Source organism: Pinus tabuliformis, chromosome 4_2 (assembly GCF_031772625.1).
Source record: "Pinus tabuliformis cultivar Carrire ecotype Pingquan chromosome 4_2, CPIR1, whole genome shotgun sequence".
NCBI classification, from domain to species: Eukaryota; Viridiplantae; Streptophyta; class Pinopsida; order Pinales; family Pinaceae; genus Pinus; species Pinus tabuliformis.
In genome coordinates, this window is record NC_142304.1 from 658168465 (window position 1) to 658240553 (window position 72089).

The following is a 72089-nucleotide window of genomic DNA, read 5'->3' on the forward strand; positions in this document are numbered from 1 at the left end:
GTCCTTGTGTTGGCGCTGCTGTTTGGGGATGTATTTCAGCCACCTCCTCATCATCTTCATCATGAGACAAACAGTTTTTGACATTCACTGTTTTCTCTATGCTTTCATCCCAAGCTTCCTCTTCAATGAATTGAACATCCCTGCTGACAAAGAACTTCTTGGTAGATGGAATGTACAGCCTGTAGGCTTTGGATTCATCACTGTATCCAATGAAGATGCATTTCTCCCCTTTGCTGTCCAACTTCCTCCTTAGCTGATCTGGTATGTGTGCATAGGCCACACACCCAAAAACTCTCATGTGGGTAACTCCTTGCTTTCTCCCACTCCATGCCTCTTCTGGCACTTTGTTCATGACTGCTTTTGTAGGACACCTGTTCAAAATATACACTGCACAATGTACAGCTTCAGCCCAATACTGATTTGGCAAATGCTTTGCCTTCAACATGCTCCTCGCCATATCCATGATGGTCCTGTTCTTCCTTTCAGCGACTCCATTTTGCTGTGGGGTGTACCGAGTTGTAAACTGTTTATGTATTCCATTTTCTCTACAAAACTTTAGGAATTCCTTGGAGATATACTCACCTCCTCTATCAGTTCTCAATACTTTTATGTGCAGCCCGCTTTGGTTTTCAACAAATGCTTTGAAATTTTGGAATTTCTCAAACACTTCACTTTTGTTTTTAAGGAAATATATCCAAGTCTTTCTTGTAAAATCATCAATGAATGTCAAGAAATATAGGCTGCCAGCTAATGATGGAGCTTGCATTGGTCCACACAAATCTGAGTGGATAATCTCTAAGGGTGTCTTTGCCCTTATGCTCTTCCCTGATGGAAAACTTTCTTTGTGTTGTTTTCCCAAAATGCAGCCTTCACATAGGCTGTCCGGTTTCTCTATCAATGGTAATCCCTTTACCATTCCTTTTCTGCTCAATAAGTTTAGACCTCCAAAATTTAGATGCCCAAATCTCAAGTGTCATAACCAGTTCTCATCCTTTGGCACGCTTTGGAAGGCCTCTTGGGTGACTGCTGCAATTTCACCTTTGTTTTTCAAATCTGCCCTGATCTTGAGAGGGAACATCCTGTTCCTTGTCATCTTTACTTCAGCAATGCATCTTTTGCTGGGAGGTATATCCATGATGGTGCACACATCATTTACAAAGTAAACATTGTAACCCTTTTGGATAAGCTGTCCAACACTCAAGAGGTTACATCTCATTCCGGGGACATAGTAGACATCTGCTATGGTTTTCCTTTCTCCTTGTTTTGTAAATATTTTTACCTCCCCTTTTCCCATAACAGACACTTTACAATCAGTTCCTAGTGTGACCTCTGATTTCAAATTCTGATTTAAGGCTGAAAAGAGGGCTATATTCCCTGTCATATGGTTGCTGCAACTTGAGTCTAAAAGCCATATGTCCTCACTATGTGTTTCAGCCATGTTACAAGCTAACAGGACATTTTCTTGACTGCTGTTTTCTCTTGTAACATTTGCATTTTGTCTGCTATTCATATCATGTTGTTTCTTTCTACAATCACTAGCATAATGTCCATACTTTTTGCAATAATAGCATTGAACATTAGATTTATCATACCTTTGTCCTTGAGCATGATGTTGTCCTCCTTGTTGGCTGCTGCCTTGGCCTTGGTTCTGATTTGTATTGCTGCCTCTTCCTTGTGCATTTGCTGGGCTGTTCCTTGCACCTCTGTTCTGGCTTCTGCCTCTTCCTCTCTTGTTTCCTCTGCCTTGACCTCTTCCTCTTCCAAAGGACATCTGGGTCTTGAAGGCTTGCTCAAGAGATGAGTTTTTATTCCTACTCAACCTCTGCTCATGAGTTATCAGTGATGCATGTAGCTCATCAACTGAATAGTTTGAGAGATCCTTTGTCTCTTCAATGGTGGTGACTATGGCATCAAACCTTGAGGGTAAGACCCTCAATATTTTCTCCACTATTCTTCTATCTTCAATGGTTTCTCCATGAGTTCTCATTTGTGTGATTACACCAATCACATGAGTGAAGAATGAGTCTATGTTATCTGACTCCTTCATGTTCAAGTTCTCAAAATCCTTCCTCAGCAATTGTAGTTTTGCTGTCTTCACTCTCTCCATGCCTTGATAGGCTGTCTTAAGGGTTTGCCATGCTTCATTTGATGTTTTAGCTGCTGCTATCCTTGGAAATATACTCTGGTCTACTGCTAGATGCAACAATAAAATGGCCTTTGCATCCTTCTTCCTATTGCTCTTCAGCTGATCTCTCTCTCCCTGAGCTAGTGCATTGAACTCATTTTCATCTGCTACTTCTTCAAACCCAGATTCAACTATTTCCCATAAATCTTGAGAGGCAAATAAAGCTCTCATGGTTATTGACCAGTAGTCATAGTTCTTCCCATTAAACTGTGGGAGCTGGGTGTTGAACATACCCATGCTTGTGCTAGCCATTCCTTGACTGTGTATTTTTTTTTAAAACAACTAACTGTCTTCTGCAATAACAAAAGAAATGCTTTTGAAGAATACCTGAATCCTTTGATGTCTGAGTCTTCTGTCTGCATGAGAAGTTTTGCTGCAGCAACAACCTTCTCCCTTCAGCTTCTTTAACTTCTTTAAAGAGCCTGAGCCAGCTCTGATACCACTGTTGGGTATTTTAATGGGGAAAATACCAAAAACCAAATAAACAAACACACAGAGGCAATGCTCTGTTTCTACCCTTCCAGGATCTTTTGTGCAGAAGAAGACAAAAAAAAATTCACTGAGAGACAGAGTATTTCACCACCATAAAAACATTATGTTCATTAAAATCTGATACAAAGATTTACCACTGTAAATCCTTTTATTATAGCAGTAAATTGTTTTTCACACCAGTGAATATAAAAAAAAAGGGTTTTACAGTGGTAAATCTTTGTATCAGATTTTAATAAACATAATGTTTTTATGGTGGTGAAATACTCTGTCTCTCAGTGAATTTTTTTTTGTCTTCTTCTGCACAAAAGATCCTGGAAGGGTAGAAACAGAGCATTGCCTCTGTGTGTTTGTTTATTTGGTTTTTGGTATTTTCCCCATTAAAATACCCAACAATTTGTTAGCAGAAATGGCTGCATCCTCTCTAATTTCCCAGAATAAGCGAGAAGAGATTAATATTTGAATAGCGGATTTGCTCCGCCAGACGCAAAGAGAACTAAGAACGGAATGTTGGGGCATGACTGTAATCTCAAGGCCTTGCTCGACAAGATCGATAGTGTGGATAACATCAATACTAATCCAGAAGATACCCATACTGTTATGAATAACGTCGAGGGCGAGATGACGCTGAACTTGGTTATGAACAGCCCACCTATTTCTCTAATTGTATGTGAATATATTCAAATATCCAAGTATAAAGCTAGTATGGAATAGAATTTTTCAAAAGAAAAGTCCATAAGCAAATGGCTGGTGAGTTTCATATGCTTTTAGAACTTGCGACACCAAATATTTTAAAATAATGCAACTTTATTGATAGATTAAACCACAATCCAAAATCTTTGTTTGAGAGAGGAGCGAGAAATGCAATGTCATTCTTATTCGCTTGGATGATCTCCAACTATAGTTCAAAGAAATTGACCAAAATGCCTCTGCTCTAGCTCCCACAAAGATGGACACTGTGCTAGAAGCTAGGATTGTTAGTGTTATGTATTTTGAATATAATTCATGTGCAATCTAGTTTAGATATGCATTATCTTCCTTTTTTTTTTTTTGAAGCTGTTAAGTTCCATTGTCCGGTAGGCGCTTGTCGAGGATGGCACATCGATTGTCTGGCGAAGCTCTGGGCAGACCGTCAGCTTTGAAAAGGAAAAGATGGCAATTGAAATTCCCGTGTGTGTTGGCCACTACAGTCTACACCTTCCATGTGTAAGGAGAACTTGAGTTGAGTTTGGCCAACGTCCGCCAACAATTTCCGTTGTCATTGAGCGTTGGTTTTCTTCAAAAGTCTCTTATGTTGATTTCGTTTTGGTTGCTGGTTCGTATCCACATTTTCGGTCTACTTCGATAATTTCATGTGCATTTTCTCAATGTCACATTGACCATTTTGAAGTGGATTGTAGGTTCTGGGAATATTCAGAAATTCGACACCGCAATCAATTTTTTGACCAAGCCCATGTCTTCCGTCAGATTCTCAAATATTCAGAAAATCTGCAATCTCACCGTTTCACATTTAAAACAACAAACATTTTTTTGTGCGTGCAAGGCCGGGGGCATTTCAAAAATGAAATAGATAGACACATGTAATAATGATGTAACTGATGTGGTGAATTCCCATTCGAAATTATAACGTAATGAGATGAAAACTAGATGGAAACTTGATACTAGGGAAGATGGAAGGGAAAGAGGCAACACGTAGACATTTCCTTCCAAATATTATTACAATATATATCTTAATGGAAGTTCTATTTAGCGTCGAAATCAATTATATATAGATATATATATATATAAAATTTAGGTATATAATTTCTCTTCATGGTGGGTGTGGACTCGAAAAACCAAGCTAAAATGACCACGGTGGTTAAATGTCCTCAAACATATTTCTCAAATTTAAGTATATTTTAAATTTGGAATAATCTTAATTTTGAATGAATTTTATTTTTAAGTGAAATATTATCCACTTCTCAAAATAATGTATTCTTCCATTCCTCTCAATGATATACGATATTTGAATAATTATGTTTTATTAATTAAATAATATTTCAGTTATTTTCAATTTTTTATTATTTCAAAAATATAAAATTAAGTTTATATTTAATAAATATTATTATATTTTTTAATAATTATTTTATTTGTATCATTAAAAAAATATTTATTTAGTTTATATTATTGAAAATTTTGATAAATTAAATCTTTATTTTTTTATTTTTAATTATTAATAATTAATATTTTTATCATAATATTTATGATCATGATTAATTATCATTCAAAGTAATATATTACTTGAAATTTTTCAATAGTTTATTTAAGTATTAAGAGAAGTGATCCAAGATTTATTATAGGTTTGCTTAATTAAAAGTTAATATGGTTAATAACATGGAAAATATTTTTGAATTTAGATTTAATCTAAGTATATGATGGACAATTTAAGACAAAGTGCTTTTCATTTTCAACCTTATTGAAGTTAACAAAATGACATGCTCTTTTATCTCCGTTTATATTGATTAAACAAATTTTTATATTATAATTTTCTAACGATTTAAGATTATTAAACTTATTGGAAATAAATTGATATTTAAATTTAAATGTAACACCCGAATAAAGTTGTAAATGTTTTGTTTTACCACAAATGATTTGGTAAAACTGTGGACCAGGTAAAGGCCTAGGATGGATGGTAAAACATAGATGTTATTTTATTTATTTGAATTCATTTTTTTTACAAATAATACAAGCTATGGCCAGCCATAAAATTATGGGAAAATATGCTAAAAGAGAGTTTCATTTACGAGAAAATCTTGATGTCACTGTCAAGCAACTGTTTGGAAAGAAACTGACTCGGGAAGGTTATAGTACCAGATATCATACTCACTAATTGGGTGGAGCACTTTCTTTCCTAGTGATTTTGCCGTTGGTCCAGACAATTAAAGAAAGATAAGTAATTGATCTATTATTGTAGTGCAATGTTTTTCTTATAGTTTTTGTAATGCAGTGTTGGAATATGTTACATGTTTCTTGGGGAAATTTTTTTTTATGTAAAATGACTCTCACTTAGAATTTATGTTCGCTAAATTTGAAAATTAATTTTTTTCAAATTTAGCGAACCAGGTTAGCTCCTGTGCCAAACTGGCTAACTAGCAGCCTAGAGACAGTCTTGGGTTCGAGATAAAAACACTGGAAATAAGTGACTAGGTAGAAAATTAAAGAAAACCCAAAACATCATAGTGAAATTATTGATAACCATTTCAAGACAAACAAACTAATGCAAGTATTATTTTTGTATAAGAGAAACTACGATAACCTGACAGGAAAGTATATAACCCCGAGTCAAGTTTTAAGCCGGAAGGTTATTACATGACCGTTAGAACAAATATAATACCCAGGGGTAATGTATGCTTTAAAAGTGTGAAAGAGGGCTTTAAAACCCTAGTATATTTTGTTTTTACAGACCCACAACGTTTGTCTATACGAGACATAAGAGGCGATGAATTTCCTTACTTATAAACAAAGAATGACCATTGATACTGCACACATCAGAATGAACGTTACTGTAACAAAAATAATTTACATTCTCAATTAAGGCCACAAAGGAAGTAATGAAATTTTGGCATACAAAATAGATGATAAATGGAAAAGAATCCATAATAATTAGCCAGTACAGTTCGTAAATGAAATTGCTCACGGCCAAAGGCCACATCAGTGTAACAAAAACTGCCGGTCGAGCGACCATATTCTATTTTCAAAAGAAAAATTCAGCAATAATTAAACAAGGGTCTGTAGTATCTATTCCAGGAAAATATCTAGGTGAGAGAATCGATTTAAGCCTCACAAATTCCTAAAATAAGACAAGAAAATAATTTAGAACCCGGAACCTTTCTTAGTCCCATCTGAAGCCGGACGGTTGTCTCACGTGTAAGGAGGGAAAACACTAGACTTTGTTATAGAAGAAAACAAAACTATATATATTAATATATATATAAAAGAGAAGAGAGATCTGAATAGAAGAGAGGTATGATTTCTACCTGAATAATGAATGGAGCGGTTCTGCCAGTTAACTTCTCAACAAGAAGAAATCCATGTTGAACCAGAAGAATTTGGAAGTTACTGCAAAAAGAAAAATCACATTAAACTCCTCGAATGAAAGTTCTAGAACATGTGTAAACGTAAATACCCTAATCTAAACTCCTTCGTTCCGTACTGTACTTGTTAAATGGTAAGGAGAGTTTGAATTTCCTTGTATAGCAAAGTAAGCAAGTAATAAGAAACTTAATCTCTCGGTACAAAATATTCTAGTTCTTTAATTATGTGTGAACAAGGAAAAGAGGTTTGTCTGAACTGCTTCAGAAACACAAGGACAGTTGGGGAACGTTGTCGAAAGACGACATCCGACAACCCTAGCCTCCCACCAAGGGTCGACACATCTTTAATAGAGTAATCGTTAGAGGTTAAACGATGTCCAGAAAAGAGACATCTAAAAAGAGCATAGGGAAAATTGGCTGCTCAAAAAATTAAACAGAAACTGAATGGTAACAGAAAACAGAGAAAATAAATTTACTTTAGATCCTTACGTCTTGAATACACTAAGAATATGGCTGATTGTAAGGAAAACCATCCAAGGAGTTGGAGATTATCAATTTCCAGTGGAAGGTTACTAGCAGAGCTCACCTCAGACATGCCAGAGTGTGAATGAGCGACATGGAGCAGTGGGTGGGGGGAAAGGAGAGGTACGTACGCCATAACTGACCCGTTAACTCCTGACCGTAGATTTCAAAACCTTAATTTTAGAACTTGGATCTATCGACACGAACGGAGGAGAGTTTCATCAGTGTTCGTCAGCTTTTCCGCAGCTTGAAATTTCCATTACATAAATTATTACATAATATATGGATAAGTCCATAATCCAAAGAAAAAAAAATTATACGTCAAGTAGAAGGGAATCACACTAAAAAAAATACATCATGACAATAATAATAACCTTTATATGATACCTTTAGGTATCATTGTTTTGTAGAGGGTCCTTGAAATGTAACATTTTCCATGTCATTGGAATATCCACTCAGCCATATTAGCACATACGAATTATTAAAAAACAATTATAGTTAAATCATGTAAGGAAGAAGATAGGATAGGATGTATTTGCAACTCATAAGCGTTGGAATTTAAAATATATATATGGGTAGTAAAATAAATAAAACACGAATTTCATCATGTGATAATATGCCTGGAGGAAATTACTACAAGTAATACTATAAAAACAATTCAGAGTGGATTGTAAGTTATATCGCCAAGTGAACGAATGTTACAAGCTATATCAAAGTCAAGTGATCAACAATAAGGCATGATTAAGGACAAGGGAAGTGGAAATTTATGTAAGGAGTGCACCAAAGTAATCCCATTACATGAGTTAAACTATCAAAATAGTCATTGACTCATTGCTAAGGCCACTCTCATTTACAAAGGCTTACCCATTACATGAGTTAAACTATCAAAGTAGTCATTGACTCATTGCTAAGGCCACTCTCATTTACAAAGGCTTACCAATGGAGCGCCTAAGAGAACAAACAATTGTTTGAAAGATTTATTTCACAATAAAGGATAAGTAAGCAAATCATATTTTGTTATTAGTGGACAATGAGAAAAGTTCATGAATATGGAATGATCAAGGAAGTGTATGCACTAACAATCAGAAGATGAATATTGATAAACTAAGTAAAGTAACATTCCTACACAATGGATATGTTAGAGAAGGAAGATGGGTGTTGTTGGTGCAATCATTCAGAGAAGTTTGGGATTACCTGTAGGATGACTGCGAATGACTGCATGTTAGTGGTTGCTAGATTCTTTATTAATTTACATAAAGATTATTTCAATACATAGTTTATAAGAGTGATATTAGTAAGAATGATACTTATGAGGATTTTAGTCAAGAAAGGAGACATGTATTAAAAGGAGTCAAAATTACTCAAAGTAAGAAAAAATTAACTGTCATCTCCAATAGATTTCACCTAGATGTTGATTGACAACTTGTTAAAAGGATGAGTGAAGAAAACCATTGTTGATAACCTATTTTTTTTTTAAATCCTATCTACGAATGAGAAGAAAGTTGTAAAGTCTTTTAACCTGGTCCTTGCTGGTTTGATACCTTTACTTTAAAATTTTGGCCAATATCATAAGTTGAAAATGACAATCTAAAAATATAAGTAAAAATATATATGTGTGTTAGATACACACAACAACTAGCATGTATATTAAATGATTATAAGATTTCATTGTATTAACATGCCTTGAAGAATGAAAGGAGGGTTCAAGTAAAATGTCGATTAGAAATGAATAGATAGCTAAGTAAGATAACTAAATAATATAGCATTTAATTTTAACGAAATTTAAAGTTGATATATATCTTCCACCAGTTAATGTTACTCCCGATAAGTTCCCCAAATATAACTTCCATAGACACAAACGAAGTTTGGTCAAGTGATTGACTAGAATGATTTTTTTTACCAAATTACCATGTCAAGGTAACCACAGTAAAATAATGTATTAAGAAGGTTGACATTCAAGGACGGTGGAGGGTTTCCTACACCTTAATTAATAATTGCAAAACAAAAGGACGTAAACACCAAAATGAGAGTTGAGAGGACTCATGAGTGAGGAAAGTTGGAAAAATATTGTTGTGAAATTTGGTGACGCAGATTACTTGTTATCTTTAATTGATTTTAAGTATGCCATACTATTCCATGTTGTATTCTTAAGCCACCATGGTGACTCCATTAATATTATTTTGTGCTTTGTGCTTTTAAATAGGGGTGGTATGGCGAATTAACAAAGAAATAAAATGGAATGGAAAAAAAACAAAAATAATAATAATTAAATTATAAAATTTTGATTGAAACTTTTACGTGAGATGACCAACGAACAAATAATGTGAATAGGACTATGTGAATGGGACAACGTCCATCTAAACAGAGACCAGAGGTAATATAGGTAATATTTGTCGTGGAATGGTAGGTTGAAGTAGTTGTCCTAGAACCTTAGTATTGTTCTATTGTAACATTCCGAAATAATAGTGGTGTCTAAAAAACATATCTTTAACTACAAGCTATGAGGGAAACAAAGTAAAGAATCTCTCTTGAACTTTAAAAAAAATATGAATGAATGAATTGATAAAAAGTATAACTATTGTGAAATGAATAGTTATTCCCATATTGAATTAAGATTTTTGTTTTCTTAACAATCCCAAAGATTCTATTGATTAAATATATTAAAGTAACTGACTAATTGAATGAAGTGCCTATAGGTAGTAGTCATTTAATTATAACGAGAAACGTTGGCTCGAAAGGCATAGCCGGTTACTTTATAACAATCCCAAATATCTTATAGGTAATAGGCATCGAGATCTATGAGGGATTATTACATAAGGAAATCAACTCAAATAATACATCATCGATTTATTGAAAGTGATGTTTAAATAACTTATTTCCAATTTTCTTCTTTTCAAATATTCGAGTAGAGCACAAATATTCTAGAATTCATTTTCCCTAAATTAGCCCGTCATCCATACTTCTCCTGTTAACTATTACATGATGGGTCTTTTTCTTGTATCCAAAACCTTAACTTATCTTGAGATTCCCCCTCCCTCCATTATGAATGGAATTGGTGCAAAACCTTGACTATGATATATCCTCGAGTAATGTTTATTGAAATTTGAACTAAGAGTTGATTCACAATCTGTCCCACGTGAGGTTTGGTGATGTTACAGGTAGAATTTTATAACATAGTTGTGGATTGTTTCGGTGATTAGAAATTTTAGAGGTTTTATATGTGTGGATATAGTAATTTAGGATATGTATTGGTTTTTTTATGTTGTGAACTAAATTGAAATTTGAACTAAGAGTTGATTCACAATCTGTCCCACGTGAGGTTTGGTGATGTTACAGGTAGAATTTTATAACATAGTTGTGGATTGTTTCGGTGATTAGAAATTTTAGAGGTTTTATATGTGTGGATATAGTAATTTAGGATATGTATTGGTTTTTTTTATGTTGTGAACTAAGTTATTTGAGTATGCATTTTATTTTACGAGATAAATAACATCTATATCTTAAAAGTTGTATTAGATGGAAAGTATTTTAGGATATTTGAAGTTTTATAAGTTGTATTAGATGGAAAGTATTTTAGGATATTTGAAGTTTTATGTGTGACATGGATTGGAAAAGTAAGCAAGTTTCTTAAGTACTATATTTCCAAATTTTGCAAAATATATTTTGGTGCAATATCTAATATCTATTTTTTTTCAGAAACAGAAAAGGAAACTACTAGAAAGTATTGATTAATGAATTTTTTTGTCTGGTAATTGAATCATCTATCTGGTCTTTGGAATTTGTTTTTTTAATGGCTTTGAGTCATATCTTGCCCCCAGCCTACAACACTTGTTTAGGGTTCATTTTATTATCACACTTTTGTTGTATTTAAAATAGGGTTCATTTTATTATCACACTTTTGTTGTATTTAAAATAGGGTTCATTTTATTATCACACTTTTGTTGTATTAAAAAATTTATAATAGTGGGAAACATTGGTTGCAATTGACATAGAAGTTAATTTTCTAGTAGTTTGTATTTTGGAAATTCCTTCATTACAGTGAATGTGTTATTGAATGATAATTTTTTTACCAGACTTTTATTAATGAAATTTTTTTATGAATTATAATACATATAAAGTAGCATTTTCGAAAAAGTAAATAACCCTCATATTTTTAATATAATTTTTTTTTCAAAAAAATATTTTATTATCACAACATTATTTTAAACTTAAAATTACCAAAAAAAAAAAAATAACAATAATAATAAATAAAATAAAATAAATATATATAAAAACCCAAAACTTCAAACAAACACACAAAAAAAAATTATATGACAGATAAATCCAACCCAAATTCATCCTAACCAAATTCCAATCCTGCCCAGTAGTAACGTGTGTTCAACGATGAACCCTTGTATATTTACCAGGTTCCGGCGGGCGCTGTGTCGAGGATAACACATCAATTTTCGGCGAAGTTTACTGCAGGCGTTCAGCTTTGAAAAAGAATGGCCACTGAAATTACTGGGTATGTTGTCCAGTTCACTTTTCATTTTTTAGGAGGACTCGCCATCTAATTTGGGCAACCTATGGCGGTTGTGTTTTCTTTGAAACTTTGAAAGTCTCTTATTTTTACTTTCGTGTTAGTTGCGCGTTCGTGTCCACATTCTCTGTACCTCTCGATTATGACAAGTGCCCTTTTCTTGATGTCTTCTATAGCCGCCGACTTTTTTAATATTTAAAAAATGAAATCAATAGATAGCACATGTAATAATGATGTCGATTTGTAATTTGTGGGATGAAATTCTATTTCGAAATTATAACGTCATGATATGGAAATTTGATACTCGTGCTAAGATGGAATCGAAAGGCCCACAATGCGACAAAATATTATTACAATATATATTTTATTAAAATTATGTATATACAATTTAGATATATTTTAAATTTGGGATAGTATTAATTTTTAATAAAAAAATTATTTATTTTGTAGAAATATAATTTCATTAATGTATTATGACAGTATAGGTTATATATTAGATTTTGTATTTGATTAAATTTAATAGCTGCCCCAATGCATTAATAGAATTATAGCTCTACGAATATTGATAGTCATAAAATATTACCAAAATTAGACCTTTTAAAAATAATTATTCTTAGAAACCTCCAAAATGTTTTTACTGATAAAATGTCTTCCAGATTGTGTGATTGACCATAAAACCCTTTTAAAAAGTTATCCTTCAAACCCTTCCAAAATGTGTCTGATAATTACATGTTTTTAAATTAAATATTAATTTCTATTAGATTTCCATTTCTTATTATTTTAAAAAATTGAAATTAACTTTATATTTTCAACCAATATTAGAACTAATTCTTATGAGCTTCGAAGTGAGACGTGGTAGTGGTCTACTCCCAACTACAGCCATCTTGGAACGCTTATTCCCTTACTCTTTGATCATAGAAAGAAGATTTTGAAGAATGACCACATTAGGCGTTAATCATCATCATCGTCATATTATTTTCAATATTTTTTATTTTTATTATTGATAAATTACATTTATGTGTTTTAATTATTAATTATATTGAGAAGTGTGTTTATTTTGAAATAGGATTTTGAGAGTTTTAATTTATTCATTAATAATTATTAAGTGGTTTTTTGATATATTATTTTCATAAAGTTTTTATGAAATAAGATAAAAAATCATGATTTTTTTTAAAGGTAATTATATTTCTTTATTTTCAATTTATTTAAAAAAAAGTATTTTCACCACAAGTGTTATTAGCTCCTATTGCCTATTTTTATATTATGCTTTTTTTTACATTTTTTTTAAATGTATATATTTTTTATAATTAATAATGACAATAATAATAATTTAAAATAAAGATATAATTTAGCTTTTTTCTTCTTGGTAATGTGAAATCTTGAGATAAATATATTGATCATTATTATGGATTTATGTGTAAAAACGTTTACCAACCATTTAATTTATATGTTTAAGCTAGTTATTAATATTTTAACATCCATTGAGATAAGGAATTATAAAATTATTTAAAATTTTATTTAAGCTTTAAGAAAAATCGTTTAAGATCACTATAAATTTGCTTAATTAAAAGTTCAACAAAATTAAGAAGAAAATATTTTCAAAATTTCATTTTTCAATTCCTTTAGTGTCACCGTGAGAAAATATTTCATCCCAAAAAAATATATTAATAATAAACTAACACTCAATTTCATTATAAAATTGATAATAAATTGTTAACATCGTTAATATTAAAAAAAACAGTTTATTTCCTTTTCAAATTTTAAGCACATAATTAAATTTTGATATAATAATACTTAAAAAATTATTAATTTTAAATTAATAACATAAATTTTATAATTATAACGATTTAATACGGTTAAACTTATTCAAAATAAAATAATATTTATATTCAATGATTAAAAAAATAGATTTATTAGAAACATCAAAAATATTTAAAATATTAGAATTTAAATACTTTATTATAAATAAATAAATAATAATTAAATAAGTTATCCTAATTGAATCTTAAGTGATTTGGTTATAATAAATAAATAATAATCAAATAAGTTATTCTAATTGAATCTTAAGTGGTTTGATTATAAATAAGTGTCGATAAAAATGCAATTTGAATTGATTTTATAAAAAAATTTATTATATTTGTCACGAGGGGTTATATAATATTGGATATATAGGTAGTTTTTATTTGTTTTAAGTGTGATGCTTAATTTGTGAAGGATTGTGTTCTTAGTTTGTAGGACGCTGTTGTTACTAGTTGGATGTGAAATATGACCCTTAACCAGATATTTTCTAGATTGATGTGAAGTTAAGATATTTTCTCAAATAATTATAATCAAAATAATTTTTCTATCTTAAAAGCTCACTTACATATTTATGTGTAATATTATTGGATTAATTACTTAAAAATACATATATTTTTTTAATGCTTATACATTTTTAATTTGGTATTAGAGTTTGACCGGACTTCACTCCCTCACAAGAGAGAGGCTCTGGTAACACCAGGAAAATAAGGAAAATAAATCATAATTACCAAATTTTGCCTAAATCAGAAGAAAAAAAAAAAAAAAAATTCTGAAAATCGTTAATTCGATTCGAATAGCGAATACATCGATAAAATTTGGTTCGTTTCACGTTGTGTATGCATTTGTTCATGCCACCCTCAGTTGTGCTTCCTATCGGCGAGGGTTTGGCTCTGCAAGCTACAACACCATATCAAATTTCTTTCCCCGTTTTTTACCAGCTTCAGGTTAAGATGAGCTTCGGACTCGCCTCCTTTTCGAGGCTTGGAATGGCGACTATGCCAAAGTTATTGCAGGTTCAGGTTTTATCAATTCTTTCAGGGATTGATTGTTCTTGCGACTTCAATATTCTAAGGCTTATAGGTTCCGAATATGATAACTTTGTTTAATTTGTTTCCTTCAGGTCGTTGAGGGTATACGTCTCCTCTATGTAGGGTTTGGTCCAACGGTCGACCATGACAACTGTGGGTCGTTTCGTTGTAGCTAACTAGAGAGTTTTTAAAATTTGGCCATGTGGTCTCTACTGTGAATTGAGGAAAAAGAATTATTTTGTATTATAAACCCTTAGGGTTTACATTGCAGATTGATTTTTAGTTTCACTTTACAGTACTCTAACATTGTAAATTTGTATGCATTTGTTCATATGGGCACCTTGTCCAAAAAGCAATATGCCGTAATGTAACAGTGTTGGCGTGGATTTTTTGGTTGGAGATGAAATCATTAGATATATTTGGTTTGTTTCAGTCTTACTCTTCATCCCAGTCTTTTTAGCACAAGATTCATCACATAGAATGTTGAGCTCATTATTTTAGTTAAACATATATAAACAATGGTTGAGTATCAAAGGAAATAGAAATAATGAACATATACATGTATAGAAAAAGGAAATAGACAAAAATTATCTGAAAGAAATTTTATCTCTCAATTTTATCATTGTTTCAAAAGGTTGGAAAACCAAAAAAATAAAAATAAAAATTGTGAAGTGGAATGAGTTTCATTTTAAATATGTTTAATATATACATTGATTTAATAGGTAAGAATTTTGGATAAACAGGTTTTCAAATTAAGTAATCATGTTAGATTTAAGTTCTTAAAAAAAGAAGTCCAGGCCCCAAGACGAAGTGGGTTTTTTTTGGAAAATTATATATTTAAAGTTATTATATTATTTATAGTTATTAGAAATGATTCAAAATCTAAAATGAAATAGTAAAAAATTAACAAAACTCATTATTGTTGGAGGAAAAAAAAGAATACATATTCACTCTTTAAGATGTATACTATCAAATTTTTTTTTCCGAATTGAAAAATTTTATCCAAACTTTTAGGATATCGTATCGAATTTGAATCTGAATTTGAATTTAAATTTAAACTTAGTAACTACAGAATAAAGAATAAATAATTTCTTTAAGTGCAATGATGTTAGATCACCGGCAGGGAAGATAAGAGATCTTTTGCTTTTATAATTGAGTATATGGTTTCCATGAGAATCCCAACCCATAGAATATTGTGATGATGTCTAAATTCTCTATCAACTAATTAAGTGATCTAACAATGAAAATGACGAGTTTGATTCCTCTGAGGTGATTTACAATCAATATCATTGGACCCTTGTCTTGCATGAATTTTGATAAGAAGTTCGACGAGTTCACTGAAGACGAAATTGCACTCATCGTAGCCCATTACAAGAACCTATAAGAATTAGACCTACAAGAATGTAAGAAAGGTGATTGAAGCAATTATTGGATAGGAAAAAACAATCAAGGCCCAAAAGAATATGCATTTCATTGAGGTTGAAGCCAAGCTCGGACGCAGAGCATTTATGGTTGTTGTTATTGAAGATGACAGACCCATTGTAGAAGAGGAAGGTTAAGAAAGCAGGACGATGCATTGAAGATCTGCTAACTTTGAAAGTGTTGCATGTGGAGAAGTGCTATAGATCATAGACATAGCTTTGTAGAAGAGTAACCTTCCCTTTCCAATGAAAAAGGCACAAGGAGTGATCAAGATTGCATGGAGCTATAGTTTCTTTTTCATGTGTGAAGCACGAGACTTGTGCGTAGAGATGAAAAGTAGAGCTATGCAACATGGAGATTTGATGAGAAATATGTCAAATTTTACCCTGGTTCACCATATCCTATATGAAGTCAAAGATTTATAAAATTAAGAACAAATTTTACATTGAATTCATTGGTAATGGATCGACACAGTCGTTACAAATACGATGGAACAAGAATCCTATGGATCAGTTTTTAAATGCATAATTCGTAAAGTGAAGTTAAATTAAGAATTATGATCTTCAAATTTTTCAATTTGTAAAAGATATATACTGAGAGCCCACCCAACATAAAAGGTGAATGCATTTTTTTAGAATTGAGTACAACAGACGACAAATGAGCATGGAAGATTAAATACAAAACTAATTGTCTTGGTGTATCTCAAATGAGAAGCGGAGGAATCCAAGTTGTGAAGGATCAAAGTTAGTTGTAGGTTTGGTCCAAGGGTAACACACGACTCTTTCTGTGGAAATGAATGAAGTCGCACGTGGTGATAAGATATAAATTATCTTGTAATTTGTTGGGTATTTAGTAAACCATTTTTAATTTTTGTTGCATATGTATTGAGATGCTATAATTGAAGGAATGTGTTGTAAGGGATGACTATTGATTGAACCTAAGACTTTAGAGTTTTGGTCTAAGTTGTAAAATTATAGCTATATGCATGTTGAATTACTTAGGTGTTTGTAAGCTAGGTTGAGTCAAGACCTACATAGATTAGTGTGGTAGCACATGTATTCATGTAATGTGTATCCTTCTTAGCGATAGAGTGGAAGTGGCATTGAGTTGTGGAATTTTAGTCAGATAGGTATGAGGGTGGCAAATCAGATCATATCTAAGCTTGATATGGAATTAGAGAAGTTGAGTCTACAATTAAGGGGGAATGTTAGATGAAATAATTTCATAACTTGAGAAGGTTGGGACTAAATTAGTGAGTGAAATGAACATGTTGATAAACCATGTAGCCGAAAAGGGTTCTTAGAGAACCGACGAGTACAGTGGATGGAACCTATTTATATCAATAGATGGATCTTTTTTTATATGGACATTAATGGTCAATTATTTGTATAAACAAGTAGAAAGTTTGGGTATGTATAAAAGGAAGAAGAAGAAATCCCATAGTGAAGAAAGCACAAGTGAAGTCATAGACATGATTCTCAATGTAGTAGACAAGAATAGCTTGTAGCAATAATGAACATGGCAGTAGTGGAAGTCAAATGATGGTGGACATCAAAGCTAAAATTTGGTGGAATATTATAATGTGATTCACACATTGTGATTGTAAGAAAGTCCATAGAGTAATAATTGAGTTGATGTAGTGGTCCTGGAAAATATTACTATATGTAATTGGTATTTCCATGTGTGGTGTTAATTATTGTAAGTACAAGAGTCAATGTTGATATAAACCTAATTGAGGCATGTATACCCCTAAAGTTTGTCATGTTGTAAAATTTGTGGCAATTTAAAAACCAGTCTGTAGTGAAGGTTTATGGTAAGCTAGAAACCAAATGATAGAGGAATGTTTATAGTCACTTAGAAACTACTTGGTGTGATGGTTTTTGGTCATCTAAAATCACTTGATGTTCTTTTCATAGTAAGCAAAAACCACATGTGAATGTGATGAATAAACACATGTTTGCAAGAGTCGGGGAACATATGGATAGGGATTCCTATAGACCTTTTTTGTTCCTTAGGAGTATGATGCATGAGCATCAGGAGAATGGTTGAGGGTAAGCCAACAAAATCCAAACCATGGTTATGCTAAACTGAACAAAAGTGTGATGATGATGATGATGATGCAGTGGGAGTTAAAGGTACATGCATATGTATTAATATATTTGATGGAAGGATGGATGAATGAATCATTTACATGGAGGGACATTCTAGTAGATCCACAATTGCAGTGGCTAGTTACTCTTGCATTTAAGTTTTTTCTTTATATGGATGTCAACATTTTGTTAATGTTTGTAAATATCAAGTTGGACCAAACATAAACTTTGCTAATACATAGGTGCTTCAATTGATATTAGACCATGTATTGAAGTGGAGAACATATTGGTGAAGACCTCATCTAATCAAGATTAACACAAGTAACCACTAAAGAGGAGTGTTAGATTAAATAACTTCTAGTTTCCTCGTGTGATAATTAGTTTGAGGCATCTATTCCCATTTTGTAGGAGGTTGTTGGAACAAGTTGGATGTGAGAGATTCTCTTCCATAAGATAGCTCCTAGATTGGCTTAAGGTGGAGATATTTGCTCAAGTATATATTTGTATGATTATGCTCAACTATATAGTTGTGTGATCATGATAGTTTCTCTATATACATAAATAAAATCTTATAGCAAATTAAAAGTTCATAAGCACACTCTTATTGATTAATTGATCAAACTAATGTTATGTAAATAAATATAGAGTGTTATCTCAAGATATATAATCTACCTTGATCACAAAATCAACTACATGTCCAATCTAGGAAGCATCTAGTTGGAGAATATCGTTGACATCTAACTAGATTTAAAACTAGCTCCTAAATAATAGGAACATATTAATTCTCAAGCGAATTATCACACCTAAAACAAGTATATTATCAATAATTATTAGGTGGATGGTAGGGATTTAACCTCCACCAAATATCACTAAATATTTTTATGACACCTTAAACAAGTATATTATCCATAATTATTAGGTGGATGGTAGGGATTTAACCTCCACAAAATATCATGGAATATTTTTAGTAGTATCCACAGTGGAAGGTTGAGATTTATATCAAGGGTAATTATGCCCTTTTTCCTTTTCAATTTAATTAAAAGGAATATCACGTTCACAAATGTCAAAAAATTATTGTTGGTCTATTATCTTTTTCTTTCTACAAGTTTTTATAAATGTATATATGTTAACTCATATATATTCTTTTGATTAATAATAATAATAATAATAATTTAAAATAAAGTTATAGTTTAATTTATGTGTATGATTTTTTAAATTTCGATAATGTGGGATATATCATAAGATAAGTGCGTTGATGTCTATTATGAATTGATATTTATTAATTTTTACCAACTATTTAATTTATATAGTTATGCTAGTTTAATATTAACATCTTTTCATATATTTTAATTTCTCAATTTCTAATATCTAGAGAGTTTTTATGAGATATGCAAGTGACACCACCAAATAAATGGTAACATAATAAAAATAAAATCATTTTATAAACTATGCATAAGTGGCATGTAGATAGTTTAGGATAAACGGTACTAAATTGAGGTTACATGGAAAAGTATTAATAGTTGTATATGTACTTTGAACATCCTTCACTATAGTATATATTTTCCCTAAATTCATTTTTAATATTTATCATTATTTACTTTTTTACTTTAAGTTATATAATTTTTTTATATTTTTGTGATACATGTCCTCTACAAGTGTAGAGAAGATATTGTAATGGTCCTAAATGAGTGTAAACATTTAAAATTCTAGTCAATGCTAAGAGATATTATAATGTTAGGATAAAACATTAGATCAAATAATAATAATAATAATACTAATAATAATAATAATAATAATAATAACAACAATAACAAATTAAAAAACAATAATTTCTTCTTACTAATAATATGCATATCATATTAAAATAATTTTAATTAATAAGGGTTCATATTAATAAAACATATAATTAATAAATATATTATATATATTTCAAACTTTTCTCTAAATTTAATAAATCCAAAATTAAGATCAATTTATACAGTATATAAATAAGTTTATATATATATATAATTTAATTTTTTAAATTAAGTATTTAAATATTTTTTTTAAAATAATATTTATTTATTTATTATTAGATTGAGATGGAAGACATGTTGTAATATTTTTTTATTTTTATGTAAATCTCATAAAAATAAAAATTAAACAAATTTTAAAAATTAAAAATATAATTAATAATTAAATGAAAATTAAGATAAAAAAATACTATAAATAAAATCTCTTCTAAAGAAATTTGCAACTCTAAAATCCATTTAGACCACCATCATTATTATTATTATTTTATATTCTATATTTATTAAAGCTAAATAACTACCATCTAAATCTAAATGTCATTTTTATGACTAATATTATTATTAATTAATTTATTAAAGCTAAATAACTACCATCTAAATCTAAATGTCATTTTTATGACTAATATTATTATTAATTAATTTTTAATATTTTGTATTTGTTAATGAATGTAAATAACTACAATCTAAATGTTATATATATATATATATATATATTTATTTATTTATATTTAAGTAATGACATGGATCATTCTATGTGATTTACTTGATACGATGTGAGAGGGAAGAAAAATGGCTTTTAATTGATAATGTGTATTAACTTTATTTCAATTGTAATAATAAAAAAAAAACGATAAATTGTTACAATGATAAATTGTTACAATGAAACTACGGGGAAAAGTTGGAAGGATGGAGTCTCTTTAAAGATTCAACGGTATACTCAATGCCATCTTTACCACCGGCGGGATCAAGGTGGGCGAGTCAGGGTTGTGGTTGCGAACACGCCATCTCCATTCGGGTTTCCGCGTTTCCTATGGTTTGCCTTATCAACGAAGTTTACAAAAAGCTAAAGGCTTTTAAAAACAACGCGTTCAATCGTGTTTCTGGTGATCTATCAACTGCCACATATATCTATATATATTGTGAACAAGGAGTGGGGGTCATCGTGAGCGCTGCGTGGTTGAAAATTTTAGTAACACCGTTATTCGCATTAACTCTGAAAGCCCAAAGGAACATGGATCACTAATACAAACAACAGTCTGTATTGTTGTATCGGCTACGTTTCATATACACCATTTGTTAGCGGAGATGGCTGCATTGTCTCAAATTTCTCAGAATAAGCGAGGCAGAGATGAATATTTGAATAGCGGATTGGCTTCTCCAGACGCGAAACGAACTAATAGCGGAACGTTGGGGTACGAGTGTAATATCATGGCCTTGCTCGACAAGATCGATAGTATGGATAACATCAACACTGATCCAGAAGATAACCATAGTGTTCTGAATAATGTCGAGGGCGAGATGAGGCTGAACGTGGTTATAAATTCCGTAGAAGATAACATTGGGTTGAAGGCACAAACAGATAATAATATCGAGTTCACCGATGAAGAGAGCAGTACTGAAGAGATGGGTTCAAATAAGCAAGGCGAATTAACAGCAGACGGGGATTCTGAAGCGGCCTGCGTGACGTTTGATATGGGAGACTTCCCGTATTACAGCGATGTGTGCGGGGAGCTTGGTTTCTTTGTAGAGAATTTTATTCCGGATGTGTGCGGAGATGCCGATATTATGTATCTGGATGCTGTACAATATGATTATGCCGAGACTACAGAGCTTTTCTATGAATCTCTGTGGGAGGACGATATTTGGCATTGAATGAACATCCAGTTATTCAGATGGATTTGGAATCACCATGGTAACAAGAATTTGTAAGTAGTGGATATCAGGTTTTGACGTCTGGAGCGTGTGAGCGCCCTCACGAAAGCATTGTAATATGACTTTGCAACGTTTGTATGTTAAAAAACGCTTAAAGCCGAGAAAGTCGCTTTACTGCCAGTCTATGAGAGCATTGAGCGGTGTGTAGTGTCGCCTCCAAAATTTATCTTGAAACATGAAGGAAGGCCGACGTGGAAACCCCTTTTAGTTCAGCGGAATATCTAATTTTTGCCTTGTTTTAATGATTTGTGTATTTTCCCTGATGTTTTCGCCTCAATTTTTACACGTTTTGTCAAAATGTTAGATATTTAATATTTAAATAGACGCTTTTGTAGGAATTTGATTACACTGTTTGAATACCATTAAAACAACTCTCAAAATGTTTGTATATGATAAAGATCACCAGGAGTGACACACCAGAGGGAGCCTTATCATCGTGAGTGACGCGCCACAGAGATCATAGCCTTATCATCGTGAGTGACGCGCCACAGAGATCATGTATATTTCAAGGATCTTTTAATTCGAATCAACGATGTATCGAATCAATTTTTTAATCCTTAATATTTATCATATAAGTTTCAAACGAATCATATATTTTAACATCTAACTGAAAATAAGCTGACTCTTGAAACTTTTTAATTTCACTACGGTTAGAGAATATGTTCGAGTTAGGCAGCCCGGATAAAATTTATATATTTATATAGATTCCCCGCCGGTAAGCTGAACTCCCATTCTTTTTAATTTCAATGGGCATAAACATATTTATGAATTATAACAGCAAAGTTATATATATATATATAGTAATGGCAATTAAACATAATTATGTTGTAAGGGGTTTTCTTTTGAAAATAATTCCCCTAGCTGCCAGAGTATACCTGTCTACATCATACGATCTTATCTTAGACAATCAAAGAATCTTTCGCCATTAGATTGAAACATTTGTAACGAGCTTCCTCGGCTCGAGATAATGATAAGGAGGACATGCATTCCTCGGCTCGAGATAATGATAAGGAGCACATTTGCATGTCCCAACACCGAAAGCTCGCAGCAGAGAGGGAGGATCGATTTGAGATCCTCAGCCTCAAATTCAAGCAACTTGTCACAGCCTTCATGGAATTGAAGTTACTATCAATTGTCGTCGTCGGCAAGCATGCTTTTGCAGGGGGATTCATTTTCGCGTTAGCCCATGTCTATAGATTCACAAGAAAGGATAGAGGGTTTTTATATGTGAGCGAGGTAAACGTGGATTTTGTCAGTCCTCCCAGCGGCATGTCCATCATCAGAAGCAAGGTTGATTCCTGTTACTTGATGGAAATTGTGTTAGGCAAGCGAAAGTACTCTGCAGTACTCTGCACCCATGACCTTCAAAGCAGGTCTGGTGGACTCTATTCATGATAATTCCGCTGAAACCCTAGACGTCGCCATTGATGCAGCAGTTAAGATGGGTTAGAAAAAATGGAATAAAGAGGTTTACCTGCAACTCAAGCTCTCTCTTTTCTTCAAACCTATGGAGAAACTACGACTAGTTGCCAAAGAGGGTTCGGATTCGTGCAACTTGTCACAACCCTCATGGAATTGAAGTTACCCTCAATTGTTGTCGTCTATGGGCATGCTTCTGCACGGAGATTTATTTTCACGTTAGCCCATGACTACAGATTCATGAGAAAGGACAGGGCGTTTCTCTATATGGGCAAGGTAGACGTGGGTTTCGTCATTCCTCTAGTGGCATGTCCATCATCACGAGCAAGGTTCATTTCCATTACTTTGACGGAAATTGTGCTGGGCGAACGCATCTACTCTGCTCCCATGGCCTTCAAAGTGGGTCTGGTGGACTTTGTTCACTATAATTCTACCAAAACCCCAGAGGCCGCCATTGATGCAGCTCTTAAGATGGGTCAGAAAAATGGAATAAAGAGGTTTACCTACAACTCAAGCTCTCTCTTTTCCCTGAATCTATGGAGAAATTCGAAATGGTTGCCAAAGAGGGTTCTGCACGGGTTCTGCACTACTTTCCCACCTTTTATTTCTATATCTTTAAACATTTTTTTAACTTTGTGAACCCCATGCATCAATTGTTTGAGTACTCAAATATATGAATATTATGCATAATCTTTGCATACACAGAACCTAGTGCATTCTAGAGAGTTCTTGTAGCCCCATTTTTATAAGCTTCCTCAACTCACAATAAGGTATTCTTGGTAAAACACATTTAGATTCAGACACATTGTATAACAGTTATTTAATTGAAGTCTTTGGTTTCCCTATTTTTGCATGGCTTATAAGCATTATTTTGATCATAGATTGTTCTCTCAACATGGTATTTTGAAGCTAAAAAGCTGCACTTATTGATCATTGGATGGTATTTTCTATTTTTTAATCAAAATTTCATTTTTATTTGATCATGTTGACATGTCCTTAGTGAACGCGAGAGAGAATTGCCAGGGTGTTGGTTTGTCTTTACATGTGATATAGTCGTCCTTACATTTCCAAGACAACCTCTGTCTTCATTTCATGTTATATATGGTCTTGATCTTAAGGCATTTTTCACCCTATAATTCCTCTTGCCAAGAATTTTCACACACATTTTTGAATCTTTATATGATCAACATAAGTATACAACAAGAAAAGTTCAATGGGATTTGGTATGTTTCCATCATTGAGTTATACAGGATGTGAGAACACAACGTTTGCATGTCCGTTTATGCAACTGGGTTTATCCTTGGTTTAGAGATGCAGTAATAAAAGCTTACCTAGTTTTGATATGGATCCATTTTCGGTTTATACAGAATGTGAGGTTATTGGATTTTTTATATTAGCGATCAAAGGATTTCTTACATGTGCAATAATTAGGGAAGGATATAATATGTGAAATTTCATGACACAAAATCAATGTAACGTCTTGTTTTCAGTTTTATTAAATTGAATTAATTTTTAAATGGAAATCCATTTGTTTCCACCAACCAATGCATATTATTTGTTGTAAGATTGTGAAAACAAACCAATTTCTCTCGTTAATCTCAGTGATACTCCATTCATGAAATCCAAATCACAGTCTGCTTGGTTATTAATGTCTATTGCAAATGTGTTGTTGTTGAGGATGGAATTTGAGACTTGCATTTAGATAATTCTCCCCTTTCCCTAGTTGATAATCTGTTGTCACAATAGACACTACCATCTATAAATTTTGACTCTCTGCCAAACTAATCAGTGCACAATATTACAATTCTAGAGCCCAGTTCAAAAATTGTGAAAATAGACTTAAGCTCATGCTTTTTGAGATGCTTGAATGAACACTTAAAGAAAATTCAAAATCACAACATTACTAATGTGACAATTGTATATGACATCTATTATAGCAAAGGAAGGCTAAAGGTATAAATGGACAAATTGTATATGACATCTATCCACTAAGCTAGAGGTCTAACTGGACAAATTGTGTTGGGAATTACTGTTGGTGGGTCTGGGACCTTATGTGATTGATTGCTTCACTATTGCATTGTTTTTTAATCTTATCAAGTTATCAATGTACCTTCTATGTGATTTATGAATTAATTAGGTTTTAAACTGGATTATTTAAAAACCCTTTAAAAATTCAGAAAATTAAAATAGACAACAATTCAAACTTATCCAATCTTGACTATTAATTTAATCTCTATACACCCAACTTCCAAGGGTAATATCATGTATACCATGTTGCATAATGCCAAAGGTAGAATTATGTCCAGGAAGGATTTGGACATTGTATCGTTCCAAAGGAGGAACTAGTGTACCCCAATTCCCTCTAAGAGCTTAAATGTTAAGACAACAGAGTATTGGGATTCAATAAATGCATATAAAAGCTTTAAGGAACTACAATTTATTCATGCCTTTGAAATCAATTTTTGTTTCACCTATCATTCATAACCCTACACAGTCAACAAAGAAAAGATGCATGGCCTAATATTTTAAGAAATCAAGCTTGAAACTTTTTGTGTGGGAAATATTCTTTTTTGTTTTTTGTTTACTATTGATATGTAACTTAAAGTTGGCGCCAAATGCAATTCGACTAGATTTGGAGGCTGTATTTTACCAATTCTGTGCATTTTGACAGTTGACAAACTTCCAAAATGTGAAAATTGGCTTATTGATAATGATGATAGGAAAGAAGAAAAGGATACATGGTGGCTGAATCATTTTAAGGAGCGTGCAAAGAAGTCATCATCAATTGATTGGCCATATCCATTTGTGGAGGGAAAATTATTTGTTCTTACATTAAGTGTGTGTTTGAAAGGTTATCATGTGAATGTGGACAGGAGGCATGTGACCTCTTTTCCTTATCCAGTAGTGAGTTGAAGAACCCTTTAGAGTACAATATTTTCTTCCATATCATCTCCACGTTCTTGTCCATGTTAAGCCAGTGTTGCACAATAATTCTTTTTCAGTTTCAAGAAAATTTATGGCATTAGTATAAATTAATGTATGCACTAAATTTATACGTGATTGGACCATTGATTTGTGCTTGATGATGCCACTGAATTCTCTATAAATGGTGACATTGATGTGCATACAGTTGTTGTTGCTTCCTTTGCCTGTCTCACATCCAAGCTTTTCACCTCAATGACTTCTAGACATGTCAGAAAAATGGAGAGCTCCACCTTTGCTAGAAGGCCCTGTTGATCTTTTCATTTGGATACTCTTTACAGGCAACCACTTTATAGATGGGATGGATGTCAGAGAAACATGTATGTAGTCTAAAATTGTTAGATCATCGAATGTTGTGGCCCATTTTTTTGTTTCCTTGGTAAGTTATTGTACATTTCTTTCTGCTAGATTATTTTCGAAAAGAGTTAATAGAGTGATGGAATGATGAAATTAATTGTCATTTAATCGTATTTGTTGAAATTCACTACATATCAATATTATTAAGAGGAAATAGTATGAGATAGGGGCATATCATTTATCATCGAAGAAGATAATTGTCTTAAGATGATGCATAAGACATAAGACAAAGAGAAAACACAGAATATCAAACTAAGTTTAATAGTAGAAAATGGGGAACCTTACTCACAAGAACCTTTGTAAATGAAGGAAAGATAGGTATATAGAGGATTTTATAGAATACCAAAGAAAGGTTTTCAAACAGGCATCTCCTTGAAGGAACTTGCCAACTCCCAAGATTTCGATGATAACAAATGAAGCTTTGAGCATATCTTTCTTTCTTTAATACTGGAATGCTTCATTTCGCTTCTTTGTTCTGTTTTTTTTATGTTGTTACAATGTAGTCTCTCATCTATTATTTCCAATTGGGGGGACGTTTCCATTATTGGCTTACAGAATGTTGCTAGCCACTATGACAAGAGACTCCCATTTGTGGAACATATCAGCCTGTGTCTGAACCTGGGTGATGGTACTACTGCTCCAATTTTCTGCCAAACCACAATCCAGTGGACAAACTTCGTGTCACTTACGCAATCATATTATTCATAATTAACTAAGGTCACACTCTTAACCAAGTTAAAATTAGGTCTGAGTAAGCCTCAAACAACCTTTACACCCAACCATAGTATGATCTATGACAGGAATGGATGGGAACACAAGTAATTGTAGGAGTGGGACCGCTAAACCTCTTCGCTTCTCACGATTTGAACTTCAAGCATGGATGATGGGATGGTGATATCATGTTGGCCCTTGCATCCTCTATCCTCATTTTCATATTAAGCTGGTCCATTCTAATTGCAATACCAACATGGCACATATCACTTATATAATCACATGATGTGATCTACGCTAAGTTCCTAACTAAACACATGGAATTGATCAAATAGTTAAATTCTATATATTTGAAACCTATTTTCCTTATTGAACAATGAGTTGAGGAACCCTTTAGAGTACAATATTTGATTTTATATCATCTCCACGTTCTTGTCCATGATAAGCTAATGTTGCACAATAATGTTTTTTAGATTCAAGAAAATTTATGGCATTAGTATAAATTAATCTATGCATTAAATTTATATGTGGTTGGACAAGGGATTTGTGTTTGAATATGCCACTGACTTCTCTGTGAATGGTGACATTGATGTGCATACAGTTGTTGATGATTCCTTGCTTGTCTCACATATAAGCCTTTCACCTCAAAGACTTCTAGACATGACAGAAAAATGGAGAGCTCCACCTCTTCCAGAAGGCCCTGTGGATATTTTCATTGGGCTACTCTCTGCAGGCAACCACTTTTCAAACCAGATGGATGTCAGAAAAACATGGATGTAGTATAAACTTGTTAGATCATCGAATGGTGTGGTTGGTTTTTTTGTTTCCTTGGTAAGTTACTGTACATTTCTTTATGCTAGATTGTTTTCAAAAAGAGTTAATAGAGTGATGGAATGATGAGATTAATTGTCATTTAACTTTCTCTGTTGAACTTCACTGCATATCAATATTATTAAGAGGATATAGTATGACATAGGGGAATATCATTTATCATCAAAGAATATAATTGTCTTAATTTGATGCATAAGACACAATACCAAGAGAAAACACAGAATATCCAACTAAGTTTAATAGTAGAAAATGGGGAACCTTACTCACAAGAACCTTTATAAATGAAGGAAAGATAGGTATAGAGAGGATTTCATCGAATTCCAAAGAGATAATTTTGAACGAGCATCTCCTTGAAGGAACATTCCAGCTCCCAAGATGTTGATGATAACAAATGAAACTTTGATCATATATTTCTTTCTTTAATACTGGAATGCCTCCTTTCACTTCTTTGTTCTGTTTTTTTATGTTGTTACAATGCAGTCTCTCCTTTATTATCTCCAACTGAGGAGAGGTTGCCATTATTGGCTTACAGAATGTTGCTAGCCACTATGACAAGAGGATCCTATTTGTGGAATGTGTCAACCCGTGTTTGAACCTGGGTCATGGTACCGCTGCTCCAAGTTTATGCCAGACCATAACCAGGTGGACAAAATTTGTGTCACTTACACAAGAATATTATTCATAACTAACTAAAGACACACTCTTAGCCAAGTTAAAGTTGGCTCTGAGCAAGCCCTCAAACAACCTTTACACCCAACCATGTTATGATCTATGATAGGAATGGATGGGAAAAAAAGTAATTTAAGGAGTGGAACCACTAAACCTCTTTGCTTCTCATGATTTGAACTTCAAGCATGGATGATTGGATGGTGATATCATGTTGGCCCTTACATCCTTTATACTCATTTTCATATTAATCTAGTCCATTCTAACTGCAATACCAACATGTCACATATCATTTATATAATAATGCATGGTGACTGAATCGTTTGATGTGGCGTGCAAAGAAGTCATCATCAATTGATTGGCCATATCCATTTGTGGAGGGAAAATTAGTTGTTCTTACATTAAGTGCAGGTTTGGAAGGTTATCATGTGAATGTGGACGAAAGGCATGTGACCTCTTTTCCTTTTCGAACAGTGAGTTGAATAACCCTTTAGAGTACAATATTTGCTTTTATATCATCTCCACATTCTTGTCCATGTTAAGCTACCGCTGCACAATAAATTTTTTCAGATTCAAGAAACTTTATGGCATTAATATAAATAATGTATGCACTAAATTTTTACGTGGTTGGACCAGGGATTTGTGCTTGAAGATGCCATTGGCTTCTCTGTAAATGGTGACAGTGATGTGCATATAGTTTTTGTTGCTTCCTAGCCTTTCTCACATCCAAGCTTTTCACCTCAAAGGCTTCTAGACATGTTAGAAAAATGGAGAGATCCACCTTTTCCAGAAGACCCCATGGATCTTTTCATTAGGATACTCTCTGTAGGAAACCACTTTGCAGACCGGATGGCTGTGAGAAAAACATGTATGCAGTCTAAACTTGTTAGATCATCGAATGTTGTGGCTCATTTTTTGTTGCCTTGGTAAGTTACTGTACATTTCTTTCTGTTAGATTTTTTTCTAAAAGTGTTATGAACGTGACGGAACAATGAAATTAATCATCATTTAAGTGTCTCTATTGAAATTCACTCCATATCAATATTATTAAGAGGAAATACTATGACATAGGGGCATATTATTTATCATCAAAGAAGATAATTGTCTTAAGATGATGCATAAGACACAAGACCAAGAGAAAACATAGAATATCCAACTAAGTTTAATAGTGTAAAATGAGGAGCCTTACTCACAAGAACCTTTGTAAATGAAGGAAATATGGGTATAGAGAGAATTTCATAGATTACTAAAGAGAGATTTTCGAACGGGCATCTCCTTGAAGGAACCTACCAACTCCCAAGATGTCAATGATAAAAAATGAAGCTTTGAGCATATCTTTGTTTCTTTAATACTGAAATGCTTCCTGTCACTTCTTTGTTCTATTTTTTATGTGGTTACAATGCAGTATCTCCTCTATTATTTCCAACTAAGGGGAGATTGCCATTATTGGCTTACATAATTTTGCTAGCCACTTTGACAATAGGCTCCTATTTGTGGAACATGTTAGCCTGTGTTTGAACCTGGGTCATGGTACCACTGCTCGAAGTTTCTACCAAACCACAACCCAGTGGAAAAACTTTGTGTCACTTACGCAAGCATATTATTCATAATTAACTAAAGACACACTCTTAACCAAGTTAAATTTAGCTCTGAGCAAGCTCTCAAAGAACCTTTACACCCAACCATGTTATGATCTATCATGTTGGCCCTTGCATCCCTTATACTCATTTTCATATTAAGCTGGTCCATTCTAACTGCAATAACAACATGGCACATATCACTTATGTAATCATGTGATGTGATCTATGCTAATTTTCTAAATAAACACATGGAATTGATCAAATAGTTAAATTCTATATATTTGTTTTATAGTGAGTAATGGAATCATAACAGGAAACCCTTTTTTGTTTTCTTGTTGAAAACTAACTTTACCAAACTTGGTAGGAATTTTGATCGTATTGTATTTATAATTGACACTAAATTTAATCCACCATTACAAAATGAAAGGAAGGAAATAAACATACAATTAAAGAAGGAAGTGGATTTTATGGTGATATGGTAATTGTGTCATTCATGGACAATTATGAGCTTGTAGTTTTGAAGACTATTGCAATATGTGAATATGGTTTAAGTGATTTTCCTAGTTGTGGTGACTTTTTTATTTCTCTATTGTTTCACATTAATTATCTTTTCAAATGCATGGCTATAGTTAGTGCTATAAAAATTAAAGTTATGAATTCCCTTCGTTTTAAGTCTGTCAATTGAGATTTCCAATTGGATGTAGGTTCAAAGGTTATCTACTAAATATGTTATGAAATGTGATGATGATAATTTTGTAAGAATTGATGTTGTACTGGAGGAATTTAATAGATTATCTCACAGAAAACCTCTATACATTGGAAACTTGAATTACTTTCACAAGTCCCTCAAAGTAGGTAAATGGGTTGTCGCATATGAGGTATTGAATTGTTTTGAAATTATCCTATGTTTGGTAATCAATTAATTTTTTATGATTGAGATGTTTCTCGAGTAGTTACAAATAAAATGTTTTGTTTGGAAAATTGTAGGCATATGTTTGTGCTTCATAGAATTTATATATTAGTATTTTAGGGTTAGATGATTGTTTTAGCACATTTAGAGTCAAACAAATTGTATAGCATCTATTTAACTGAAGTCTTCGATTTCCCTATTTTTGCATCTCTTATAAGCATTATTTTGATCACACATTGTTCTCTCAACATGGTATTCTGAAATTAAAATCTTGCACTTCTTGATCATTGGATGATATTTTATGTTTTTAATAAAAAGTTCCTTTTTATTTGATCATGTTGACATGTCCTGAGTGAATGCTGAAGTGGGACAAGGTAGCGAGAGAGAATTGCCAAGGTGTTTGTTTGTCTTTATACGTGATATGGTCGTCCTTACATTTCCAAGACAACCTTTGTCTTCATTTCATGTTATATATGGTCTTGATCTTAAGGCATTTTTCACCCTGTAATTCCTCATGAAAGGAATTTTCACACACATATTTGCATGTTTATATGCTCAACATAAGTATACAACAAGAAACATTCAGTGGGATTTGGTATGTTTCCATCATTGAGTTATATAAGATGTGAGACCACAAGGTTTGCATGTCTGTTTATGCAACTGGGTTTATCCTTGGTTTAGAGATGCAGTAATAAAAGCTTGCCTAGTTTTGATATCGATCTATTTTCATTTTATATAGAATTTGAGGTCACTGGATTTTGCATATTGGTGATCAAAGGAGTTCTTGCATGTGCAATAATTATGCAAGGATATATTATGAGAAATTTCATGACACAAAAATCAATATAAAGTATTGCTTTCAGTTTTAGTAAATTAATGTAATTTTAAAATGGCAATCAATTTGTTTCCAACAACCAACGCATATTGATTGGCGGGTTATTGTAGCAAGCAATATCAATGTCTCCACTTCAAATATGTCAATGTTAGCATTTACCTACTTAGAATATTTGTACGTGAAATGATTAGGTCAAATGTCCAAATCTTTCAATATTCTCTAGAAGATTATGGCATTGCCGAATAGAATTGGTGTCATTTTTATATTAAATTTTACCTAAGTTAGACTGAGTAGGAGGTGCTTGTAAGTATTTATAAATTACAATCTTATTTTAGCTAATTTGCATGAGATTTTTTTCAAAAATAGATGGTAATAGAGTTGAAAACTTAATGATACTGGGCACTTTGATAAAGATCCTAGCTTGATCTTTTGGTTGAGAATTAATATCCATGTGTATTGAGTTTGACTTCATTGCGTGTTTAATGTAAGGTGTGGAAAATATAGGATATTAATGTGCTTTCCTCATGGAAGTGATTATCTATCTATATAAATGGCTTCAATTCTTGATGTTCTTTTTTATGACTAAAATATCTCCACGGTACAAAGACTACATTGTTGCGCACCTTACCTTCCCTCCAAGCATAAGGAAACATTAATGAATAACTCACAATATTTAGTTATGCATCAATAAAAGGTCACAATCTCGTGGAAAACCCCCAGTGGAATCGATCCACTCAAATTGTTTTTTGTTGAAATGACTTGAATCATCAACAACGTAACCACAAGTTTAAGATAACAAGGTATAAAATGCATATCCCTATATGGAGGTAAAATTTATCCCAAATAAAAATGTGATACTTACAAGTGACCACTATTAACAAGCTCCTTCATCTCGACAGGAAATTATCCACCAATGGTATTATTGGACAATTCGAATAAGTAGAGACTCATAAAATTACCCAAATATGGAGGAATACTTATAGATAAATCATTTGAATTCATGTCCCTACCAAAATCAACAACAATTCACATTGTCACAAAGTGTACTTGTTCATAAAAACAATGGTTTTTTTGGGATTGTTTTCTTACATATTTACCAGTCTCTGCAGTTTACCCAACTCCTTCAGAATGTGCCCAAAAAACCTACATCCTATCAATATTCCGAGACGAGATAAAAATTAGTTGATTGTAAAGTGTTCGAAAAAATACCAACGATTGAATTACAGGGTTCAAAATGCTTACAACGTGCGAAGTTATTGCAAATCTCCCAAAGTACTTGGAATCAATCTTGTCAGGCCTGGATTGTATGAAAAATCCCTGCAATGATGACTTTGTTCAGTCAATATACTTATTATACCCTCTTCTTTAACATGAAAACCCAAGAGGTTTTTGTTAATATTATTCTAATTGCATCTAAAGAAGGAATATGCTCTGTATAGAGGGTAGAACTGGAAGATCCATCCCCACTACATTGTGTGTTCAAATGTTGGATAAAATTTACATGGTCCATTAACTGCACTAAAAAGAAATGTTATTTCACCCAAGTAACAAATCTATGATATACATATGGGGGAGTTCATACAAATGAACTCTACTTCGCAACCTCAATATTCATTGGAAAAATGGATTTGGATGGTATCAACTCTATGGTACCCTTGCAATTACTTCATCAATAAACTTACAGAAAGCCACCCAATTTCAATCGGAAGTTGTCCATTGAGATTCATTGAAGATAGAATCCTGTAAAATTTTATCCACAGAAAGATGCAATCATAAGGAATTCCCAACATTTTCTATAGATCTCAAGCAATTTCCATGAACGACATGGATATTCATTTAGAAGACGAGATGTTGTCATGATTTGAAACCAAGAAGCACAAAATACTTACAAATAAGTTATTCGGTTACTGATGCAAGAAACACCATCCCATTTTAAACCACACGTATCTTAACCTTTCCATGTCGACAATGTATTTCCCAATTGTTGTTGTATCGACAACAGTGTATCCACTTAACACATTGAAATGCATAATTTCCCACTTACATACACATTAACACTGTTAAAAATTTTCATAAATAAATGTACTTATTAGGTGCTCATTGACCAATATCAATAGAGCTCACCATCGTTGGTGTGTGTAAATCATGTAGTAAACACAAACACATGGCACAAAGGAGAAAAAAAGATGCAAGGAAATGAGACATGGCTGACGTAGATACCAGTGAAACAAAAAAAGGAAACATAAACATATCAGATATCATCTATATGTTTTTAGCTTCATGTCATGTGAAATTATGTTGGGGTTAATTTCCACATCTTTCCAATCAACATTAGTTCCCATTATATGGGAAATATGATTGTGGGATGGTATGTCATGATGATGGCTTCTTCTCAGTATAGTTGATTGTTGTAAAGTCTTGATTAGACTCCTTAATGGTAGACACTAGATTTTTTCTCACTACAAGTTTAGCGACTATTAGAAAGAACACTTTATGATGCAAGTGTGTAGGTGTCTAGATTATTTTCTTTGACAAAAGGTTCAATATGGTTTAAGAGGTAATCTTAGATGCCATCTAACTGTTAGGAATGAGTTGCATCATCCAGTAAAAACAATTTTTAATAACTTCATAGTTATAATCATGGATACATTACTGGAGTTGAATTATTTATTTGCACATTAATAAAAGAATGTATCTTCATTAGGGGAATTTTGAGGTCTAAAATGGGCCTCCTAAGAAAAATGTAGAATAAAAGTAAACTTTATAAGAACCAATAGGATTAAACATGACAATGTCAACCATGGGAGATGATTCACCAATTTTGGAGTAAAAGAGTAAAAATATTAAAAAATCATAAAATAATAAAAACTACTTTTTCAACTTGTATTTTCAATTTATCTCCCTAAGGATTACTCAAATTTCGAGCGATAGTACTTGTTGGATGCAAAATTTAATTCCTCATCCAAGGAGTACCCATGTTGCATACTTTTGATGGACCCTACTACACGAAAAATAAGAAAATCATGAAAAATGTGACTGCAATCACATTTTTTTTCATGTATTTCTCATTTTTCGCGTAGCAGGGTCCATCAGAAGTATAAAACTTGGGTACTCCTTGGATGAGGAATCAAATTTTGCATCCAATGAGTATTTCCGCTTGAAATTTGAGCAAACCCATAAGGAGATAATTTGAAAATACTATTTGAAAAAATAGTTTTTTTTTTATTTTCTCTCTAAAATTTGATGATGTAATCTAATCTTATTTTATTATTTCCACTGTTATTTATAATTTCCTTAGAAGCCCATTTTAGACGTCAAAAATCCCCTAATGTCTCACTGTAAATTTCAATACAGCCTCCATTCGACCAACTCTATTTTTAACTAGTTCTCCCTAATTATCTATATCCAAACTTTATGCCTAGATTCCAAGAATAAAGAGTTTACATAGTGGATATTGTTTTTCCTTTGAAAATCCCCTAGCCATGATCGTATGTTTGCCTGCGGGGATTCCCTCAACCAGATCTAAATCAACCTGAGAGGAACAAACATTTATGGATTTATATATACATACGAATATGAGGTAGATTGGTTCTAAATTTTCTTTAGTGATTTCTAGCATACTAAATTTTGCATCATTGTGTAGGCTCAATATAGTATCATTCAAGGCCAATATACATCAACCTTAAACAAAAGTACCCACATGCTTCCCATGTAAAGTATTAATGTATTAACATGAGGCTTAAGCATCACTGGTGAAGCTACCAACAACATGGAGATGACACCTTGGATGAATATATGATTAATGAGCTACCTCCTAGCTTTCATGAAGAGGATTCATCTTTAATTTTTAGCTATCTTTTCCTTCTATAAAAAAAAAAATGGAATGGAGGCATGAAATTCTCAATTTAAACTATAAACTTACTTGTGCTAAATGTCAGGAAAGAAAACCTTATGGCAATGCCACTGCTAAGATAGCAATAACATAGGTTATTGGAGAAACATTTTTTTGAGATGACACAAATTAAAACAACAAAAGAAGAGGATAAAAAATTTCATGAATCAACACTCTTAGTATAAAGTTTTCAAACATAATGTGAATGAATTTGTCCTTTGCTTTCACAATTATGAGGAACCAATTGTGCCATGTATCATTGACTTCTTAAATGATATTCTCACGAACAAGGATTATGATGCCAATATCATCATGATCAAATAACAATTAGAATAGGGAATTTCACAATTGTGAGGAACCAATTGTGCCCCTTATCATTTACTTCTTAAATGATATTCTCACAAACAAGGATTATGATACCAATATCATCATGGTCAAACAACAATTAGAATGGGAAATTTCATAAGTGGCGAGAAAGATTCAAGATTTATATGACATCATCACATGGTAAGAACAATTCAATTTTATCCTAACCATTGTACACTCCTTTCTACAAAGCGAAATATGTTTGTTTTCCACCAACATTTATTAAACCAAATTTATGAAATGCATTTGAAGACATTGAGTCACTATGGAAAGAGAATTATGGGCACCTAGTTGATGCTATGGAAATGATTGAATTAGATAAAATGCAATGGTCCAAAGAGAAAACTAATAATACCATTCTCTTATAGTTTGGACATTTTACACGAGCGAAATAAGGATAAGAAGCAACAAGTAACTAAATTAACAACATCATATAACAAATCATGAGGGAGTTTATTAATGTTACCCCTACTACTAAAGTCTTTCTATTAAGCTTTCCTCATAAAATTGGACCAATTTCTAATGAACAAAAACTATTATCCATTGCATTGTGAATTAAAGTGATATGAGATTACTTTGTTATGAAATGTTGATTTAAATCATTTATAAAGGTTCCAAAATCTTAATGAAGAACATTTTCATAAATCCTTTGGAGTGAAGTGTTCTCTTTGAACATATCTTGGTTGGAATCTCCATGAAACATAACGTATGATAAAAAAATAAACATGAGTAAAGAAACAAAATTGCACAAAATTTTGAATTCTTTCTTGTTTGCTATTGTTCCTTAAGCCGTTTCCTTTGCAACATGTGGTGCAAATGTTAGTTATGTATCATTTGTTTGGCTTGGACATTATGGATGATAAATTGTAATTAATTATAGCTATGTATCATTTGTAATGCTCGGACAAGTTGGAAATTGAAAAACAATTTGGAAATCTTTAATTACATTCCTTAAATCATAAAAAATATTTTCATCATACTAAATATACATCTCTATTTTTTTTATTTTTTTAAAATAAAAAATTTTAAAACCCTATTTCAAAATAAAAATTTAAAATATAATATTTTATATAAAAATAAATAAATAAATAAAATCTTATATAATAAGAAAATATTACAATTCTTTAAAACTTATATATATATATATATATATATATATATATATATATATATAAAATGTATCTAGTAGCATAATCAGATTTATAAATGTAATTGATATACTCTATACTATAAGTCCTAACATTAAATTAAAAAAAATCTAAAACAAATTATAATTACTTTTTAGAATTTATATATCAAAATTCAATTTAAAATTCTATAATTTAGATATTTTAAAATTAAAATGAAATATTTTATCTTTTTAAAAAAATATATAATTTTTTATTTATAAATATTTGGAAAAAGAATATGAAAATATCCCAAAAGAAAGAAAACCTAAATCAAAAATATGTTTTAACTTCTATTTTGAAATATCAAACATAAATTAAAAGAAAAGAAATCACTTACCTTAGAAAAATACAAAAAAATAAACTAAACATATGTGTTTAATCATAAAGCAGTGTTTATTATAAATGGTCCAAAAAGTTAATAAAATACTAAAAGATACCGAATTATTACACTTGTATTTTTATAAATAAAATTACAAAACTCTTTCCCAAAATATATATCAGAGCTATGATCATATTTACCTCATGTAAATGCGTCTTTTAACATTTTTAATGCTCGACGAAAATAATCATTTTAGTAATAACTATACAACCTTCGAAAGCTAAAATTCTATTATAAAGATTCTTAAAATTAAATTTGAGGAAAAGAATAAAAATGGTTATTTTCAAATAAATCTGATAAGCGGACCCTAAGCAGAAGTTGTCCAAACAATACTGAATATCTTCATTTAACTGTTGAAGGGACTTCCTCCAAAAATTAATGACGCCTCCGTCGTTATTAGATTGAAATAAATCTTTGGTAATGCTCTTTCCAAAATTCGCGTACTACCTTAAAAACTGAAATTTTTATTAGATATTTCTTCTCATTTTAATGATTGTAGTAGAGAACAAATAAGAAAAATCTATCTTTTCATACAAACCAATCAACTCCAAATTTAAATAGTGATGGTTAATGGTTAATTCGTAATAAAACATTGTTTGATCTCCCGGAGCAGCTTTATTCGTTTCCTGTGTAAGTTGTGGCTTTTCTCTTTCAATTTTTCCTTTTTTTTATTTTTTATTTTTTTACATTTTTCTCTACCTCCACCCAGGGTAGAGTGATCATCTAAATCAGTCTAGAAATCACCAAAACCAATTCAATCTCGGATGTGTAATAATTTCTTCACCATACCCAGAGAAATTTTCCTATCTCCACCCATTTATCAAAAGCTTCCCAAAGAAAACAATCTCCATCCTCAACCCATGGGATTTTTCTGAGACCACCTCAATCAGATCTGAATCCACCAGCAATCCACAGATCAACCAAAATGACAACCCACCATACCATGGCTATTTAGGAAATGGAAATGGCAAGGTTGTACACCACTGTCAATCCAGTGAAATCCCATGCCAATAACAACAATCATGACTAATAAACCATGCATTCACATCCCAGCAAGATAACCAAACATGGAACTTGTTACCTGCAAAATCCTCTTGTTGATTGCTCTTTCTCTGCTTTATTTTTTGCCTTGCTTACTGTTGTCGAATCTTCCTCTTGCTAGTTCCTTCACTGATTTCTTGTGTCTTCCTTGTGTCCAAGTATGTGTTCTCTCTCTCTCTTCTCTTCTTTAAGTGAATGTTAGAATGTCCAAGAGTGTGTCTGAATGTTGTCTCTCTTTCTTACTTTAATTTTCCTTTATTTTTTCTTCATTTTATCTTACATGCATATTCATGTCTCTTTATCTTCCTTTCCTCTTATTTTCCTTTATTTCTTGTATTAATCACCATTTATTACCTTTTTCATTTTCCAATGCCGATGCAAATTTCCATGGCCAATAATAAACCACAAGTGGATCCCAATATAATTTTTTCCCTTCCACCCATCTTAGAATATGTATCCTGTGAACTTGGTTTTATTTTTGCATTTATAATGCTCATTTATAACATGGAACTTTAACCCATGGATTTTATAGACCCCCATCCTCGGTGTTTTATGACACTTATGACCAGTCAAAATTGTTGACACTGACAAACATAATGCTTACGGAGTTTTTATAGCCCAACTTGGTGCAGTGTTTACAATGAAAAGTTGTTAAAGTATGACTAACATACTACTTATTAGAGCTTTATAAACACAACTTTATGTATTATTTACAATAATATACATATCCACATTTGCTTCAACTAGAAAATAAAATGGATATGATGTCTGCATCAGCAAAAAAGGAGTCCAGAGGCTCACACCTCCACCCTCAAAAGTAGTATCAAAGATTCACCTCCTTCACAGGAAGTCCAGAATCCATTGCTAAAATCAAATTCTTTCTCCAATGTCCAGTGCTACAATTGTCTCACTCCTTGATCTCTCAGTTAACAATTACTGACTCATTGTTCCCTAGCACACTCCGAATGTGCTTCTGATTCCAAATAGCAATGTTATTGACTAAAACAAACTTATTCCCCAACCTTCCCTTCCATGCTTCCCAGTCCCTTAGGAAATATGGTCACCCCCTTCCGTGTCGTCACTCACCTTCAAATTTTAGGCATCCCCTTCTCTGCTTCCCAATCCCTCAGCCGATCCATTCCTTGGCAAGATTTCCTTGCATCGGAAGGTCCCAAAACCAAGGAATACCCCTAACTCAAAACTATCATATTGGTCGTAGCATGCTTATGGAAATCAATGGACAGTATTGGGTACCAATGTCCCACAATTGCCCCACTCCTGAAGTTCTTTACCAACATATTGTTGCACGCTCCAATTCCTTTTGTTGTTGTTTCTAACACTCTTGTAGCCAGTTTCAACCACCTAAATCGGACATTTTTCATGCTTTCCTATACCAATCACATAATTTATATTAGACTCAAAAGGAATTGTAATAAATTCAAATCATACATCATTGATAAGGTGAAATTTGCAATTATGTTTAATTCTTGTCACTAGTCAAATCAGTTCCTTGATCAAATCATCATGTATAAAAATACCACATCCTGTTAGCTCAAAATTTAACCATCATAAATCAGAATCTTAAATTATCTTCATAATTTTGAAATTAAAAATTGAAATAAAATATTGATACTTATCTTTCAAATTGTTCTTTTCTTTTGCCTTTGTTCCTTATTTTTTCCATACACACACTTGATCAGTTACCAAAACCAGCAAGCACCCAGTGCCTTCTCCTCTTCTAACGCAACAAGAGAATCCAAAGACTATAATGCCTACACCCTAAGTATCATCAAAAAGGGAATCTAGAGACTATACCGCCTCCACCCTCAATATCAACAACAAAGGAATCCAGAGAGTATATTTCCTCCACCATCAATATCAATGACAAGGGAATCTGGAGACTATATTGCCTCCATCGTCAATATCAACAACAAGGGAATCCAAAGAATATATCTCCTTCACCCTCAATATTAACAACAACGACATCCAAAGACGATACCACCTCCACCCTCAATATCAACAAAAAGGGCATTCAAAGAATATACCGCCTCTATCCTCAATATTAGCAAAAAGGGCATCGAGAGCCTATACTACCTCTACCATCAATATGAGCAACAAGGGCATCCAGAGCCTATATCACCTCTACCCTCAGTATCAGGAAAAATGGAATCCAAACAGTCTCATACCTTCCTATCCTAACACATTATACAACACATACACCTACACATGGTGTACAACAAAACATCTTCACATATACACATGATCCAATATGACGAATACACATGTTACAACAAGAAACATACAAAATACACATGGCATAGTAGAACATGTAGATAACACAACATGTATAACACAGTAGTATTGTGCATCCAAACACCAAACCATCTCTACCAGGTAACCTTGCCTCTAGTGTCTTTCCCATACCTTATGTGTGCATCCACAAATCGGTGCTTGTCCCAACATGGCACAGATCACACCGCTTTCATTCTACTGACGTATCCTTCGACATTCATGTTCATGCCATAAACACATGCATAGCTATAAGAACATAATATCAAAATCATATCATCATGATACTAAAAGCATAGATGTTCTAGAGATACTTTTCCCACTATATTCCTCACAAAACCAAAAATCTTTTCATGCCATTCACTTACAAAAAAGCTATCATTCTTCCACAAGAATGATCCCTGATGACCCTGTGATGAAAGGGAAAATAGGGGTAACACTATTTACCCTTTCTTTATAATAATCGATCCTGGGACCTATGGGTTATGAGCCCATTACTTATCGGAAGCGTTTCATAAGGCCTTAAGCCTTTAACTCGGACGATACAACTTTGTCAGATTTATTTATAAAAACTTGGGAACACATTACTTATCGGAAACACAGGAAACACAGGAAAACCCCACTTCGAACACATAGCCGGATTTCAAAATTTATAAGCCTGCCTCTATAAATATCGGCGGGTCCGCACCTTCCAGCCCTTCCACAGTGCTATGCCGTCCCTTTGCCGATCTCCGATCGATCGATCAAACCGATCTCCGTCGTCCATTTCTTTACCCGATCCAACGATCAGCAATCACTCCGAACATTTAAACTGCGTATCTATCCTCCACCATCGATCTGCACCCAATGGATCTGACGGTTGTCATTGATATCAGGTGGACAAGTAGCGTGAGGATTAACCACCCGATAAAGCGGTTTCCCCATTCAACCTCGTGCTACGTGTCCTCCACTGAATGGAATCGGGTCCTCACCCTTCAAAACCACTTATGGTTTTGAGGCCACCCGAAATCCACTTGTATTTTTCCGAAACTACTTTCCCCGTGCGCTAACACTCCCGTAGTTTAATTACGCAATAATCGTCGATCTATGAGATTCGATGGTTCTCATTCTTGGTTGCCTCTACCATTGATCTATGATATTTAACGGCCGCTGTGTATTCTCAACCGTTTGCTCCTCTAGACTTGATTTCCTCCACCATTTGATGGATTCTGCGCTTTAACACGGTTCTCTTCCACATTCAATTTAGGCATGCAATATTCATATATATATAACATCATTGGATCGTCATCGATCCTACAGTGATCAATGGTTGATCAACACACTTATAAACGAGATTTTAAGCCCTCAACACATATATACACAGACAACACGAAAAGGCATTATTACATAACACACAGGCACATAAAATCAACACTAAACACATACTTTTCTATAATACACGACATAATTACATTCTAAGGCATTTCAGCCTTAGTAACAGGTTATCCTTTGACTACATTGTGAATATTTTATTCTCACAACTTTATGTCTATTCCTCTATATCCCTCTCACACACACAGTCTCTCTTTTTATAAGATATTACAACAGTCGTGGATCATTTAAGATGCACGATTTCTCCCCACAATTACTCAACAACCCTTAATTCTCTCTATACACATACATGCATATGGCCAATTACATTTAATTAATTCTTCGAGAGACTTTATCCATTCCATCATTTACTCTGTTTTGAACAGAATTTCCCTATTTTGCTCCGATGGTCCACGTTGTCCTCCTTGCTCCGCTTTGGATTCCCATTTTGATTGGGGGGGTAAGATACTCCTGCATCAGACTCTCGAGGCACAAAAAATTATGAACTCCTGGTCATATGCTTCTCCTTGTCCTTAGCAATTCTACCCACTTCTTAATGGAACTGCTTTCATGATCTTCTGTGAGCTGCACCCAACCTCTGCAATAACAGTCTTCCTCTGCTACATGATACCTCGCCAAGCTCTCCTCACTCAGTATTTTGGCATCCTTCTGGTTCTCTTCTCTAGAACCAATTGAGCACTCCTTGCCCTAGGTTGTTGCAAGTCTTCTCACCTTCCGCTGTCATTCTCTGCACGATAGTAAGACCATAAAATCTCTAGTCTTCAACAACTGTACCTCCTTCTTGTTCTGTTTTCACTCCTTCTTCCTTCTCGTAGGAAATCCTTTCCTACTCTGATACCAAATGATGAAAGGGAAAATAGGGGTAACGCTATTTCCCCTTTCTTTATAAATAATCAATCCTGGGACCTATGGGTTATGAGCCCATTACTTATCGGAAGCATTTCATAAAGTCTTAAGCCTTTAACTTGGACCATACAACTTTATCAAATTTATTTATAAAACTCAAGAACACATTACTTATCGGAAACACGGTAAACACAGGAAAACCCCGCTTTGAACATGTAGCTGGATTTCAAAATTTATAAGCCCACCTCTATAAATATCGGCGGGTCCGCACCTTCCAGCGCTTCCACAGTGTTGTGACGTCCCTTTGTCAATCTCCGATCATTCGATCAAACTGATCTCCGTCGTCCATTTCTTTACCTAATCCAATGGTCAGCAATCACTCCGAACATTTAACTGCGTGTCTATCCTCCACCGTCGATCTACACCTAATGGATCTGACTGTTGTCATTGATATCGGGTGGACAAGTAGCGCAAGGCTTAACTGTCTGATAAAGTGGTTTCCCCTTTCAACCTCATGCTATGTGTCCTCCACTGAATGGAATCGGGTCCTCACCCTTCAAAACCACTTATGGTTTTGAGGCCGCCCAAAATCTACTTGTACTGTTCCGAAACTACTTTCCACATGGGCTAACACTCCCATAATTTAACTACGCAATAACCATCAACCTATGAGATCCGACGGTTCTCATTCTTGGTTTCCTCCACCATTGATCTATGAGATCTAACGGCCACTGTGTATTCTCGACAGTTTGCTCCTCTAGATTTGATTTCCTCCGCCGTTTGATGGATTTTTCGCTTTAACATGGTTCTCTGCCACATTCAATTTAAGCACGCGATATTCATATATATAACATCGTTGGATCGCCATCGATCCTACAGTGATCGATGGTCTATCAACACACTTATGAACGAGATTTTAAGCCCTCAACGCATATATACACAGATAACATGAAAGGCATTATTACATAACACATAGGCACATAAAATCAACACTAAACACATACTTTTCTATAATACACGACATAATTACATTCTAAGGCATTTCAGCCTCAGTAATAGGTTCTCCTTTGACTACATTGTCAATACTTTATTCTCACATTTTTCTATCTATTCCTCTATATCCCTCTCACACACACAGACTCTCTTTTTATAAGAGATTACAACAATCGTGGATCATTTAAGATGCACGATTTCTCCCCAAAATTACTCAACAACCCTTAATTCTCTCTATTCGCATACATGCATATGTCCAATTACATTTAATTAAGTCTTCGAGAGACTTTATCCATTCCATCATTTACTCTGTTTTGAATAGAATTTCCCTGTTTTTCTCTGACGGTCCACGTTGTCCTCCTTGCTCCACTTTGGATTCCCCTTTTGATTAAGGGGGGGTTAGATGCTCCTACATCACCCTATCAAACAATGGAATATATATGTGTGTGTGTGTGTGTGTTTGTAGGCATTAACATAATCATGATCGCAAAATAATTACCAATGTTTATAAGGTCAAGATTAAGAGAACTTCATTTATTTGTGCAACGCATGCACAACATTTAGAACAATAGTTCCCAATGTAGCCAATGCATATGTTACCTCAAGCCCATTTACTTTACCTTTCTCATCACTATCTTGCCACTATCCATTTATCCCTATGGACCCAACCATCCTAGCTGGCTGTCATATTCTTACATTCAGTCACCATTTATTCATGAGCTTCATCCAAGCCTTACATTTCCTATTGGGTTCTACTCAGCTCTCCCCGAGCTTCGTTAGCTTTCCTCTTTCCCCCAACCAATTCGGAAGACCCTTAAAACATAAAAGGCAAGAAAAAAAATAGCAATCTAGAGAATAATACAACACCACAAACCAAGTGGCATGGCCATGCACCAATCATAGCCAAAACTGTAAATCAACCACAAACATATCATGAAATATTGAAAGCATAAAAATTTCAACGGACACCATGACTTAACGCCTATGAGTTCCCAGTGCTTCCAAGGGTTCATAAAAGCCCATCCCGAGCCTTCTTCAAGATTTCATGGCAGTCTCTTTTGTCATGTGATTCCCTGCATCGTACTTCCGTAAACACACAATTGTCAGTGCATTAATAAATATAGCAATTTACGAATTGTCTTACCATATTATATTAATAATGTTTCCTTACAACTGAACACATGCATGCATCATCTCTCAAGGTATTTCAATTCCCTTGACAGATTTAGCTATAACTGAAAACCAGCTATTATGCCGCATCTCATCATCCATTTCTTGTGAAACTTCCTCAACCCAAAAGTGATTTCATGCACTTAAACTTGTTCTATTGCTCTATTTTGGAGCATGGGCTTATTTTTTTGCAGATACTATCTCAAGATTGGTATCTTCCCAAGTTGTATAGGGATCTAGGGACTACTATCTCAACCCAGCATCTCGAGGGATCCCAAGTTGTTTCATGGCTCTAAAGATCCTAACCCAACCCACAACCTCATGATAACTTGGTAACCAATCCCCTTCACTTCTCTGTGGAAATTCCTTTATCTTCCTTCTTGGTATCAACTGTTGCATAAATCTAGGGAATGATCTTAGCTACACCCCCAGCTGATTGTGCCTCTTACGCATATTAGATATGAGGCCTAACACCTTGATAAAACGGACAATCCCTCCTTCAATGATCTCCATCAAAAGTCTAAAACCTCAAGGGTTTTGTTCCATTGCCTTTATTCTGCTACTCCACAGGCTGAAATGCACATCCTTTCTCAGATGCAATGAAAGTCTTATGAGGTGCCACATTTTCCTTGTCACCTACATCCTAAGATCTTCCTTCCTTATTAGGCCATTTTACTTTAGTCTTCTCATTACCCTTAGAGACACGCTTGAACTCAGGCTTGCGCTTTGACTGCACATAATAATCATTTAACTTCTTGATGGCTTCCTCCAATGGATGAGGCTCATCAAAATCAATCCACTCTTTGAATGATAATGGAAATCCATTGATGAACCTTTGGATCTTTTCTTTCTCATCCTTGAGATACGACACATATCTCAACAACTCTAGAAATATGGTTGTATATCCTTCATTTTTCATGGAACACATCCTAACCTCATAGAATTCCTTTGCCTTGCCATCATAATATCTCTCAGATGGGTACTTCTTCCTTAAGAGTCTTTCAAATTCTTCCCAAATCAACTCCTCTTTCCTGATACCCCTGACATGCTTGGCATATTCCCACTAGAGATATGTTTTTCCTTTGAGACTGAAGGTAGCTCTCTTCACTTTCATCTTCTCAAAGTAATCATGAAATATGAAAATTTTCCTCATCCCAAGCATTCATGCTTCTTCATCTTTTGATTTAGTCATCTCACCATCAAAAGTAAGAGTTTTGGCTTCTTGAATTCCTAGGGAAAGTATCCCTTCTCATTCCTCCTATAATGATGATGGTGATGATGGCGATGATGTCTCCTAGGAGCAGATCTAGAGTAAAATTCATGAGTACTAGCCCTACTCTTAAGTGTATCTAAGGGTATACCACTGTTCACTGTATCATCCATGCCCATCCTATGCCTTTTTTGAGACCTACTTCCATATACACCGTTAGTCCTATCTTATTGTCTATCCCCATGATTTATCCCTAGTTGTACCTACTTCTACAAATATGAAAAGATATAAATAATAACTGCATTGACCTCAGCTTGCTTTTCTTGAGATTTTGCAAGCCTTTCCCAAGCTTCTATCAACTGCTCATTATTTTCTTTACAACTTACAATCTTTTCCTTCAAACTTCTCAATGTATCTGTTAAATCAGGAGAGTATCCCTCTACCTATTTCTCAATTGACTTCTCCCATCCCACTAATGTATCTTTCGGCCTATATGAAGAGACCTATGAACTGTACTCAACTATTCCTCTTTTCATCTCTTGGCCTTCTATTTGCTGCAATATTCCATTGTTAGCTAAATAAAATCATTACCTTAACTTACTGTTGGTGAGGCTATTACATCTGAATAAATACATCCAGATTAGCATGACAACATATTAATATTTATCCCTGGATGGGGTTTTTTATATGTGATAAGTGGATGCAAGCAATGGCATTATCTCACCATACATTCATGGGGAAGAAAGTGGCAATACATCTCCCCCAAGCTTATGGTATCGCACTCACTCTACCTAAATGACAATCCATTTCAATTTAAGATTTTATGATGGAAATCACAATGGGTGTTGGTACAAAGTTAATGTTTGAGCTCAGGTGCAGATCTTCCATATTTATGGTGTGAGATAATGGAGGTTTATGGTTGTTAGATACTCCCATCCTATCTGCCCTTCCCATGCTTCTTGTAATTTCACTCAAATGTTGGAATACAATTGACAAGATGGTTTCCTATAGCATGAGGGAACGTTGTATCTACATATCCAAGGCGCACTATGAGGATAATTATTGCTTCTCATTTTACTGATTTGCTCCATTAATTTTTATTTCCTTAGCATGTGATATCTTCAGCCTTCTATCTTCATGGCTTCAAAATTTTCTTTCCCTAATCCACTTGTTCCTTGGTGTCTTTTCAAAATTCTCTTTCTTTTATCGAGTTTCTCTCTAGCTAATTCTGGTCTTTGGGTGCCTTTAAACCCCTCTAGTCCTATGCCTTTGTCCAATTTTATAGATATGACCTATATTGGATAATTATATTATTTTTCATCTATCTCAATGCTTTCAACGGAGGAATCAACTTGCATGGTCATTTTAACAACAACCCTGATTTGGAAAATTAAGTTTTGAAACCTTTCATGGCCATTCTAAGGCCTAAAATGGAATTTTGGGAGGTCAAAGATTTTCTCACTTGCACCAAGTCCCAAAACGTTGATCTATACTCAACGACCTTTCCAATGGTGTAAGAATCACATCGACTTGAACTCATATGCAAAATTTATTCTTCCTATAATTTGACCTAACATGTTGTACACTGTGGTATGAGAGGATGCCACATCAGCCCCATTACTCACACATATAGGGATATCCACATGTGGAATTTCAAGAAGATTCTAGAAGGTCAAAAACCATAACTCTAATTGGGGATTGAAGAGGTCAAAACCTCACCACTAAGTGGCTATAAGGAAATGTTAAATATCAATTCACTGGGAAAATAAGAAGTTCCATTGTGTGTCCTTATATTTGTTTTATAATTGAGTTGCAAATAAAGTGGTCAAAAGTTAGAGAACAAAATAGAGGAGGAAAATATTTTTAGTAACCTCACTGGCTAGAACTATCAAGTAACTCCATATATTGTACCTCTTTCTTTGATTTGCATATTCCCATACTAGAGAAAGAGATAATTACATCCTAACTTTCTAGTTGTATTTTCTATTTCATGAGTTTCTAGGGTAAATCTTGTGTTTATTCATTGCTGGTGTGTGTGCATTTTCTTGTTCTCTGTTTCTAACATTTTAGGTATTTTATACATTAAGAATAATGCCTATAATTAAAGATTTTATATCTAAAGGAAATATCCTTCATAGTAATGTTATTAGTATTTTATTAGATCTATTGTAATGTTTTGTTCTATTGTAATATCCATGACAATTTATAGATACCTTCTCACTAACCTTCCCCTATATTCCTTTTGTTCTTGTTCTATATCTCCTTTGTCTGTCTACTCCTTTATCCCTTCCTCTCTCTCCCCTTCCATTCCCTTGTTACTTTCTCACTTTCTTTCATCATCTCACCCTCCCTCTCTCACATTCCCCCATATCTTTCTCTCTCCTACTCTTTCTCCCCCCCCACTCCATTACACTCTATTTCTCCCTCCTTGACTTAGTCCCTCCATCACAACATCTCCACCAAAATATCTCTCTCTTTCCCTCCCTCCCTATCTCTCTCTCCCCCCCCTTTCTTTATCTTCATCTTCGCCTCTCTTCTTAATGCTATCTTTTTATCTGACCTCTCTTTTTCCCAATCTCTCTATTTATCTCTCTCCCTTTATCCCTCTCTATCTCCCTCTTCTCTCATTTCTCTCTCACCCTATACTCTCTACCTCTCTCACAATCTCTCTCTCTCTCTCTCTCTCTCTCTCTCTCTCTCTCTCTCTCTCACACACATTCTATCCCACCAACCTTCTTTATCTCCTACTTTGTCCCTCTATACCCCCGCCCCCGCCCCCACCTCCACTCTCTCCCCCCTCCTCCCTCTATCTCCCCTCTATCTCTCTCTCTCCATGTTTGTGTGTCCATATCCCCCCTTGTCCCCGCCCCCCCTCCCCCCCCCCCTCCTCTCTCTCTGTATATATATATATATATATATATATACACACACACTCACACACCCTGTCTCTGTCATGCTCATTCACTTTCTCCTTATCTCTCCCTCCTCCCCTCTCCCCCTACCTTCCCTCTCTCTCCCTTTCCCACTATCCTGCCATATCTTCTCCTTTTTAACTCTACACCCTTACTTTCTCTCTCCCTCACACTCTCTCTATGTCTGTATAGCCCTCTCTCCTTCACTCCCCCTATACCTCTTCCTACACCCTTCACCTTCTCCCTCCCTTAGTCCTTTCATCATAACAAACCCTCCCAGATTTGTCTCTCTCTCCCTTCCTACCCCCCTCTCTTTCAAAGAATATAAACATAAGAGTATGGACATCCTCTTATTAAACACATGCATGCACTTTTAGCAAAACAAAAACATGTTTAAAAGTGCATGTGCATTCCTAAAAGCACACAATCTTTTGAAACTACATATGCACATCTTCCTGAAAAATCAAAGTTTGAAAGCATTTGTGGCAGTTTAGGGAGCATCAAGGCTATAGGATTAGGAATGTGTGCACATTTCAAAGAATGCACATGTGTCTCTATGTGAGTGTGTTCCTGCATGCCCCTTTGCCAGTTTTGAGACCATTCTTCTTGTGAGTGCTCTATTGCTTAAAGTTATGTTTTAGCTATTTTCATGCAAGGGATTTTTAACTCAACAAGTTATAATAATATTCAAAGATTGGCAATTTATTATTATAACACTAGTATAGATAGAAAAAGAGATCTAGATTGAACTCATTCACATCCTCACTTCATATATTCTTATCATAATGAATTTCCATCAAGAAAATCTATATTGACAATCCCTTGGGTCACAAGATATCAATAGAATGGCTAGACTAATGTCAGTGAATGGTTCATTCGCTGATAAGCTAGCTAAGGATTCCCTTAATATCAACCCATTTACATTAATAAAAGAAACATATCACTCTTATCACCATTCTCAAATTACATGAATAATGACAATGTACATTAATAATAACAAATACATCACAAAAGTTAAATTAAATTTTACATTTGTATAGTTATATTATGGTTATTAAAATAATGGTTTATACCTATGTTACTAGAAACAAGAAACAAGACGAAATTAGAAATGACAACTGTATGACTAGTTTGGAGGTTTCGCACTCAAGCTAAATTTAATTGAAAGACTAAATAATTTGAGTATCATTTATCTCATACTAATGCTTAACAAATTGACCGTTAAGTATATATTTCTCTTGCTAATTATTGTTTATGTGTGGAAATTTCAAAGGATTATATATATATATATATATATCACCCAAGACTAAGATATACCATTCTAAGGGAAACAATAAGTAGAATCTGCAATTGAGTGTACACTTCCTAAAACATATATGGAATTATGTTTAAGCTACGAGTTTTACCGATATACATTAAATAAAGGCAAATCCTTGATTGAGTCGAGAGACTCATTCTACAACGTCATGTGAAGGTGATGTGTAAGTATGTCTCTATTCAATTTGGAGTTGACACATGCCCCTTTAAAAAAAATATATATATTCTCTAAATAGAAAAGAAATGTTAGCTATAATAAAAAAGAAAAAGAAAAATGTTATGCCATGTTTAATTAGTCTTCCATATGACCTAATATAATTTCATATAAGTAATTAGAAGTTAAAGAAAAATGAGTAAGATGTTTAAACCTTATACTTTTCAAAAATATTTTAACACTTGAACTAAATATATTATTTGAAGATCTATGTTAGCTAATTTATGTACATATCAAACTCACATATATATATATTTTTAAAAATTATATATATATATTTTTTTTTTGTAAATCAGCAGATTATATTAGTATCATAATACAAATTTTACAAGAAGTCTGCTCAAGCAGACAAAGGACTGCCATCCTACTAAGCAAGCACCTTGTCATGATCCAAAAGAGCTTCCCCAAGACCCTGGGGCACACCACGCAGGGCGGCAGAGAAAATTGGGGGTTGACGAAACAGCAATAACCAAACAAAAATTCTCATAGAGCCGAGGACATCCATAGTTGAGCCCAGAGCAAAATTTGACACAACAAAGAAAAAACCAAGGTTGACAGACACAAAAACTGACCCATCCCTCAGGAATTCAGCAAGATCAGACAACAGAGACTCATTACATTTCAAGAACAATATAATTCTTGGAGGTATCTAGACCAGTCGACGCTTTAGCTTTGCCTACCTGAGATGGTGCTGGAAGTGTACTTTGATTATCTCCTGTGTGCCCCTCCATCTTTTCCCCAGCATTCCTGGCATCTTGACTTATAGTATGATGCAAGAGACTGATCAGGACTGAGAGTTTCTTTGAAATGCTGTCAAATTGTTTCTCCAATCCGCTGATCTTGAACTCCAGACTCTCCAGAATCACCATATGCTCCTCTTTCGTGACTGCAATTGCCTGTTGAGCTTGACGAACTTGGTTAGCATATTCCCCCTGCATGTTAATTGTCTTAGCCAACATTATTTTCATCCTCCACATCTCTGCTTGCGTACGCACATACTGAGTCGCACGCGTTGTTACTGTGCCAAGGTCCTGAACCCAATCCATTTCCTTCTCCAACTCCTTTGCTTCCAAATTTTCCTCCTCCTCAGTGACTATGGCCTCCAGCTTCTCAATTCTTCGTTTTTCTTTTTGCGAGGTTCGAGTTTCATATGCTTCCCGAGCTCATTTCAAATCTCGGTTGGCTGATGCGCTTCGACTCCCCTCACCCGCCATTATCATACCCACACACAACTAACAGCTTAGCGTTCTGAGGATTAGGGAAACAATTTTCAGCCTACAACTCGAAGAAACAGTGGCTTTGCTGTTTCCAGGGGCTGAGAATAAATAGATGAGATTGGGAGTATTACTGGGTACATTTCGACCTATCCCTTGTTGCCCATAGGTATTATCATGATTATTCCTGCTTGGTGGTTTGTATTTTCGGTAATGACCCGATTTCCTGCTCTTACGGTCACCTTTCTTGCCTTCCTTCGAAGCATGCCAAGTGTCCCATCTTCTATATGGGCATCAGCGGCGCTCATTGTTTTTGATCATATATCCTATGGGAATGACTCCCTCCTGCTCAAGCATTGAATGCTCCTGTTCTGCCTGTCCTTTGCTCTTTTGCCAACCTTTAATTCTTCCCTCAGTACACATTATCCTCATCATTTCGTTAAGCCTGCATAGATCACCGACTCTTCGTCCTTACCTTTCATTCACCAAATCCTGCCTCGAGAGTAGGGTACACTTATTTCTCAATTCTGGGCAGATAAGGTCCTGCCAACAGCTGTCCAATATGCTAGTGGGGTTCTCTATACCATAATTCGCCAGATGGTCTGCAGCCGCATTGGCTTTACCACGAACTGCCTGAAAGATTAAACCTTTCAGCCACCCCAAATGCTCAGTTATACTCTCTGTTACTTTAGCCAGTCGCCAGTGTTGAGTAACCTTGCTAGCTTTAACTCCCGCATACATCCTTCTGGCTACTGTTATTGCGAGCTGGGAATCCCCCTCAACTACTATTGTGCCTGCCTGCAAATTTCTAAGAATTCTGAGCCCCTGTTCCATTGCTGCAAACTCCATCTCATTGTTCGTTCCTTCCCCTAAGGCTCTCCTGTAGATGTGAAGAATTTCTCCTTCTCTATTTCTTATAATGCCTCCGATACCAACCATTCCTGGATTACCCCTCGATGCAACATCGAAATTTAGCTTGAGGAAGCCTAAAGGTGGTCGTTTCCAGATGTTTAAAGTGGAGCTTATCTCCTGTTGGCGATTCACTGTAGCCACGCAGGTTCCATTATCCAAGTCAAAGGCTTTCAAAATTTGTAAGTCCTAATTTGAAACTTTACTATCTTGATCTGCTTTGCTTTTGACAAGAACCAATTGTCTTATATTTTGTATGATAATTTCTATTGAGTGATTTATGTCCCTGGTTTCGTTTAAGAATACTCATCTGTTCCGTTCTTTCCAGATTGTCAATGTTATAAACCCTGGCATTATTTTCCAAATGATGTTGAACCTTTGATTACTGGAGAAATTGCCTCGCCAATTCTTGATGGTCTCTTGGATGGAATCTCTGGTTCTGTCCGTTTGTTGTAATATATTCTTCGCCCAATTCCACATTAGGTTTGCCGATTCGCATGTGTTGAAGAGATGGTTTATAGTTTCTTCCTCCTTGTTGCACATGGGACACCTAGAAGGGCCATAAAACCCTTTCTTGCGGAGATTCTCCCAAGTTAAGGTTTTCCTATGCATTAGGAGCCAGAGGAAGATTTTAATTTTTGTCCAGAACTGAGAATCCCAGACCTTGCTGCACCATTGTTCCTGTTCAATTTGCTCTGAGTCTTCGATACAATTTCTGGCTTCTTTGAGCATGAAATTGCCCCCTCCTTGCTTTCCCCATCTTAGTTGGTCGTTGTCATCCGCCTTCCTAATTCTTCTTTTATTTAATAGATTTTGCAGGTCCTTGATGTCGTTGTTTGCTGCAGTTATGTTCTCTGTTTCATTGATTGCCCAATTTCTCCATTCCGGGTCCCTGTTATTAGGATTCAAATAGTGATTTACCGTTATCCTCCTAAGCCCTTGATAATTTCTTTGCAGCTCTTCGAACTCTGGCCTCTCTAACTTAGGGAGTTGTTGCCAGGAATCCTCCCAGAAAAGGGCCGTTTTCCCATTGCGAATTTCCCAAAAGCTATTCTCCTGTATAATTCCTCGATTTCTCCTTGCTAGGTTCCAGATTGGTGAACCCTCTGGATTCTCTTGCATTCTGATCAAGTTCTGAGTGCTGTGCATTGGAGCGTATTTCTCCTTCCAATGTCTAGCCCAAGGAAGATTAGGTTCCTTCAGCCATTTCCACCAAAGCTTGGCCCCACAAGCCCTATTGATGGTGAAGGGGTCTAGCAAGTTTAACCCTCCCAAATGTTTGGGTTTGCATAATTTATTCCATGCGACTAGTGCCCATTTTTTCTTCTCTGCATTTCCTGTCCATAAGAAATTTCTCTGAATCACTCTCATTTGCTGCAGGACTCCTTTGGGAGCCGGGATTATGGATAGCATATATTGAGGAATAGCTTGCAGTACAGCTTTGGTTAAAACTAGCCTCCCTGCTAAATTGAGGGCCCTATGGGTCCAGTTATTACATCTTTTCTCTAAACTGGCTAGGATCTTCTCCCAATGAATTTTTTCCCAGGGTTTATCCATTAGAGGTGCTCCTAGGTACCTCGAGGGCAGATTGCCTCTTCGGAAGACTAGAATGATAGAGAGATTTTTTTGCACATCTAAATGCGTATTGAAAAATAAGATGGTGGATTTAGATAGATTAATTTCCATACCTGAGGCTTCACTTAAAATATTAAGGATCCTTTTATAGCCTAGGGCTTCTTTGACTATAGGAGAACCATGTAACATTGTATCATCAACAAATTGTTGGTGAGTGGTCACTAGAATGTAAGGTAAGGGCTGCAATCCTCTGATCTTTCCTTCCTCTGTAGTGCTACGAATGAGTCTACTTAAACCTTCCATCAGGATGACAAAAATAAAAGGTGATAATGGGTCTCCTTGCCTGAGTCCTCGTGAGGGGGAGAATTGGTCGGCGAGGGCACCATTTACCATTATAGAAAATTTAGTAGATTTGATCATAGCTAAAATCCACTTTATCCACTGATTTGCGAAACCGAAAGCTTCTAAGATTGCTTCTAGGTAATTCCAGTTGACTTTGTCATAAGCCTTTGATAAGTCAAGTTGCATCATCATGCCTGCGATTTTCCTGGAGTGAAGTGTATGAATCATTTCCTGTGCTAGTAAAATATTGTCCAGAATCTGTCTTCCCTCAACATATCCTGACTGTTCTTCTGATATGAGGCCCGGGAGAATAGGTTTCAATATGTTGGCAATGAATTTAGAGATAATCTTATAGATGACATTGCACAAGGAAATAGGCCGAAATTTTGTTGGGGTGTTTGCCTCTTCTTCTTTTGGAATCAGGGCCAGGAAAGTTGAATTTAGAGATTTGAGAATTCACGCAGAACGCCGAGAGTCCTCCACCACTTCCCAGAACTTAGTTTCAACAATTTCCCAGCAAACCTTGTAAAAGTTGATGGTAAAGCCGTTAGGCCCAGGCGCTTTGTCATTTGGCATATTCTTCACCGCTTCTTCCACCTCTTCCAAAGAGATTTCTCTAGTTAGTGCAAGGTTTTGCTCACTAGTGATTGTTTTGGGAATGGATTTGATAAGTTTAGCAATTGACTCTGTTCTATCTACCTATGGCTCCTGAGCTATGCTGCTAAAATGCGTAGTGAGAAGGGTGGAAATTACTTGATGATTCTGGAGAGTGTCCCCTTGTTCGTTTCTGAGACTGAGGATTTTATTGGTGCCTTTGTAGTCCAGTGCTGATCTGTGAAAGAATTTGGTGTTCTGTTCCCCTTCCTTGAGCCACTTAATCCGGGACTTTTGTTTCCAAATGGTCTCTTCCTGTTGGCAACGAAGCTGCCATTGTTGCATCAAAATTTTTCCTTTTTTTGCAGTTTCTAGGTCGCTATTTCCAGTTATCCAGCCTTTGTGAATCTGGTCTAGCTACTCTTCTATCTTGGCTTTTTCTTTGAATATGTTCCCAAAAACTGTTGTGTTCCATGTTTTGATTTTATTCTTGATGTATCTCAATTTACCCTGTAGTTTGTACATTTTTGTACCTCTAATATCCATCAGTTCATGCCACCATTTCTCAACAAGTTGAATAAAGTCTGGATGGTTAAGCCAAAATTTCTCAAATTGAAATGGCTTATTTCTAGGAGTGCCCTGGACAGCAGCAATCAGAGAAATGGGCCAATGGTTTGACCCTCCACTAGGTAGAATGTTTGATTCTACTATCACTCCCTCCAACAGAATACTTTCAGATATTAGAAATCTGTCAAGACGAGAGGCGGTTTGTCTTTCACCTCCCCTTCTTTTATTCCAAGTGAAAGCCCCACTCTTGGGGTGGAAATCCACTAGTTTCGCTGTGTTGATGAAATCTAAGAATGCTTCAGAATCTTTGTTGAGTTTCTTGATCCCTCCTTTCTTCTCCTAGTGTAGTTATCATATTGAAATCCCCGCCTATGATTGCCTTCACACTGGGATATCTAAGCTTCAGATTCAATAAAGTTCTAAGAAAAATGTATTTCTCTTCTAACTTCTGAGGCTCGTAAACATTGGTGCACAGATAGGTTTCTGAATTTCCTATCACTTGAACTTCTATGGCTATAAACAACCTGGTAGCTTTAGATGAGAGGATTTTGATTACATGCGGATTCCACAAGGTAACTAAACCTCCCTCCCATCCATGACTAGCGGTTTCAATGTATTCCATTTGTCTACCTAGCTTTTTGCTTGCATTATAAATAGTATTTCTTGTGCATTTGGTTTCGTGCACAAATATAATGTCAGGTTTTTCTTTTTGGACCTTCCTCTTTAAGAGTCTCTGTTTTATTTGGCTATTAAGCCCTCTATCATTCCAAGAGATGACTTTCATTTTAACATAAAAGATTAGTAGTTAAGAGAAAAAGCTTCTAGAGCTTTCATCTTACCAGAGTTTAAAAGCATATGTCCCAGTTCCTGCAGTGCCTCATTATTGGATCTGTGCCCTCTCTTCTTCTTTTGTTTGGAACTGGTGGATGTTTAAAGTAGGCTTTTTTTTCGGAGTCCCATTCCTTTTGCTACACCCAGATTCTTGTTTTGCCTATCAATCTCTGCTTTCTGTTTTGCTATGAATATTTCATTAATTTTCCTAACTTCCTCTTCCTATATGTTTTCCGTCTCCTTCTTTTTCCAGTCTTCCATCATGTCTGGTATGTTAACTCCTTCCTGGTCTAATACCTCATTGAGCTCCATTTCCTCACTTCCATTGTCACTTATGAGCATTTATGAATCTTCCTCTACCTCTTTTTTTACTTCCTGAGTCTGTGCTGTAATGTTTTGTGTATTTTCCTCCCTTGCTTTGGTAGCATACTCTGTTGTAGTTTTGTTTGCTTCAGAGGTATTTTGTACCTTATTTTGGTCCTTTGATTTTGTCTCAGTCTCCAAAACTTAAAAAGAATTACTAGTATTACCTTGTGTTGCGCTTGTTCTGATTGGGCATTTCCTATTTGCTCTCTATCTTGCTCTTGGCCGAATGAAGGTGTCCTTGTTCTTTTCTACCTGATCTCCCTTGTGTTCTTCCGCTATTCTATTTAATGTACATTCTATGATTAAATGTCCATGCTCATGACACTTCCTACATCGAAATGGAATTTGCTCATAGTCAATGGCTTGGAAATAGTCCTCATCCCTGTATTCCAACCACAGTCCTTCATGCAATGCCCCCGATACATCCAACTCCACATAGATTCGAGCACTGGAAGTGTATCTTCTCTGCATAGTGGCTTCTGAAGCTTTGATGAAAGTCCCCAACTTGTCACCTATCTATTTCAGAGCTGAATGTCCCCAATAGTCTATTGGTAGTGCGAAGAGGGGAATCCAGACTGGCACTTGCTTGAAGGTTTCCTTTTCTGGCAAGAAGTTGGGCTTCCAAGGCCTCATATAGAGGCCCACTGAAGCGAAGAAATAAGGTCCACCATCAAATATTCTATCCTTATCTTCTAGATTCAAAAAAACAACAGTGAAAAAACCTTTGGCTCCTAGGTGCAGTCTAACATCACCTTTGGGTTTCCATTGATGCTTTATCCATTGACACAACGCCTTTTCCGTTGGCCAGAGTCCCATGAACTTCCAAATCACTACATGTTCAGTCATGTGTTCTATGTAGGCTTGAATTTCTGGGTCCGTTATCACCACCCTTAGGGCTTCTACTGTTTTAGGCTTGCATAGGCCTTGAGTTGTTTTGCTATTGAGGTTTTCTGGTTTGTTCCCCTTCTCCTCACTCTCTTTTTCTGAGGCTCCCTTTCCACCATCTTCTTGCTCCTCTTGTTCGCTCTCATGTGCGGGATGTGCCTGTGCTACCTTCTTCTTGCTTCTATTGTCTGTTCTATTGTCGCTTTCCTTCCCTTTCAGTTTTTGAGTGTTGTGTTCCTCCTTGCCCTCATATCCTCTGCTACCCTTGCTGGTCCCATCCTCTTTTTGTGACCTTTCACACCCTGCAATTTGCACACCTTCCTGTGATGTTTGTTTGTGCATGATTATCTGTTTGTAAGTAGGGGTCCCTATGGACCCCTCGTTTACCATCTGTCGGGTCAGGATCTGTCCCCTCTTGAAAATTTTTGCCACTCTGACCCTGTTCCGTTCCAGTTCAAACCCTAGGACTGCAAATTCTGTGAACTGTTGGAGAGGTCAACTTCATCACCATTGCCGCTAATTTATTAATAATAAAAAAAAAATTATGTATATATCATATAAAGCTACAACAACAAAAAAATTATTCAAACCTCTCAGGGTATGTTAGATATAAATCTAGGTTGGTAAATTATCGGCAAAAAAAAAAAAAAAATCCCACTATATCAAAGATATCAGATGAATTTCAAGCTTAATAAATCGTTTTCTAGTGTCATACTAATGAAAACCAAAACTTACAATAAGCTAGGCCAAAACTCTAAAAAAAAACATTAAGATCAACTATATACAACTTAAAACGAAGTATAAAGTAACGAATTACAACTAGCTAGCTCGAACACATGGAAAAGCATATGTTATTTGTTCACAATAAAATATATGTACTTGTTAACAAGAACGGGCGCACGAAACGACGTTTCAGGTGCCGTTGCGTTTCTTATGCGTATTTTCTGGAAACGATGTCTACTGTCTTGTTTCTAATAAGTGGTGAATCACTCGTTTTGACCTTTATGATATACTGCATTTTAATATACATGCTCCCTGTGGCTAGTCACTAGTCGTAGTGTAATCAAATTTTGACGGAAGTTTTTAATCAAATTGTTTTTAGTGTGATTTTTTAGAAAGTTTTCTGTATGTTATTTTGGTTTAATTTCTCTAAAATTTGTCAGAGATTTATTGAAATCACAAGTTTGATGGGTAAACCTTGCACAATCCAAATGCCCTAGAAATTTTTCAGGGTGCTGAATCCATCTACACAGTCAAAAAATCAATTTAACTAACACAAATCAAAATTTCAACTTAAATTTTTCCACCAGATTCAAATACCAAAAAAATCTAAAAAAATCACACTAAAAACAACTCCATATTTTATGGCTAACATTTTAAGTAAGAAATGAGGCCAAAATATCAAAGGAAAAAGCAGAAATCATTAAAAAAAGGCAGAACTAAATATTCAGCTGAAGTAAAATGAGGTTTCTTCATTGGCCTTCCTCTTTTAATATAAAATTTACACACCCCTTTAAAGCTATGTCAGCTCAAGGGAAATAGAGTGGAAATAAAGAGAAATTCTCGGCTTTAAGAGTGTTTTTAACTTGCAAATAATGCAAGGTTTTTCGGTAGTACAGATATCACGATCCTTCCTAGATGGCGCTCACACGTCGGTTGGTGAGGTTTGCATCCATTAGTTCCAAACTCTTCTTACCGTGGTGATTCCAAATCATTTTGCATAACTGGATGTCCATTCAATGCCAAATATCATCCTCCCACAGAGACCCATAGAAAACCTTTGTAGTCTCAACATAGCTATGCACGAAATCCAGATACATGCTATCGAGATCTGAATCTCCATAGATATGGTTATGCAGGATTCCAACTTCATCAGGAGGAAAATTGTCTAGGAAAAAAAACCAAGCTCTTCGCACACATTGTCGTAATACGGGAAATCTCCCATATCAAATGTCAAGGAGATCGCTTCAAAATCCCCTTCTGTTGTTAGTTCGCCTTGCTTTTTTGAGCCCATCTCTCCAGTACTGCTCTCTTCATCAGTTGACTTGATATTTTTTTTGTTTGTGCCTTCAACTCAATTTCATCTTCCTCAGAATTTATAACCACGTTCAGCCTCATCTCGCCCTTGACATTATCCACAATAGTATGGGTATCTTCTGGATTATTATTGTTCTTATCCACACTATCGATCTTTTCGAGCAAGTGCAAGCATAATAACGATTCTATAATGCAGAATAAACACTTAAAAGAATTGAAAAACTTTAATACCCAGTAAATCATACCTGCAACCGTTGATGCTACTCACACTCCAATACCAGACTTTCCGCTACGCTTGAGGCAGTCCACTTCCATTTTTATTTTCTGATGTGTTGACGACGGCGTTGGCTCGGTTAAAACCGGTAGTTTGATCCAATCAATTACAGTACTATGGAAAAAACTAAAACCATAGAAGAATTGAATCGAGATGATATAGAGGAATTAGAACATGCATTCGAAATGTTAACTAGAAAATGACAACGCGGACTTTAAAATAGCACTAAAAGCTATCGAAGAATCATGAAGATTAGCTGCTGGGCATTTCTGCTTTGGTCAGCTAACTTGATAACGGGAAATCAACTCTAGTAAGAGGATGGGAAGAAAATATTTTGTTACAGGACTTCATAGTAACAGTCAAAGCGGAAAGACACAGACGAACAGCTTTGCAAACGTCGCTCTTAGATTTACAAAATTCACCCAAAATCTCTCATCTGCATGGCACTTCCAAGCTCAGCTCTCTCTAATTTGATGGTGTAAGGCTTAGGGGGTTGAGTAGTGAGCTTGGGGACCAAACAAAAGTATTTATAACCAAGCTTCCATCAAGCTTTTGTTGGCTATGTATCAAGTGTTCCACAGAACATGTTAGAAAATTGTAGAGGGAGTAATGGACCACTCCAAGAGCTCCCAACAAGAAATTAATCAACAGCAGATGGTTTCCATAATTATTGGAATCGGTGGAAGACAGTTTCCAAATCATCAGCAGCTATAAAGGGAGCCATAAAGGGAGCTAACATTCTCACACTTGGTCCATACTTCCAATCTAATGTATCATCTTAAAACCCAATGATAATCTGTATTAAATAATAGATACATGAATCTTGGTGATAAGTCCTCTAATGACGAGTATTATCTTCCATGCATTACTATGTATTTATTTTTATTATAATTTATGTGGCAACAATTTCTTAATGAATAAACATTATGTTTATTCTTGGTCCTACACAGATGAATTCTCTCAAATAAAATTAAGGTGCACATAAGTATGAGGAAAACATCACAATAATTAAGAATTTCATTAAAATAACATTGTCCATACAATGAGAAACTACATAATGGAACCAAGTCCCATATTCATTACATGACCCTTGAATTTCAACGGTGGCATGCCCTTAGTCAAAGGATCAGCGATCATCAACTCAGTGCTGACGTGCTCAATGACCACTTTCTTTTCTTTAACACGTTCTCTTATAGCTAAATACTTAATGTCAACTTGTTTATTTCGACTCCCACTTTTGTTGTTTTTAGCCATAAAAACAGTAGTTGAATTGTCACAATACATTCTCAATGGCTTAGAGATAGAATCCATAATTCTAAGCCCAGAAATGAAACTCTTAAGCCATACACCATGTAAAGTAGCCTCAAAATAGGAGACGAACTCGACTTCCATAGTGGAAGTGGCAATTGAGGTCTGCTTGGCACTCCTCCATGATACAGCTCCACCGGCCATCATAAAAATGAATCCTGATGTTGATTTGTGTGAATCAACACATCCAGCAAAGTTAGAATCTGAGTAGTCAATTACTTCCAAATTGTTCGTTCGTCTATACATAAGCATGTAGTTTTTGGTTCCTTGAAGGTACCTCATTACTTTCTTTGCAGCTCTCCAATGGTCTAAACTTTGATCACTCTGATATCATCCCAACATTCCCACAACAAATGCAATGTCAGGTCTTGTGCAGACCTGAGCATACATTAGGCCTCCGATAACAGAAGCATATGGAATGTTCTTCATTTGTTCCCTTTCAAAGTCATTCTTTGGGCATTGGTTAAAATAGAACCTATCACCCTTCATCCGAAATCTCTCTAAAATTTTATTAATATAGGTTTCCTTAGACAGAACCAAGATGCCTCGAAATCCTGGGAGCTACACTTGGTGAAAAATCCTTCATCCTAAATCTCTCTAAAATTTTATTAATATAGGTTTCCTTAGACAGACCCAAGATGCCTCGAAATCTGTCTCTGTGGATCTTAATGCCAATGACATAAGATGCCTCACCCATATCCTTCATATTGAAATTTTTAGAGAGGAATTGTTTCACCTCATGTAGCAAATCCTTATCATTAGTTGCTAGAAAAATGTCATCCACATATAAAATAAGAAAATAGATTTTACTCCCGCTAACTTTCAGGTGTATACATTGATCCATAATGTTTTCTACAAAACTGAAAGAAGAAATTACATTATGGAATTTCAAATACCATTGGCGGGATGCTTGTTTTAAACTGTATAATGATTTCTTGAGTTTGCAAACCAATTGCTCACCATCGCTAGATGGGAATCCTTTAGGATATTTCATGTAAACCTCCACCTCTATATCTCCATTGAGAAATGTTGTTTTCACATCCATTTGCTGCAACTCCAAGTAAAAATGCACTACTAATGTCATAATAGCGTGCAATGAATCTTTCTTAGATACAGGAGAGAAAGCCTTTGTGTAATTGATTCCTTCTTTATGAGTGAATCCCTTAGCAACGAGTCTTGCCTTGTATCTCTCAATGTTGCCCAATGAGTCTTTCTTTGTCTTAAAGATCCATTTACATCCAATGGCTTTTGCACCATTACGCAACTCAATAAGATCCCAAACTCCGTTACTCTTTATGGAATTTGTCTCTTCCTTCATGGCATCGTACCATAATTCTTATTCTTTGCAACTCATGGCTTGTGAAAAGGACTCAGGATCATTTTCAGCTCCAATGTTGTAGTCAGATTCTTGCAGATACACAACATAATCATCAAGAATTGCTGATCTTTTTGGTCTAATAGATCTTCTTAATGTTGTACCATTATCTTCCTGAGAAGTATGTGGTTCAACTTGTTCAAAAGTTCTAGGCAACTCTTGAACTACCTGATCTACTGGAATGTTGTCAGCAGCTTGTGGAATTTCAACAATTGGTTGTTCAACACTAGTTTGTACTTGAGGGGTGCTATGAACAATAACAAATCTATCATTTGAGGTGGATTGTTGAGATTCTAAATGATCCTTCTCAGAAACTATGTTCCTGGTTTGATCGCTCCCACTGATCAAGTCATTTTCAAGACACTTTGCATTTCTTGATTCCACAATCCTAGTGTTGTGAGATGGACAATAAAATCTGTAACCTTTAGACCTTTCAGCATATCTAATGAAATACCCACTAATGGTCCTTGGGTACAGCTTCTTCTCTTGTGGATTATATATTCTCACTTTAGACGGGCATCCCCAAACGTGCATATGTCGCAAACTCGGTTTTCAACCTTTTCATAATTCAAATGGCGTTTTAGGAACAGCCTTGGTTGGAACCCTATTTAATATATACACTGCCATCTTAAGTGCTTTATTCCACAAGGATTTAGGAAGATTGGAGCTGCTAAGCATACTCCGCACCATGTCCAATAATGTTCGGTTTCTTCTTTCTGCTACACTGTTCTAGTCGAGTGAACTAGGCATGGTGTATTGGGCAACAATCCCATGCTCTTGAAGAAATTTTGTGAATGGCCCAGGTGCTTGTCCATCTTTTGTGTATCTACCATAATATTCTCCAACTATATATCTAATCTCACGATCTTAATTTGCTTGCCACATTGTTTCTCTACTTCAACCTTAAAGATCTTAAAGGCATCTAATGCTTCGTTCTATTTATGAAGCATGTAGAGATACATATATCGTGAGTAATCATCTATAAAAGAGATGAAGTATCTCTTACCATGTGATTCCATGTCTAGACTACATATATCAGTATGTATGATCTCTAATATGTCTGAACTCCTATTGGCACCTTTCTTTGACTTGCTGGTTTGCTTTCCTTTCATGCAGTCCACACAAGTCTCAAAATCAGTAAAATCTAGAGTATTAAGTACCCCTTCATTACCAATATTTTAATTCTTTCTATGGAGATATGACCTAATCTTTGGTGTCGTAATTTAGAGGAATCTTCATTAATAACACGTCTTTTAGTGCCAGTGTGAACATGCATTGAATCATAAGTGACATTGTTTTGCAAATTAATGCAGTAAAGACCATTAGACAAAATACCATTCCCAACACAATCGGATTTATAAAATAAATTGAAGGATGTTTATGAAAAGTTAAAGGAATATCCAAAAGGTACAAGCCTTGAAACTGAAATCAAGTTACTAGAAAAACTTGGAACATAAAAGGTCTTTTCTAATTCTAAAACAAAGCCACTACTTAAAGTTAAATAGCATGTTCCTATAGCTTCCACATGCGAGCCCATCTTGTTTCCTGATAAGATGCTTTGCTCACTTCCCACTGGCTTCCTTCAGTTTTGCAAACCCTGCAAGGAATTCGAAATGTGAATTGTTGATCTCGAACCAATCCACCAGGGGTTAATATTGACATTAACCATATTAGATTCATAACAAACAAACAAGATTGGATTACCTTTGTCCGCAAGCCATTTCTGAAATTTGGTGCATTCCTTCTTCATGTGTCCCTTCTTTTTACAAAAGAAACACTTGGAATCCTTCTTGATATCGGCTTGGGGAGGTACTTTACCTTTCCCTTTCTGATTGGCCTGAGATTTGCCCTTTCCATGCATTTCCAGCATTGCACTTTCTCCCAGTTCCATCACCAGTCCCCCTTCCTCTTTAACACACATGGTCATGAGTTCATTAATTGACCATTTATCCTTATGTGTTTTGTATGAGATTTTGAAGAGTCTGTATTGGTGCGAAAGGGTGTTCTGGATGTAGTGCACCAGGAAGGACTCTGATATTTGCATGATGTGCTCACATACACCTTTCACACTAGTGAGCCTTAGGGATGAGAACTTCATGACTAGGGTGCTTGCTAGTGCCTTGTCTGAAGTGACGAATTGATCATCAATGACTTTCAGCAAATCTAAGACATTTTCATGCTAATCAACGTAACCACGAATACCAATAGAAATTTTAGTCTTTATGAACATCATGCTTAGGCGATTATATCGCTCCCATCGTTCATAAAGCGTGATGTTCGCTGCAGTGCTGGTATCAGTGAGTGCCAGTGATTCATCTTTCCTAATAGCATAGTCTATGTCCATCAACCCTAAATGTAGGAGAACTCTCTCCTTCCAGACCTTATAGTTGTCTCCCTTAAGTTCAGGGATATCACAACGAATATCAGAGAAATTTGCAAGTTGTACAACTACATATAAAAAATAATAATAATAATAATAAATAAATAAATCACATGCTTATGTTAAAATTGAGGCCTAAAAAACAAATTCATGCTTTACCAATGTAAATCATGCTTAAAATTGAATCTAATGACATAAAAATTGTCTGTGGACTAAATTTTCAATTCAAGCAGATTCAATTATTCTTTATGATAGAATTTATCAAATTATTCACTTAATTCATAATTCTAAAGGTTATATTATGATTATAATTTTATATAAATTCTATCTTAGATTTGAACTTTATGATAAAACTATTAGTTCATAATTCTTGTGGGTAAGTTATGAATAATTTGATAGTTTTTCCTAATTAATTATATACAAATATAATAAAAAGTCTTGTGGGAAAAAAATTATTATATCTAATATAATTAATTACAATTAATGTCTAAATATTTTTTATGTAATACTAATCAATTATAATATATAATATTTTTTTTTAATTAGAGATGCTGTGACTATTCTCTAATCAATTAAAATTATATGGATCACTAGACATTATTTCCTTTATGCATAAAAATTAGCTTAATATGAAAATAATGATAATTTGCATAAATAAAACTATAATATTCATGCATAACATTCAACGATGGGTCTCGTATATTCATCCAAAATAGCATGTCTTAGTTAGAGCAGAAATAATCAATTCATGCAAATTAAATATGAGCATAGTTAATAAATTTGCACAACAATTATCCAAATTGCATGGAATTAAACAAAATAAATATTATAAGACTTAATTCAGAAAATTCTCAAAATATGGCATTTAGCCAAACAAAGCATATTTATAAACACCAAGGCAAAGATAAAAAATGATCTGATACCAAATGTAAGCATAATAACGATTTTATAATGCGGAATAAACACTTAAAAGAATAGAAAAACTTTAATACCTCTGCTTAACCTTCCATCAGGATGACAAAAATAAAAGGTGATAATGGGTCTCCTTGCCTGAGTCCTCGTGAGGGGGAGAATTGGTCGGCGGGGGCACCATTTAACAGTATAGAAAATTTAGTAGATTTGATCAGAGCTAAAATCCACTTTATCCACTGATTTGCGAAACCGAAAGCTTCTAAGATTGCTTCTAGGTAATTCCAGTTGACTTTGTCATAAGCCTTTGATAATTCAAGTTGCATCATCATGCCTACGATTTTCCTGGAGTGAAGTGTATGAATCATTTCCTGTGCTAGTAAAATATTGTCCAGAATCTGTCTTCCCTCAACATATCCTGACTGTTCTTCTGATATGAGGCCCGGGAGAATAGGTTTCAATATGTTGGCAATGAATTTAGAGATAATCTTATAGATGACATTGCACAAGGCAATAGGCCGAAATTTTGCTGGGGTGTTTGCCTCTTCTTCTTTTGGAATCAGGGCCAGGAAAGTTGAATTTAGAGATTTGAGAATTCACGCAGAACGTCGAGAGTCCTCCACCACTTCCCAGACCTTAGTTTCAACAATTTCCCAGCAAGCCTTGTAAAAGTTGATCGTAAAGCCGTTAGGCCCAGGTGCTTTGTCATTTGGCATATTCTTCACCGCTTCTTCCACCTCTTCCAAAGAGATTTCTCTAGTTAGTGCAAGGTTTTGCTCACTAGTGATTGTTTTGGGAATGGATTTGATAAGTTTAGCAATTGACTCTGTTCTATCTACCTATGGCTCCTGAGCTATGCTGCTAAAATGCGTAGTGAGAAGGGTGGAAATTACTTGATGATTCTGGAGAGTGTCCCCCTGTTCGTTTCTGAGACTGAGGATTTTATTGGTGCCTCTGTAGTCCAGTGATGATCTGTGAAAGAATTTGGTGTTCTGTTCCCCTTCCTTGAGCCACTTAATCCGGGACTTTTGTTTCCAAATGGTCTCTTCCTGTTGGCAACGAAGCTGCCATTGTTGCATCAAAATTTTTCCTTTTTTTGCAGTTTCTAGGTCGCTATTTCCAGTTATCCAGCCTTTGTGAATCTGGTCTAGCTACTCTTCTATCTTGGCTTTTTCTTTGAATATGTTCCCAAAAACTGTTGTGTTCCATGTTTTGATTTTATTCTTGATGTATCTCAATTTACCCTGTAGTTTGTACATTTTTGTACCTCTAATATCCATCAGTTCATGCCACCATTTCTCAACAAGTTGAATAAAGTCCGGATGGTTAAGCCAAAATTTCTCAAATTGAAATGGCTTATTTCTAGGAGTGCCCTGGACAGCAGCAATCAGAGAAATGGGCCAATGGTTTGACCCTCCACTAGGTAGAATGTTTGATTCTACTATCACTCCCTCCAACAGAATACTTTCAGATATTAGAAATCTGTCAAGACGAGAGGCAGTTTGTCTTTCACCTCCCCTTCTTTTATTCCAAGTGAAAGCCCCACTCTTGGGGTGGAAATCCACTAGTTTAGCTGTGTTGATGAAATCTACGAATGCTTCATAATCTTTGTTGAGTTTCTTGATCCCTCCTTTCTTCTCCTAGTGTAGTTATCATATTGAAATCCCCGCCTATGATTGCCTTCGCACTGGGATATCTAAGCTTCAGATTCAATAAAGTTCTAAGAAAAATGTATTTCTCTTCTAACTTCTGAGGCTCGTAAACATTGGTGCACAGATAGGTTTCTGAATTGCCTATCACTTGAACTTCTATGGTTATAAAGAACCTGGTAGCTTCAGATGAGAGGATTTTGATTACATGCGGATTCCACAGGGTAACTAAACCTCCCTCCCATCCATGACTAGCGGTTTCCATGTATTCCATTTGTCTACCTAGCTTTTTGCTTGCATTATAAATAGTATTTCTTGCGCATTTGGTTTCGTGCACAAATATAATGTCAGGTTTTTCTTTTTGGACCTTCCTCTGTAAGAGTCTCAGTTTTATTTGGCTATTAAGCCCTCTATCATTCCAAGAGATGACTTTCATTTTAACATAAAAGATTAGTAGTTAAGAGAAAAAGCTTCTAGAGCTTTCATCTTACCAGAGTTTAAAAGCATATGTCCCAGTTCCTGCAGTGCCTCATTATTGGATCTGCGCCCTCTCTTCTTCTTTTGTTTGGCGCTGGTGGATGTTTAAAGTAGGCTTTTTTTTCGGAGTCCCATTCCTTTTGCTACACCCAGATTCTTGTTTTTCCTATCAATCTCTGCTTTCTGTTTTGCTATGAATATTTCATTAATTTTCCTAACTTCCTCTTCCGATATGTTTTCCGTCTCCTTCTTTTTCCAGTCTTCTATCATGTCCGGTAGGTTAACTCCTTCCTGGTCTAATACCTCATTGAGCTCCATTTCCTCACTTCCATTGTCACTTATGAGCATTTCTGAATCTTCCTCTACCTCTTTTTTTACTTCCTAAGTCTGTGCTGTAATGTTTTGTGTATTTTCCTCCCTTGCTTTGGTAGCATACTCTGTTGTAGTTTTGTTTGCTTCAGTGGTATTTTGTACCTTATTTTGGTCCTTTGATTTTGTCTCAGTCTCCAAAACTTAAAAAGAATTACTAGTATTACCTTGTGTTGCGCTTGTTCTGATTGGGCGTTTCCTATTTGCTCTCTATCTTGCTCTTGGCCGAATGAAGGTGTCCCTGTTCTTTTCTACCTGATCTCCCTTGTGTTCTTCCGCTATTCTATTTAATGTACATTCTATGATTAAATGTCCATGCTCATGACACTTCCTACATCGAAATGGAATTTGCTCATAGTCAATGGCTTGGAAATAGTCCTCATCCCTGTATTCCAACCACAGTCCTTCATGCAATGCCCCCGATACATCCAACTCCACATAGATTCGAGCACTAGAAGTGTATCTTCTCTGCATAGTGGCTTTTGAAGCTTTGATGAAAGTCCCAAACTTGTCACCTATCTATTTCAGAGATGAATGTCCCCAATAGTCTATTGGTAGTGCGAAGAGGCAAATCCAGACTGGCACTTGCTTGAAGGTTTCCCTTTCTGGCACGAAGTTGGGCTTCCAAGGCCTCATATAGAGGCCCATTGAAGCGAAGAAATAAGGTCCACCATCAAATATTCTATCCTTATCCTGTAGATTCAAAAAAACAACAGTGAAAAAACCTTTGGCTCCTAGGTGCATTCTAACATCACCTTTGGGTTTCCATTGATGCTTTATCCATTGACACAACGCCTTTTCCGTTGGCCAGAGTCCCATGAACTTCCAAATCACTGCATGTTCAGTCATGTGTTCTCTGTAGGCTTGAATTTCTGGGTCCGTTATCACCACCCTTAGGGCTTCTACTGTTTTAGGCTTGCATGGGCCTTGAGTCGTTTTGCTATTGAGGTTTTCTGTTTTGTTCCCCTTCTCCTCGCTCTCTTTTTCCGAGGCTCCCTTTCCACCGTCTTCTTGCTCCTCTTGTTCGCTCTCATGTTCGGGATGTTCCTGTGCTACCTTCTTCTTGCTTCTATTGTCTGTTCTATCGTCGCTCTCCTTCCCTTTCAGTTTTTGAGTGTTGTGTTCCTCCTTGCCCTCATATCCTCTGCTACCCTTGCTGGTCCCATCCTCTTTTTGTGACCTTTCACACCCTGCAATTTGCACACCTTCCTGTGATGTTTGTTTGTGCATGATTATCTGTTTATAAGTAGGGGTCCCTATGGACCCCTCATTTACCATCTGTCGGGTCAGGATCTGTCCCCTCTTGAAAATTTCTGCCACTCTGACCCTGTTCCGTTCCAGTTCAAACCCTAGGACTGCAAATTCCGTGAAATGTTGGAGAGTCAACTTCATCACCATTGCCGCTAATTTATTAATAATAAAAAAAAAAATTATGTATATATCATATAAAGCTACAACAACAAAAAAATTATTCAAACCTCTCAGGGTATGTTAGATATAAATCTAGGTTCGTAAATTATCGGGAAAAAAAAAATCCCACTATATCAAAGATATCAGATGAATTTCAAGCTTAATAAATCGTTTTCTAGTGTCATACTAATGAAAACCAAAACTTACAATAAGCTGGGCCAAAACTCTAAAAAAAACATTAAGATCAACTATATACAACTTAAAACGAAGTATAAAGTAACGAAATACAACTAGCTAGCTCGAACACATGGAAAAGCATATGTTATTTATTCACAATAAAATATATGTACTTGTTAACAAGAACGGGGGCACGAAACGACGTTTCAGGTGCCGTTGCGTTTCTTATGCGTATTTTCTGGAAACGATGTCTACTGTCCTGTTTCTGATAAGTGGTGAATCACTCGTTTTGACCTTTATGATATACTGCATTTTAATATACATGCTCCCTGTGGCTAGTCACTAGTCGTAGTGTAATCAAATTTTGATGGAAGTTTTTAATCAAATTGTTTTTAGTGTGATTTTTTAGAAAGTTTTATGTATGTTATTTTGGTTTAATTTCTCTAAAATTTGTCAGGGATTTATTGAAATCACAAGTTTGATGGGTAAACCTTGCACAATCCAAATGCCCTAGAAATTTTTCAGGGTGATGAATCCATCTACACAGTCAAAAAATCAATTTAACTAACACAAATCAAAATTTCAACTTAAATTTTTCCACCAGATTCAAATACCAGAAAAATCTAAAAAAATCACACTAAAAACAACTCCATATTTTATGGCTAACATTTTAAGTAAGAAATGAGGCCAAAATATCCAAGGAAAAGCAAAAATCATTAAAAAAAGGCAGAACTAAATATTCAGCTGAAGTAAAATGAGGTTTCTTCATTGGCCTTCCTCTTTTAATATAAAATTTACACACGCCTTTAAAGCTATGTCAGCTCAAGGGAAATAGAGTGGAAATGAAGTGAAATTCTCGGCTTTAAGAGTGTTTTTAACTTGCAAATAATGCAAGGTTTTTCGGTAGTACAGATATCACCTTCCTAGATGGCACTCACACGTCGGTTGGTGAGGTTTGCATCCATTAGTTCCAAACTCTTCTTACCGTGGTGATTCCAAATCATTTTGCATAACTGGATGTCCATTCAATGCCAAATATCGTCCTCCCACAGAGACCCATAGAAAACCTTTGTAGTCTCAACATAGCTATGCACGACATCCAGATACATGCTACCGAGATCTGAATCTCCA

The 72089-nt window shown here is 34.8% G+C and overlaps 2 protein-coding genes across 2 annotated transcripts; both read left to right on the forward strand.

The window, feature by feature from the left end:
- The first annotated feature begins 22831 nt into the window (after positions 1-22831).
- Positions 22832-23300, forward strand: LOC149171126 (enoyl-CoA delta isomerase 1, peroxisomal-like). The gene is made up of 2 exons (XM_089425851.1): positions 22832-23086; positions 23175-23300. The coding sequence occupies exons 1-2, from the start codon at positions 22832-22834 to the stop codon at positions 23298-23300; spliced, it is 381 nt and encodes a 126-aa protein (XP_089281977.1).
- A 119-nt stretch (positions 23301-23419) lies between these two features.
- Positions 23420-29530, forward strand: LOC149171127 (enoyl-CoA delta isomerase 2, peroxisomal-like). Its single transcript, XM_089425852.1, has 3 exons — positions 23420-23744; positions 29228-29289; positions 29453-29530. Exons 1-3 carry the CDS (start codon positions 23420-23422, stop codon positions 29528-29530), a joined length of 465 nt encoding a protein of 154 aa, XP_089281978.1.
- Positions 29531-72089: the final 42559 nt, after the last annotated feature.

Bases quoted from the DNA above. Each gene is read 5' to 3' on its own strand.
- LOC149171126 (XM_089425851.1), top strand. From the start codon at position 22,832: ATGCATTCCTCGGCTCGAGATAATGATAAGGAGCACATTTGCATGTCC. The intron at 23,087-23,174 runs GTAAACGTGGAT...AAATTGTGTTAG, and splicing joins GGTTTTTATATGTGAGCGAG to GCAAGCGAAAGTACTCTGCA.
- LOC149171127 (XM_089425852.1), top strand. From the start codon at position 23,420: ATGGAATTGAAGTTACCCTCAATTGTTGTCGTCTATGGGCATGCTTCT. The intron at 23,745-29,227 runs GTCAGAAAAATG...CATTAAGTGCAG, and splicing joins TGATGCAGCTCTTAAGATGG to GTTTGGAAGGTTATCATGTG. The intron at 29,290-29,452 runs GTGAGTTGAATA...TGGTTGGACCAG, and splicing joins CCTCTTTTCCTTTTCGAACA to GGATTTGTGCTTGAAGATGC.